This window comes from Neovison vison, chromosome 7, assembly GCF_020171115.1.
Source record: "Neovison vison isolate M4711 chromosome 7, ASM_NN_V1, whole genome shotgun sequence".
NCBI lineage: Eukaryota > Metazoa > Chordata > Mammalia > Carnivora > Mustelidae > Neogale > Neogale vison.
Window position 1 is genome coordinate 108,830,631 of NC_058097.1, and position 60,948 is coordinate 108,891,578.

The 60,948-nt window shown below is 53.5% G+C and overlaps 4 protein-coding genes across 17 annotated transcripts; all 4 read left to right on the forward strand.

Moving 5' to 3' along the window:
- Positions 1 to 2,117: 2,117 nt before the first annotated feature.
- On the forward strand, positions 2,118 to 14,715 carry LOC122912359 (histone H4 transcription factor). Of its 2 annotated transcripts, XM_044258013.1 has the most exons (11): positions 2,137 to 2,172; positions 5,972 to 6,063; positions 6,946 to 7,130; positions 10,171 to 10,400; positions 10,653 to 10,764; positions 10,922 to 11,074; positions 12,023 to 12,100; positions 12,189 to 12,309; positions 12,401 to 12,539; positions 12,630 to 12,754; positions 13,733 to 14,715. In XM_044258013.1, the coding sequence occupies exons 3-11, from the start codon at positions 6,956 to 6,958 to the stop codon at positions 14,151 to 14,153; spliced, it is 1,554 nt and encodes a 517-aa protein (XP_044113948.1). In that variant the 5' UTR covers positions 2,137 to 2,172; positions 5,972 to 6,063; positions 6,946 to 6,955; the 3' UTR covers positions 14,154 to 14,715. The 2 variants fall into 2 exon arrangements, with proteins under 2 accessions (XP_044113947.1, XP_044113948.1); XM_044258012.1 differs by lacking the exon at positions 5,972 to 6,063 and having other exon boundaries at positions 2,118 to 2,172.
- Positions 14,716 to 25,123: 10,408 nt separating this feature from the next.
- On the forward strand, positions 25,124 to 38,296 carry ABCG4 (ATP binding cassette subfamily G member 4). Its single transcript, XM_044260633.1, has 14 exons — positions 25,124 to 25,361; positions 29,721 to 29,838; positions 29,962 to 30,094; positions 30,259 to 30,309; positions 30,540 to 30,685; positions 31,859 to 31,982; positions 32,111 to 32,225; positions 32,414 to 32,556; positions 33,949 to 34,047; positions 34,268 to 34,436; positions 34,541 to 34,641; positions 35,961 to 36,119; positions 36,278 to 36,396; positions 36,549 to 38,296. The coding sequence occupies exons 1-14, from the start codon at positions 25,124 to 25,126 to the stop codon at positions 36,772 to 36,774; spliced, it is 1,941 nt and encodes a 646-aa protein (XP_044116568.1). The 3' UTR covers positions 36,775 to 38,296.
- A 5,997-nt stretch (positions 38,297 to 44,293) lies between these two features.
- NLRX1 (NLR family member X1) lies at positions 44,294 to 56,019 on the forward strand. Of its 2 annotated transcripts, none has more exons than XM_044258014.1 (10): positions 44,294 to 44,413; positions 46,446 to 46,573; positions 47,130 to 47,199; positions 47,630 to 47,718; positions 48,254 to 48,873; positions 49,231 to 50,052; positions 52,866 to 53,461; positions 53,683 to 53,769; positions 54,493 to 54,744; positions 55,141 to 56,019. In XM_044258014.1, exons 2-10 carry the CDS (start codon positions 46,504 to 46,506, stop codon positions 55,460 to 55,462), a joined length of 2,928 nt encoding a protein of 975 aa, XP_044113949.1. In that variant the 5' UTR covers positions 44,294 to 44,413; positions 46,446 to 46,503; the 3' UTR covers positions 55,463 to 56,019. The 2 variants fall into 2 exon arrangements, with proteins under 2 accessions (XP_044113949.1, XP_044113950.1); XM_044258015.1 differs by lacking the exon at positions 44,294 to 44,413 and adding an exon at positions 44,725 to 44,813.
- A 241-nt stretch (positions 56,020 to 56,260) lies between these two features.
- On the forward strand, positions 56,261 to 60,566 carry PDZD3 (PDZ domain containing 3). 12 transcript variants are annotated; one of them, XM_044258020.1, is made up of 11 exons: positions 56,261 to 56,543; positions 56,926 to 56,959; positions 57,118 to 57,191; positions 57,525 to 57,733; positions 58,008 to 58,197; positions 58,299 to 58,435; positions 58,686 to 58,890; positions 59,091 to 59,287; positions 59,385 to 59,612; positions 59,757 to 59,957; positions 60,199 to 60,566. In XM_044258020.1, exons 1-11 carry the CDS (start codon positions 56,528 to 56,530, stop codon positions 60,226 to 60,228), a joined length of 1,521 nt encoding a protein of 506 aa, XP_044113955.1. In that variant the 5' UTR covers positions 56,261 to 56,527; the 3' UTR covers positions 60,229 to 60,566. The 12 variants fall into 12 exon arrangements, with proteins under 12 accessions (XP_044113955.1, XP_044113961.1, XP_044113956.1 ...); XM_044258026.1 differs by having other exon boundaries at positions 56,929 to 56,959; positions 57,051 to 57,191; XM_044258021.1 differs by having other exon boundaries at positions 56,262 to 56,543; positions 56,929 to 56,959.
- Positions 60,567 to 60,948: the final 382 nt, after the last annotated feature.

Below are 60,948 nucleotides of genomic sequence, written 5' to 3' on the forward strand. Positions count from 1 at the left end.
TTTATTTATTTATTTGACAGAGAGAAAGATCACAAGTAGGCAGAGACGCAGGCAGAGAGGGAGGGGAAAGCAGGCTCCACGCTGAGCAGAGAGCCCGATGCAGGGCTCCATCCCAAGACCCTGAGATCATGACCCGACCGAAGGCCGAGGATTAAACCACTGAGCCACCCAGGTGCCCCCTGAATATAGGATATTTAGTAAGAGTGGCAGAGTATGGATGTTTGGGTAATTTAGATATAGTAAAATGCTCAACTCTAGGTCAAGAAAACTCAGATTTATCAATCTGTTTCCCTTGATCTAAGAAGTAGCTTATTTACCGAGAATGAAGAACAAATCTCAGGATATGCCTGAGTTTTCCAACCAAAATTGTAGCTTGTTTTCAAGAGAAGCAGATTGAGATGGAAGTAAATAATGCTAGACAGCAAGATGTGGTCTAAAATTCTGGAGTCATGTGTGGATCCCAGAGCTACCCTGAGATTTTTGCTCTGTAAAAATTGTTTTGAATCTACATAGCTCTGTGAATGAATTTTTCTTCATGAAATTGCTAAATTAAAGCTAAAAACCATCTTCAGTGGTGTAAATCTGAATTAAAAGAAGGTTGGCATTTTGTGTATTTCTATAACTGCTTTTGAAGGAATGAAGTTGATAAACTATATTTTTATTACTTCAGAATTATATTTTTTAAAAAACCCAATTTTAAAATAGGGACAACGCCATAGTCCACTGTTAGTAACAAACTTCATGCACAAATTTCTGATTTTACTCTGACTTTGTCATTTTTAACCGTGTCTTTCATTTATATTGAACATTTAATGTGTTTTCTGATTATATGAATCATACAGGCTTATTTTTAGGTTAGAAAAATACAGAAAAATGTAACAAAATAAATCTCAACCCCAATGAACTTTACTAAGGTACATTATTTAACGAATATGTCTCGAACCCTTAATGTTTGAGCTGCTAGGCTAAGTGATGGAGTCACGTGGGTGAAGAGCACATACAACCTCTGCCCTCCCCTACTGGAAGACTTGGGAAAAGAAGCATCTTCACTGAGACCAGAAGAATGATTAGGAGTCAATCAGATGTATGTCAGAGGGGGAGAAGGGGGAAGATGGCATCAGGCAGAGGAAACAGCAAGTAAAGGCAGGAAAGGTAAAAGGCGGCTAGGTGTGGTCGAGAAACCGCAAGAAACTGGGCTGGAGAGCAGAAAGTGAGGACCAGGACAAAAGACACGGTTGCAGTATGCAGGACTCAGATATCGAAGGGTCTAGAAAGCCTCAGTTTGGTTTGGGGTTTTTGCCTCCGGGCCACAGAAGGCCTTGAAGTGTTGAAAGCAGGGTCGTGGTTTAATCAGAATTTCTTCGTGGGGAAGGTCTTGTAGGGAAGGGAGAGTGTACGCGATGGAACCAGGTAGTGTAGACTTGGGGCTGGGCGTCGTTAATAGACTAGCGAGGGGACGGCGAAGGGTGGGTGGGGGGTGAATTTGAGAGCTCCCGTGTTTAAGAAGTTAAAATTCACAGGACTTGGGCGTAGGATGGTAGGTAACGGATGAGGGAAGAATCAGGGAGGACTGCTGGGTTTCTGGTTTGAAGGAATGGATAGATAACGCGGCTGTTCACGGAGTCTCGGAAGAGGAGACGTGGTGGAGGGAAAAGATGGCACTGGAATACCGATATTTAAGAAATCAGAGTAAGAGGGTGAGGGTAGAGGTAGAACTTCAGTTTGGGTCGAGAGGGGCTGACAGCTCCGTGCACGCAGCCCTGCACGCAGCTGCCACCGCCTCCCGCTCCTCTTCTCTGCGCTCGCCCGCAGCTAATGCAGTACGGCAAGCGAGGAAGGAGAGGCCGCGCTCGGCGATGAGCTCGAGCCCCGCGCAGGCCCAGTGGATGCCAGCGCGGAGTCTGCGCAGTTGGGCGAATTCGGGACCTTGGGATCCCAGTCCGCGCGGCGTCTGGACCCCGCGCAAGCAAAGCTACCTTCCCCGCCGCCTGCCGGTCCTCACTCCCACCCCTTCCGTATTTTGGTCGCGCACGGTTTCCGTCAGTCGCAGCGGCCATTGGCTGCTAGAGGGATTTGTGAGCGGCGATTGGCTCTCGCTGGCCGTCGCTCAAGCGCCCTTCCGGAGATGGTCCGAGGTGGGAAGAGCTGGAGAGAGCCGGCTGTGGAGGGTCGGTAAGCTGGGTGCGGGTTTCCCGGGGCAGCTTCGGGGTGCTCTCTGAGCAGGCTCCCGGGGCCAGGCTCTTCTTTAGTCACCTCCGCGAGGCTTTTTCTGGCAGCTCGGCCACGTCGGTCTGCCCGGCGCCTGCAGTGCCCCGGACCCCTAACCCTGACTTGTATCTCCCAGCTCCTTCGTCTGGGGCTTCACTGCTTCTGAGACATGGTTACCGCCATGCCTTAGTGGGAGAAGGACTCCGGGAAGCCTGCGAGGCTGCGAGGGAGAGGTTTTACCAGCCGGGACTGTCTCCTTTTCTCCGAATTCCACCAGTGTTTCAGGGGCCCGGGCCCTGCTGCTTAGGGCAAGTCTTACCTGCTTCGCTTCTGCACTGGGATTTCTTTCTGTCCTGGCTTCCCCCATCGCCGCTTTGTTTTGGCGCTTGTCTTCATATGTCAGAGTCATCTCTTCGGCCAGATTGTGAGTCCTTAGGATGTTCAGGACGTAGGTCTCTCCTTTTCTTGAATATTGTTCAGGGTTTTCTGTCGGTGCCTTGCGTTAAAATATATACCCGTAAGTGTTTCCTGATTTCTTTTTACTGTGATTCCAGATGAAGAGTATTAGGGATTTCTCCGGTGGTCCTTTTGTTGACCTTTTTGTAGAATTGTGCTTAGATCATCTCACCATCAGAAGCAAGGATACAAACAGCTAACACTTGTTGAGTTCTGGCGGGATGTTTAATAATGCATTATTTAGTTTAGTCCATAAGTCAGTTCAGTGGGACAGGCTTAATGATTCCCCTGCTTTATGGGAAACTGAGGTTTAAGTAACTTGCAGAAGGTGACAGCTAGTAAATGTTGTTGGTTTCTAACCAGGTTTGTTCGGTCTATCACTAGATGTGATATTAGTATTAGTTGTGATATTAGTTAGTTCAGTCTATCGCTAGTTGTGATTTTACATTAAAAACAAAAACAGGTTCAAGGAAGTTAGGTTATTTATCAAAAAAGCAAAGTAATAAGTTATAGGTTCACTTAAACATTAAAAGAGCTTGTATGAGGGTGTGCTGCTGGTCCTGAAATTAGAACTGAATGGGGCACAGGCCAGGCTTTCTAGGAGCTCACAGTTTATTGGGGCAAGCTGGCAGAATAACTACTTAATAAAACACGTTTGGGGTATTGTGTATACGGATACAATTGTGGTCTATGGGGAGGAAGGAATCATACAAGGAGAGATAAAATGGCGGGTGTCGGAGGAAAACGGAGCCAAACTCCCTGGCTTTGAATTCTGTCTCCATCACTAGCTTTGTAGCCTTGGGTAAATGACTTAACCTGTCAGGACCCATTACCTCATTTGTGGAGTGGAAGAATAATACCTTGGTAGGTGGGATGTTGTATTAATGAGTTTTTGTTTTTAATTTTAATTTTTTTAAAAGATTTTATTTATTTATTTGACAGACAAGTAGGCAGAGAGGCAGGCAGAGACAGAGAGAGGAGGAAGCAGGCTCTGCGCAGGACCCTGGGATCATGACCTGAGCTGAAGGGAGAGGCTTTAACCCACTGAGCCACCCAGGCGCCCCTATTAATGAGTTTTTATACATGCAGGACACTTAGAACAGTGCTTTGCGTACTGTAGATACTTAATGTTATATTTTTTGAGACAGAGTAAAATAATTGAGACAGGAAACTTGAACCTAGGCTTTCTGACAGTTGGTCCAGTGCCCTCTCCAGTATATAGGGTGCCTCACTGGATTCCTTGCCTACAGAAGGAGGAATGGTGTCCAGATAGTTACTGTCCCACAGCTCCCCAGGATAGAGACAAGCAGGGCACAAGGAGAGAAAGTAAAGAACACTGGGGGACAGCGAAAGGGATTCAGGGAACTTTGCCTAATTTTCAAGTCATTCTAGATATCTAGATGCCTAGATAGCCCACCTGCTGGGCCTTACCCAGTCGGACAACAGGTATATGTTTACAGCGTCTGTGCTCAGCACTGTGCTGGACACAGATGGGCGTGGTATGGTTCCTGCTCCAAAGCAGCTAATATTGTCCCAATTGTGTGAATGAGAATAGAACACATCAAATGACCATGGGCAGCATACAAATCGGGTTGAGATTTTCTGGCGTTAGCTATGGCAGCCATAGAACCGAAAGGCAGGAGTAATCCGAGGGCAAGTAATTTAGAAAGGCTTCCTGGAATATGGTCAGATCCTGACATTGTCTGAAGAGTACAGAACTCTGGGCTAATGCTGGGAAAGGGAAGGGAAGGGGTGAGGTCCCTGCTCTGAGAAGCCTCTAGTCTGGGGGAGACAGATGTTCCATTCCGTTGTAACAGCACTGTAATGAAGCTGTACACAGTGCTGCAGAGACAGCAGCTGGATTCTCCAGCTGTACCAGGATAAATTGGAAAGGACTCACCAAGGAAGGGACAGTGGGCTTGAGGGTAAGTGGAAGTTTCTCAGGCACAGAGTTTCAGTAGTATGTAATGTGTTTAGGGACAAATATGGTTGGATCAAAGAGGGAGAGGAATGAACGGACAGGAGAGGAAGCCAGAGCAGCAGCATGGTGTCGACGAGGAAGAATATGATCTTTGGGTTAGAGTCAGAATGCTTTTACATCAAATGAAATGAAGTTTAAGGGGCATCTGGGTAGCTCAGTGGGTTGAGCCTCTGCCTTCGGCTCAAGTCATAATCTCCAGAGTCCTGGGATCAAGCCCTGCATCCCCCTCTCTCTCTGCCTGCCTCTCTGCCTGCTTGTGATCTCTCTCTCTTTCTGTCAAATAAATAAATAAATAAAATTTTCATTAAAAAAAAAAAAAATGAAGGGGCTGACTCATGGTAGGCCCTCACTCATGCTCAGTCATGGTAGTGTCCTTTCTCAGTTTCTGGAGAAGTAAGTTGAGGCCAGTTGGAGAAGAGCCTTGCGTGCAGTTCTAAGTGGACTTGATCCTGTAGGCAGGAGATAGAGGAGGTTTAGGATGTTATGTCTGACTTAGGAAGTCTTTCCCTACTTTTCCTCCTGTTATTAAGAAAATCATAAGGAAGAGAACATACGTTTATAGTACTAGACTGTATTTATCGAAACTGTTAGTTTTCTGTGGTCTCTTTATAAGGTGAGTCTGTCAGAACCTACATCAGTATTGTCTTACATGAAACAAAACACTGCAGATGTTGCACATATTACTAACAGTAGAAAAGATAATGTATTGTATATAAGTGTGTGTGTAAGCTTTGATAAACTGGGCGCGTATTACTTTAAAAATTTTAAAAAGTTAAGTTCTTAACTTTTTAAAATTTTTAAAGTAATACGCGCCCAGTGTGGGGCTTGAACTCGTGACCTCAAGATCAAGAATTACATGCTCCACTGACTGAGCCAGCCAGGTGAACAATAAATTTTAATTTTTTATAATAGATTTGGGTATATTTTATGGTATTAAATAATAAATAGTAAATAATAAAACAGACTTGAATTCTAAAATAGATTAGTGTTTATGTATTCGTGTTATATCTTATTCGTATTCTTTTTTTTTTTTTTTTTTTTTTAAGATTTTATTTACTTGGCAGAGACACAGCAAGAGAGGGAACACAAGCAGGGGGAGTGGGAGAGGGAGAAGCAGGGTTCCCAGCAAGCATGGACCCTGATGTGGGGCTCGATCCTGGGACTCTGGGGTCATGACCCAAGCCAAAGACAGACACTTAATGACTGAGTCACCCAGTCACCCCCAATTAGTTTTCTTTTTTTTCCCTAATTAGTTTTCTAAAATAGACTAGTATTTATGTATTTATGACATACCTAACTTTTTCTTAATTCTTTACTTACTTCTAGACTACACAGTTCATCTGGGAATTTTTTCAAATTGTTGCATACCTCCAGAAAAGTTTACCAGTGTTTTCAAAAAGTGTTGCAGAACTCTGCGTGTAAGTGGATCTGCCCAGTTCACATGTCTGTTGTTCAGGGTCACCTGGACGTTTTAGTTCTAACGATCTTAGGGGGGTGGTCAGTATCTGCTGGGTAGGTTAGGCAAAGGCAGATTGAATGGTGGTTTAAAATTCTGGCAGGGACTTAGGATGGATGCAGTAAGAGATAAAGAGCTTTGGGGCTCATCTGCAAGCTGTGTGGGTTAGAAAGAATATGGACTTTGCACTCAGCCTGACCTGACTCTACCGCCCCACTAGTGTGTGACCTTGAGCAAACCAGTTAACCTCTCTGAACCTGAAGTTCTTACCTGTAAGTGAAGTTAAAAATAGTAATTCCCTCATTGGGTGGTGTTGGCAATTCAGTGACATCATGTAATGTACTTAGTATGGTACTTGACCTATATAGTAAGTGTGAAATTAAAAACAAAGGGTTTTGTTATCCCCATTTCGAAGCTGAGGGTGTTCAGGATTCGAAGGGTGAAGTTACTTGGCCACCATCACACAGCTAATAGGTGGTGGACACAGGAATGTGGGTTTGAAGTCTGTTCCTTGTCCAAAGCCATCTCTTTGAACTTGTGCACAGTGTTTTGCATTCTTTTGGAATAATGAATTCCTTCTTGGCCCGTCGCTCTGAAGCTTCATGAGAAATCGGCTGTTGAAGTTCTTAGTTCAGTGCCTGGCACCCGCTCCGTGATGTTAGCGTGTGTTTTCTCTTCACAGGCACACCAGGCAGCTTCCAGGGGCTCGAGGAACCGAGCCGCAGTAGCTGTTCCTCAAGGGTCATGGGAGAAACGCCTGCCGGTTCTTGGCAGGCTGTGCACCCGTTTGCCCCCAGCAGCACTTGGTGGAATCCTTGTAGCTGTGGATCTCTTCCTGTTCTAGGGTGAAGGCCATGCCGCCTCCGGCGAAAGTTCCCCGAAAGGAGAACCTGGGGCTCCAGTGCGAGTGGGGGTCCTGCTCCTTTGTGTGCTCAGCCATGGAGGAGTTCTGCGAGCATGTCACTCAGCACCTGCAGCAGCACCTGCACGGCTCCGGGGAGGAGGAAGAGGAGGAGGAGGATCCACTTGGTAAGGGAGCAGGACAGGAAGGGGAAAGAGCTCAAGGAAGGTGGGAAATCTGACTTTTCCTAATGGTGCTGTTTTTGCTTATAAAAACATGGTAGAGGGCGCCTGGGTGGCTCAGTAGGTTAAGCCGCTACCTTCGGCTCAGGTCATGATCTCAGGGTCCTGGGATCGAGTCCTGCATCGGGCTCTCTGCTCGGTGGGGAGCCTGCTTCCCTCTCTCTCTCTCTCTCAATCTCTGCCTGCCTCTCTGCCTACTTATGATCTCTCTGTCAAATAAATAAATGAAATCTTTAAAAAAAAAAAAAAAAAAAACATGGTAGACACCATATAGAAAATGGAACGAATTTGCCAGCCCGCCATCAAAAGGCAGTATATATGTACATTTTTTTGTATGTGCATAAATATGTACATTTTTAAAAAGATTTTATTTATTTATCTGACAGAGAGAGATCACAAGTAGGCAGAGGAGAGAGGGAGAAGCAGGCTCCCCGCTGAGCAGAGAGCTCGATGTGGGGGCTCGATTCCAGGATCCTGAGATCATGACCTGAGCCAAAAGCAGAGGCTTTAACCCACTGAGCCACCCAGGCGCCCCATATATGTACACTAGATAAAGAGGATTTTATTTTTTAAAAAGGATCATACTGTACATACTGTCAACAGCCTGCTTGTCTGATTCTCTGGTAGTGCTTCTTGGTTTTTTCTTTACTGCAGCTGCCAGTTAGAAATACATTTTACATCCCAACCCCATACACAAAAGTTAAAAAATACTTGAAATAATCCTTGCCTCTATTAAATGCTCTCTGAAGTGTTCTGTCTTGTTCTTTTTCATTTAAAAAAAAGAAATGCAGAGGGGCGTTTGGCTGGCTCAGTCGGTGGAGCACTCAACTCTTGATCTCAGAGTCATGACTTCAAGCCCCATGTGGAGCCTGGAGCCTCCTTAAAAAAATTGGTTTGTAGGGGCACCTGGGTGGCTCAGTTCATTGAGCGGCTGCCTTCAGCTCAGGTCATGATCCTGGAGTCCTGGGATCGAGTCTCACATCGGGCTCCCTGTGCGGCGGGAAGTCTGCTTCTCCCTCTGATCTCTCCCTTCTCATGCTCTCATTCTCTCTCTTTCTCTCTCAAATAAATTAAAAAAAAAAATTGGTTTGCAGTCCTCTAAATTGATTTCTGCTGTCACTAATAGGTCACAACACAGTTTAAAGAACTCTGTTCTGCAGAAAGTACAGAGGCAGCTCTCTTTCCCCTGCCTCAAATTCTGTTTTAAGTCTAGTGACTATGAACTATAAGCAATAGTTTTAGATGTCAAATAATATATGTATGAAAGAGAAATTCTTTTTTAAAGATTTTATTTGTTTATTTAACAGAGAGAGAGATCACAGGCAGGCAGAGAGGCAGGCAGAGGGGGAGGAAGAAGCAGGCTCCCCACTGAGCAGAGAGCCCGATGCGGGGCTCGATCTCAGGACCCTGAGACCATGACCTGAGCTGACGGCAGAGGCTGAACCCACTGAGCCACCCAGGCGCCCCTGTATGAAAGAGAAATTAGGGTGTGTGTGTGTGTGTGTTTTAAAGTAGGCTCTAGGGGCGCCTGGGTGGCTCAGTGGGTTAAGCCGCTGCCTTCGGCTCAGGTCATGATCTCAGGGTTCTGGGATCGAGTCCCGCATCGGGCTCTCTGCTCGGCAGGGAGCCTGCTTCCCTCTCTCTCTCTGCCTGCCTCTCCATCTACTTGTGATTTCTCTCTGTCAAATGAATAAATAAAATCTTTAAAAAAAAAAAAAAATAATAAAGTAGGCTCTATGTCCAGCATGGGGCTTGAACTCACGACTGTGAGATCAAGACTTGACCCAACATCAGGAGTTGGATGCTCAAGCAGCTGAGCCACTCAGGTGCCCCTTATACAGATATTTTTAAAATATTTTATTTATTTATTTGTGAGTGAGAGAGAAAGAGAGCACGCACACACTAGCAAGGGAGAGGGGCAGAGGGAGAAGCAGACTCCCGCCGAGTAAGGACCTCACCCCCAGCTGCCATGCAGGACTCAATCTAGGACCCTGGGATCATGACCTGAGCCAAAGGCAGATGCTCAAGCAACTGAGCCACCCAGGCACCCACCCCTTATATTTTTTTAAGTACCTAATTTCTAAAACAACTAAACCCCTGTAAAGACTTGAAAATGTGCTTGGAGGGGTGCCTGGGTGGCTCAGTGGGTTAAAGCCTCTGCCTTCGGCTCAGGTCATGATCTCAGGGTCCTGGGATCGAGCCCCACGTCGGGCTCTCTGCTCAGTGGGGAGCCTGCCTTCCCCCCACCCCCCGCGGCCTGCCTCTCTGCCTATTTGTGATCTCTGTCAAATAAATAAATAAAATCTTTGGAAAAATAAAATGTGCTTGGAGAGAGCTGCTTAAGAACCACACAGTGGACTGCAACAGTCGATGGCTTTTCCAGAGAGGACAGGCCTCGGGGAGAATATAGGGAAAGGAAGGACTGGTCTGAAGGAAGGAGTGGGAGGTGTCCCGAGCTGGGAGGCTGAGGCAGAAATCCGGAGCCACTAGCGCCTGCCAGCCACCCCTGCCATCTGGGAGTTTTGGGCACCGGGCCTTGAATACACCCTTCCCTCTGCCTCAACAGCCACACTTCTCCCTCTAGTTTACAGATACTCACCCTTCACATCTCAACACAGGGACACTTCCAAGTCATCCCTGTCCATATCAGATGACCTCTGCTTGATGATGTTATAGTACCCCAGAGCACCACCCCCTCATAGAGCTTGGGACTGGCTGGGGTTTTATATGCATACGTGTGTTACTTGATTAATGTTTTTTCTCCATGACTGAAAGCTGTTGTGAGGGCTAGGACTGGGACCCTCTCTACTCTTTGTATCCCCAGTGCCTGGGGCACGATTGGCGGTAGTAAAATGCTGGTATTTGCGAAATGAACTGCTGGTAATTTGGTCAGAATCCAGCCTCCTCTCTTGCTGCTAAGTGCTATAGGTAGGAGAACTGAGCTTTGCAAAATATCAGACTCTTCCTTCTAAACATCTTTCTGCAGAGGAGGAATTCTCCTGTTTGTGGCAGGAGTGTGGCTTTTGTTCTATGGACAGTTCAGCTGACCTCATCCGCCACGTTTACTTCCACTGCTACCACACCAAGCTGAAGCAGTGGGGGCTGCAGGCCCTGCAGAGCCAGGCCAACCTCAGCCCCTGCATCCTGGACTTCCAGAGCCGCAACATCATCCCCGACATCCCTGACCACTTCCTGTGTCTGTGGGAGCACTGTGAGGTCAGCGGGCAGTGCTGGGAATGGGGCGGAAGGAAGTTGGGGGTCTTAGCCCACGATGCCTTGACCCTGTCAGGGATGCCCTATGTATGCCAGGTTCCTGCTAGCATCTCATTTCCGGGTAGCTCCCTTGCTCAAATAGGGAGGGGCATGCCCCTGCCGACCTAATTTGGGAGACAGCCAAGGAGCCCCCCTTGGACACGTAGGGGTCAAAGTCCCTCTACCCATCCTCACCCCAAGTTGCTCCTGGCACAGAGTTCCTTCGACAATCCTGAGTGGTTCTATCGGCACGTGGAAGCGCACAGCCTGTGCTGTGAGTACCAGGCGATCGGCAAGGACAATCATGTGGTGCTGTGTGGCTGGAAAGGTAGGTCCTTTAAAGAACGCCTGGGATTGCTGAGGGCCTCGGGTAGCTAGGCATGGGCCCAGTCCCATGGGGTAAGGGTTGCTGCTGTCTGGAGACTCCGCACCAGAGCCTGCTCTGGGGGTCCATGGCTGGAGCCTGACTGGGCTTTCCTTCCCAGGCTGTACCTGCACCTTCAAGGACTGCCGGAAGCTTCGAGAGCACCTCCGCAGCCATACCCAGGAAAAGGTGGTGGCCTGCCCCACCTGTGGGGGCATGTTTGCCAACAACACTAAGTTCTTAGATCACATCCGTCGCCAGACCTCTTTGGATCGTAAGCAGTCCGAGAAGAAGGGGAGTGGGTGCAGGCTGTCCTGCTTGGGGTGGGGATTAAGGGTATATTCCTGGGAGAGGGGGCCACTGAAGGCATCTGCAGCTTGGCTACATCTGTCTTAGGGCTCAGTAACCTGCCACAGCCTTGGCTGCCTGAGAATCATTAGATGTTTTTTTTTTTTTTTTTTTTTTAAAGATTTTATTTATTTGAGAGAGAGAGACAGTGAGAGAGAGCATGAGAGGGGAGAAGGTCAGAGAGCGAAGCAGACTCCCCATGGAGCTGGGAGCCTGATGTGGGACTCGATCCCGGGACTCCAGGATCACGCCCTGAGCCGAAGGCAGTCGTCCAACCAACTGAGCCACCCAGGCGTCCCATCATTAGATGTTTTATTCAGTGCTTACCGTGTGCTCTCTTTTCCCAGTGAATTCTCACAGCCCCATGAGGTGTGCTTCTTACCTCCTCTTTTTTTTGAAGATTGTGTGTGTGTATTGTATGTATGTGTATATTTGTGAGAGAGAGGGCCCAAGAGCACAAGCAGGGGGAGCAATAGGCCAAGGGAGAAGCAGGCTCCCTGCTCAACAGGGAGCCTGGTGTGGGACTCCATCCCGGGACTCCATCCCAGGACTCTGGGATCATGACCAGAGCCGAAGGCAAATGCTTAACCAGCTGAGCCAGTCAGGCACCCCTCACCCTCTTTTTGCAGATGAAGAGACAATCTCAGGTTAAATCACTTATGTGAGGTTGCACAGCTAGTTAGGGGGCAAGCAGGGATTCTAATTCAAGTTCTCGACTCCAAGGCCCCATGCTCCTTCAGTGGTACTGTGTCTATCCCTAGTTCTTAAGCTCCCTCTTTTCTTGGGTGGTTCCCCTCTCCCGGGCTTGCTATCTTCCATGCGCCTCCCCACCATCCTCTGCAGCCCACCCTGTCTTCTGCCTGTTCCGCCCCAGAGCAGCGCTTCCAATGCTCTCACTGCTCCAAGAGATTTGCCACAGAGCGGCTCTTGCGGGACCATATGCGTAACCACGGTGAGTAGCCAGAGCCCCCAAGCGCCTGGCCCTCCCTCCAGGTTCCCACTAGGCTTCAGGTCATGGCCCCCCTCTCTGCTCCTCTCAGTGAATCACTATAAGTGCCCTCTGTGTGATATGACCTGTCCGCTGCCATCCTCCCTCCGAAACCACATGCGCTTTCGCCACAGCGAGGACCGGCCCTTCAAGTGTGACTGTTGTGACTACAGGTAAGGGGAACCAGGTAAGGGGCTAGAAGTCCGAGAACTTACAGTCCAGCATCCCCTGTGCCCTCCAGCCCCGCCTGACCTCTCCCCACAGCTGCAAGAATCTGATTGACCTGCGGAAGCACCTGGATACCCACAGCAAAGAGCCAGCCTACAGGTGTGATTTTGAGAACTGCAGCTTCAGTGCGAGATCCCTCTGCTCTATCAAGTCCCATTACCGAAAAGTGCATGAAGTGAGTGGGGCTCTTGGTGGGAGAGGGCAGGCAGAGGTGTGGGGAACCCAGGGTGGAGAGTTGGCCTCACTGTCCTCCCCTCCCTCTCAGGGAGACTCAGAGCCAAGGTACAAGTGTCATGTGTGTGACAAATGCTTCACGAGGGGCAACAACCTCACTGTGCATCTTCGTGAGAAGCACCAGTTCAAGTGGCCCTCAGGGCACCCCCGTTTTCGGTAGGTCAATCCTGCCCTCTAGATTCACAGGCCTTCCCGCCCCCCAACCCCCTGCACCTCCCCATACCTTTTCCACAAGTTAAAAACCTCAAATTTGGAACGCCTGGGTGGCTCAGTCGCTTAAGCATCTGCCTTCAGCCCAGGTCATGATCTCAGCCAGGGTCCTGGGGTCTGCCTGCATTGGGCTGTCTGCCCAGTGTGGGGGGCTGCTTCTCCCTCTGCCCCTCACCGTTTGGCCTCTTTCTGCTTGTGCATGCTCTCTCAAATAAATAAATAAAATCTTTAAAAAACTTATTTGAATTTGATGATAATCCACCATCTCCATTCAGGCTTGAGGAACCCTGAGAATAAAGTGGTGGAGCAAAGATGATTATTTTGATTTTTTTTTTTTTAAATTTTATTTTATTTATTTATCAGAGAGAGAGAGGGGGAGAGAGCGAGCACAGGCAGACAGAATGGCAGGCAGGCAGAGGCAGAGGGAGAAGCAGGCTCCCCGCCGAGCAAGGAGCCCGATGTGGGACTCGATCCCAGGACGCTGGGATCATGACCTGAGCCGAAGGCAGCTGCTTAACCAACTAAGCCACCCAGGCGTCCCTGATTATTTTGATTTTTAAATGTGGTTCCGGAGCCCTGCAGCCAGAATCACAACTGGAGCCTAAGGGTCCTGCTCCTTAGCTCCATGACTGTCTCCTAATTCCTGCGACACACCCCACCCTCCAACACAGATCATGTCTTTATCCCACCTTCTCTTCCTCTCTCCCTGCCTCTCAAGTTTCTACATATGATTTTCCATTGTAAGTAATGCTCTTTCCCTCTCGTCTTGTCTTCTACATATTCCCCTAAAGATCTTTTTGGTCTCCAACTCTGGTTGCTTAAAATCCCAGGACCTGTCCCACGCTCTCATGTCTGTCCCTTACCTTGCCGCTTAGCGTCCCCCTGCGTGTGCGGTCGCTGCCCTGTGTGCTCCTGCTTCACCAGGTACAAGGAGCATGAAGACGGCTACATGCGGCTGCAGCTGGTTCGCTACGAGAGTGTGGAGCTGACACAGCAGCTGCTCCGGCAGCCGCAAGAGGGATCAGGCCTGGGAGCATCGCTGAATGAGACCAGCCTGCAGGGCATCATTCTCCAAGCAGTGCCTGGGGAGCCAGGACCCCAGGAGGAGGCTGAAGAGGAGGGGGAGGGTGGGAGCAGCCAGGGGACAGGCCTCCCAGCCTCTCAGGACACTCCCAGCCCCGTCATCCATGTGGTGAATCAGACCAACGCCCAAGGCGAGCAAGAGATTGTCTACTATGTGCTGTCAGAAGCCCCGGGAGAGCCCCCCCCAGCCCCTGAGACCCCCTCAGGGGACATCATGGAAAAGCTTCAGGGAGTAGTTGAGGAGCCAGAAGGGATGGTGTGAAGGCTGCGGAGCCTGACCGTTTCCACCCCAGGCCCCGGGGTTTGTGCCGGGCTGCTGGCTGTGCCCCGAGCGGGCAGCCCCTGCCGATGGAAGCCTTTAAGAGTGGTGCCAAGAGCGGTGCGGTGCACTCTGGAGCTGGCCTGCGTCATGCAGCAGACTCTGAAGGCTTCCCTTTTCTGCCGGACCACATGTGGTGGGGGATCCTGAGGAGTCTGGATTCCTTGAGGGGGATGCCCTGGTCCTGTGTGTTCTTGTAGAGGGGCTAGTATCAGGCTACCCGTAGTCATGCTGAGACGGTGACTAAAATCCTGTCACCTCGTACCCAGTCCCGTCTTTAAGGGTCCTTAGGTCCAGCGATGCTGTGTAACTGGTCCCTGCAAGGGCCTTTTCCTCACAACCAGCCAAGGCAGCGTGAGCCAGGCAGGCCTTTCCCTCCGAAGGGCTCCTACAACCACAAGGACCTCCCCGGTTATCCTCAAGGATGGGAGTGGAGGTCCTGAGTGTGTGTGTAACAGTTTCTTCGGTAATAAACACTTGGGCTGTTCTCATTTCTCCTTCCTTATGTCTTTTGGCTGTTAACTGGATAGTGAAGAGATGCAGCTGCCTGGAAGAGGAGCTAAATCGTTCAGCTTGTTCTAGTGACTGAGGTTCATTTAACTTTCCTCTTGTTCCCCTCCCCCCACCCCTTGGTGATACTTCTCCATCTCTTCGAGCATCTACCGCCTCCTTGGAGGTCCCGTTTGTGGGCACAAGTAGTGCTCTAGAATGCGCATGCGCGGCTCATCAGGAAGAGCACCTGGCTGCAGACCTGCCCTCTGAGTTCTGGTTAGATACCCAGTGTCTCTGGGGGAGGGGTTTCCACCTGTGGGATTGGGTAGGAAGCCTCTGGGTGGGCAGGGGGAGGTGGATCTGGGGGCGCTAGGGAATGGTAGGTACTCTAGTTTTAGGAACCAAGTTAGAAAAGGGGGAAAGGGGCGCCTGGGTGGCTCAGTGGGTTAAGCCGCTGCCTTTGGCTCAGGTCATGATCTCAGGGTCCTGGGATCCGAGTCCCGCATCGGGCTCTCTGCTCAGCAGGGAGCCTGCTTCCCTCTCTCTGCCTGCCTCTCTACTTGTGATCTCTCTCTGTCAAATAAATAAATAAAATCTTTGAAAAAAAATAATAAAAGGGGGAAAGGTTCTGTTTTTCACTAGATTCTCAAAGACGTTGAAACTGTCCAAAATAAGAGCCAATTTTTTGGCCTGTCTAGCCACTTCTCAGCACTGTGTCCATGCTTCTGGTTGCTTCCACTCTGGAGAGGTCAAGGAAATACAGGGGTCCTAGCTGGACAGAAAGCTGCCCACCAAAGACCAAATGCAATTTTCTTCACAAAAACAGTGTGCCTATTGCAGGAAGAATTTAGGAAAGAAATATCTCTCTGTTAATTCCACCCACCATTTACTGAGTTTCTCCAATATAGTCCAGGCACTGTGGCAGGGGCTGAAGATACAAGGATGGACAAAACCCAGGATCTGCCCTGAAGACACCTGGTAGAGAGGCAGGGACAGTGAAGTGATGGCAGCCAGGTGGGGCTCACTGAGGAGGCTCTGAGCAGGAGGCAGCAGTAACCCTTGGGCGAGGGGTCAGGAAAGGTGTCGTCGAGAAAGTGATAGAGCTGCCATGTACAGAGGTGTGGACAGGTTACTCCAGGTCAAGGAAACTAGGTCTGTAAAGCTGAAGGACTGCTTTATGGTCTGCAGCCCAGAAGGCAGGAGGCCGTGGGCAGAGATCAGGAAGGCAGGCCAGGCCACCCAGGACTATGTCAGGTTTTCAGGTGGTGATTCTGCAAGCGATGGGGCATATACATTTGGAAGCGTGAGAGGTTGCAAGCAGAGAAGAGCTGCTGCAAGTTTTCAGACAAGAGAGAATGAGGGCTTTAGGCTATGTGTCCATGCGGATGTTCCCGTGGCCTTTACGAGGAGCAACTTCAAGGAAAGGCAGTGTCGGGGAGAGTGAAGACATGGATGAAAGGTTGGCCCCCTCGGAGCTACAGGGTTTCCAGGCTCACTTCTCCAGGATCCTGGACTGGTTTTGCCGCCCACACGTTGTCCTCCACCAAACAAGTATAATCTGCTTCCCCCCAGCATGCCTTCCACTAGCTGAAGACAACAGGTTTCTTTGGGCTAAGGACCTCCAGTTTCTTCTATACCTCCTTGTATCATTTAATTTGGGGCCCCCTCCCCCTACCTCCTCCAGGCCTGTGTTTTGATGGTTCTACCAGGCTCTCTGTTGTGAAGCCACTCCCCTTCAGAACCCCCGTCTTTACAAACTTTGTTACTGCCCAGACCACGTTCCCTTCACTTCAGATGTATGCAGCTGTTACCTTGGACTTAACATCAGGATCTTGTGTTTGTCCTTAGTAAATTTTGTGTTGTTAGACTTGATGGACACCTGTCTCCAAGAGGTGGGTTAAAAACCCAAGAAGTGAATAGAACAGGGCCAAAGACCCCAAAAGCATGTCATTAGAGATCTTTCTCCTAACCAAGCCCAGATAAAGACTTGAAATTTCGACTCCAAACCTTGGGGCACCTGGCTGACTCCATCCATAGAATGAGTGACTCTTTATCTCAGTTGTAAGTTCAAACCCCAGGTTGATTACCTAAAAATAATAAAGTTTTTAAAAATAAATGAAGGCTCCAAACCTTGGAAACATGGTGGTGTCCCATTTTCCATATACAATTCAAAATGAAGGAGCACCTGGGTGGCTCAGTGGGTTGTCTCTGCCTTCGGCTCAGGTCGTGGTCCCGGGGTCCTGGGATTGAGCCCCGAATTGGGCTCTCAGCTCAGTGGGGAGCCTGCTTCCTCCTCTCTCTCTGCCTGCCTCTCTGACTACTTGTGATCTCTGTCAAATAAATAAATAAAATCTTTTTAAAAAAAATCTTAGTACAGTTGGACCCATACAGTTCAAACTAGTGTTGTTCAAGAGCAGCTGTATATAGTAATGATCAAATTCTGGTCTCAGGTTTTTTCTTCCCTTTTTTTTAAATGCCCTTGTTTTGTGGGTATTCTAAGGAATGGCTCAGGCTGCCTGCCCCCTCTCCGTAATCCAGCATTACCTATGCTTTCCTCTGTTGAGCAGTGCCTTGAGGGTCAAGCCGGTGCCGAAGGTAAATGGCCTTCCCTACCAGTCTTAGCTGTGCCCACACCATGCTCTGAATCATGGCGATTCTGGCCTGCTACCATGTGACTCCCATTCTCCAGGAGGAGGGGCTTCTGGGCTCAGCAGGCATGGGTTAGCAAGTACTGGACCCAGTGGCAGGGGTTACTGAGTCAAAGCAGCCAGAGGCCTGTGGAAGGATATCCGAGACGGGATGGGGGAGGGTGGAAATTTGGAGGGTGACAATACTAATTTGATCGCGTTAGGGTTTCATCCAGGTCAAACCATGAGTCAGACATCATGGCGTCTGAAGATAAAAGAGAGAACCTGTTTTACTCTTCCTCTAGGAGTGGGGCCAGGGTTGGGGGTGGGCAGTGGAGGTCAGTAGAGAAGCAAGTGGCCCAGGAGTGTGGAAGCTAATGCTGCTTTTCTCCTACCTGGGGCACGTCCGTGATCTCAGAGAAGAGTGCAGAGGAGCTGAGTGAGTATAGAGGAGAAGTGATTCCCCAAGGTGAGGAGAGGGAGGAGTGGTCATGAAAATTAAAGTCTTCTTCTGTGAGATTATGACCTATCGAACATACATATAATGAGTGGTAAATGAATGAATGAGTTTTGCTCAAGCCCAGGAATCCCACGGTGCACTTTGGGAATAAGGAGCATGCCAGTTTCATGTTCAACAGCAGGAATTGAGGCTGAGAGGGAAGGTTGGTGGGGATGACTGAAAACTTTTCATTCCATGCTAATTACCTTGAATGTCTTGACCAGGCAAGTAATATAGAGGAAAAGTAGATAGACGACACGGGGACAAGGAATGGAGACACCCTTCCTTTTGAGTAGAGGGAAGGAGGGATGGATGGGAGAGGTGAGGGCCTTCACGTCTGGTTGTCTCTATTTCCTTGAGAAACTAGGAATCAAGGTTTTGAGGAGAATTTTTTTTTTAAGATTTTATTCAACCAGGCGCCTGGTTTTGAAGAGTTTTATAAGAATTGTCAAGTTTGGGGCGCCTGGGTGGCTCAATGGGTTAAAGCCTCTGCCTTAGGCTCACATGATCCCAGTGTCCTGGGATGGAGCCCCGCATCGGGCTCTTTGCTCAGCGGGGAGCCTGCTTCTCTCTCTCTCTCTCTCTCTCTCTCTCTCTGCCTGTCTCTCTGCCTACTTGTAATCTTTCTCTGTCAGATAAATAAATAAAATCTTAAAAAAAAAAAGACACTGGCACCCCCCAGAGCAAATGCAGAAGACAGACCTCAGGGTTGACCCCCAACCAGGACATGTATTGCGTTGGCCAAGGAGCAGGGTAATTAAAGCAGCTGGAGAAGATGGGACAGGGAGGTCCTGGGAGACTAGAAGGTAGTGGTTAGAATCAAAGCACTGGAAGTTCCAGGGTATCTGGCTAGCTCAGTCTGTGGAGGGGGTGACTCTTGGTTTCAGGGTCATGAGTTCAAGCCCCACGTTGGACACAGAGCTTACTTAAAAATAAAACAAAGAAACCCCCCAAAACACCCCCCCAGAGAACCCCACAAAGCATTAGAGGTTCCAATAAGGCTTTTGGAGATTAGAAAGCAGAAGGGAAAGCTTGTGATCAGAAAGGACGTTTTTTTTTTTAAAGATTTTATTTATTTATTTGACAGAGAGAGATCACAAGTAGGCATAGAGGCAGGCAGAGAGAGAGAGAGAGGAGGAAGCAGGCTCCCTGCTGAGCAGAGAGCCCGATGCGGGACTCGATCCCAGGACCCTGAGATCATGACCTGAGCCGAAGGCAGCGGCTTAACCCACTGAGCCACCCAGGCGCCCAGAAAGGACATTTTTTTTAAGTGGGGGGGAGGAGCAGAGGGAGAGGGAGAATCCCAAGCAGGCTCCTTGCTCAGCATGGAGCCCAACACCAGGCTCAATCCCACAACCCTGAGATCATGGCCTGAGTGGAAATCAAGAGTGTGTCGTCTAACTGACTAAGCCACCCATAAGTCCCAGAAAGGGGACATTGTTAAATAGAGCTATTCAGAGTTCACAGTATGTCTAAAAGAAGTCAGCTGTTGTGTGAAGAGAAGTCACTGTAGTGGAAGAGAAACGCCTACCCAAAGAGGCGTTTCTGCCCCTGCCCTGGAGGAGTGGGCGCTGTCTCACAAGGGGAACCAGCCCCAGAGAAACACTGGCAGACACCTGCTCCGAGGCTGCTCCCATGAAAAGGACACAGCCAAGAGGTGTGGGGAGAGTTCAAGTTCTAGGGGAAGGAAGACGACAGGCTGAGACTGGGAGAGGGGAAATGGGAGGGATCTGAAGGAAAAAGAGAAAGAGACTCTTGGGCAGAGAAGCTTGGCATTTTACAGCTTTGGAGAGCCCCTGATTTTCTTTGGAACAAAAGGAAATAGCACTACCTAGCGAGAGAGATGGAGAGGTACATATTACACACTAAAAATGCACTTCAGCGTGGCTTGATTTTGTTACATATGTTGTGTTTTTATAATTTTAAAAGACTAAAGGTCTTTTAGAAAGCAACAGCAAGGGCTTCGCCTAGTAGCTACCCCTTCACTGCTGGGACTTGGGCCGAGGATGACTCTGGCAGCCTCCCTGCCTATGGACCCCTCATTCCCAGTCCTGGGCTGTGTTTCCCCCAGTGGCCAGCAGACGGTCTGTTGACAAATACACTTTAAAATCATTCTTTCCAAAGATGAAAGACTAGCATGCTGGGCAAGGGAGGCACCGTGGATGGTGGGCCTGGGGTGATGGAAGCAGAACTGAGATGGTTCCAGAGTCCCCGGTTCTGTTCCTTCCCAACTCCCACAGGACACTGCTACCCTCCCTTTCCCATAGGTCCTCAAAGTTCCTTACCAACTGCTTCTCCCATAAATCCCGGCCCCCGCAGCCTGTCTGCTAGGTTAACTACTGGGACTTCAACTGAGACAGGAATTTTCTGCTTCTGCCTTGCTCCTTACAAGCCAATTATCGCCAACCCTTACCTGGGTCTAGGGAACCTGCCCAGGGTGGAGGCTCTGTCTTGGGAAGGGAGGGGTTCTAGGATGGGAATTGAGCTCCTAGAGAAAGGAAAAGATCAATCTAGGGAATGGAGGAGGGCTATTTGGGGAAGAGATGGCTTGTCCATCTGAGGGTAGGAAAGTCCATGGTAGGAGATGGGGGGCTGGTTCTGGGAATGGTGAGATCTAAACTGCGGAATGAAGGTTCTCTTGAGCAATGGTTCTCAAAGTGTGGTCCCCAGACTAGCAGCATCAGCGTCACCTTGGAACTTATTAGAGATGCAGATTATCTGGCCCCACCCCACATATTGAGTCAGAAAATCTGAGTGTAGGGGCGCCTGGGTGGCTCAGTGGGTTAAGCCACTGCCTTCGGCTCAGGTCATGATCTCAGGGTCCTGGGATCGAGTCCCGCATCGGGCTCTCTGCTCAGCAGGGAGTCTGCTTCCCTCTGTCTCTCTCTGCCTGCCTCTCCGTCTACTTGTGATTTCTCTCTGTCAAATAAATAAATAAAATCTTTAAAAAAAAAAGAAAATCTGAGTGTAGAGCTAGCAATTTAATAAGACCTCCAGATGATTCTGACTTGTGCTCAAGTTTGAGGACCACCAACCACTCTTGAGTTATGGGATCTCTTCTAGGAACTAGAGATGTGTTCTAGAGAATCAAAGGTCTGATCTGGGAGGATATGTGGTGGGAGTATCTTCTAGAACAGGGAGGGTCTGCCCTTGGGGACCTCTAGAAGGTTGGAAAGGTTTTATATCCTAGAATGAGAAGAAGTCTGTTCATAAGAGTGGAGATGGATCTGCTTACAAAATGGGAAGGTGAAATATTAGAGAATGAGGAAGGATGACATAGTAGGTAACATCACAGTTTTGAATCACTAAGTCTTGGATTTGGATCCCTGGAGCCATTATATTAGCTGTGTGAACTCATACTTGTAACATTTCTTTTCTTTTGTTTTTAAGATATTTATTTATTTATTTGACAGACAGAGATCACAAGTAGGCAGAGAGGCAGGCAGAGAGAGAGGAAGGGAAACAGGCTCCCTGCTGAGCAAAGAGCCCGATGCAGAGCTTGATCCCAGAACCCTGAGATCATCACCTGAACCAAAGACAGAAGCTTTAACCCACTGAGCCACCCAGGCGCCCCATAATTAACATTTCTGAGCATCAGTTTCCTTACCCGAAACGTGAGAGGCTAATACTGTTCTCACAGAGTTGTCACGAGGGCTGGTTAGACCGTCCAGTCAGTGGTTAGTTATTGAGGTATTGAGTGTATTTTCTGGGTCCAAGTTCTAGGAATTCAGGGGAGAAAGATGCAAGCCTAGCTCTTTCCCCAGAAATCATCTCTCTCTGCCAGCTACCTAGCACATGGTAGGCATTCGATAAATGTAGTTTCCCCTCCTTTGCCAAGGAAATGGGAGATTCTTCCAAGGGAAATAAAATGAAGTATGTTAATAAAAATAAATAAAATGAAGTATGTTTCATTGATTCTTGAGAATAAGCACTAAGCTCTTGGACCCTTGAACCTTATAAGAACCTTTCAAGGCTGATCTGCAGGATTTTTTTCAAAAGATTTTATTTATTTATTTGACAGGCAGAGATCACAAGTAGGCAGAGAGGCAGGCAGAGGGTGGGGGGGGAAGCAGGCTCCCTTCTGAGCAGAGAGCCGATGCAGGACTCGATCCCAGGACCCTGAGACCATGACCTGAGCCAAAGGCAGAGGCTTAACCCACTGAGCCACCCAGGCACCCCTGATCTGCAGGATTTTTATCATGTTTCTTTCATGGATGAGACTCAGAGAGGTGGAAAACTTTGCTTAAGAGCATGGAATGAGTAAATGCATCAAGGGTCAGAATGTAGATCTCCGACGCCAGATTTAGGAGATGGAATATGTGCTCACAAAGTGGGGAAGGGACATCCTCAAGAACAGGAAGGCCTGTTCTAGGGGAGAGAGAGGACTTCCATGGTTATATGCCAACCGTTTCAACCTAGGGAATGGAAGGTTCAGGGAGGGTAGTGGATCTTGACTTCCTTCCCAGTGGGATCAGCTCAGGACCTCTAAAAACACCAAGACCTGAGTCCCACCTTAGAGATCAGGATTAACAGGTTTGGAATATTATCTGTACGTCTTTTGAAATTCCCCCAAGTGATGCTTATCACAGCCAAGACTGAGGACCATTGCTCTGGGGCATGGGATGTGAATCCCACGGTGTGGAAAGCCAATCAAAGACTTGGAAATGTTGGTCTCTGAAGCCTGTCCAGAGGAAAAGGGGACACGGTGTTCCCAAGAAAGAGGAGGAAAATCTCCCGAGGACCGGCAAGTTGTATGCCGGGGAAAGGAGAGGAGTGTCATTAGGACGTGTGGTTATCTTGAAAGAACAGAATAGCCTGCCCAGAAAAGGGAGGGAGGCAAGCCATCTGGGAATAGGGCTCTGAGAGGCCCCCATAGCAGGATGGGTAAAAACAAAGACTTCAAGTTTCAAGCCCTGGTCTGCCGCCGACTAGAAGCATACTCTCGGGGATATTGCTTAACCAACTTCCTTATGCCCCTGTTTTTTTATTTCCAAAGAGAGGCTGTAATGCTTGCCTCCTAAGGGCATGATGAGAATTAAATCAGGCAATGCCAGGTCCATAATGATTGCTCGGTAAATGCAACCATTGGGGATGGGGAGCCGCTTCGGGCGGTTAATTTGGAGAACAGGGGTCCATCTCGAGAGTGAGAACTTTGGTCTTGAGGGATGTGCTGATGTAGGTAGGGAATGAGAGGAAGGTAGGAAGGGCTGGATCCTAAACACACTAACCCTCACAGTTACAGGGCGGAGCCTGGAGATGTCCTGCAGGGGCCGCCAGCTTCCAGGCTGTGATGAGGCAGGAGGAGGGGCTGAGGAGCAGGGGAGAGGTTTGACTGCTGGTAACCTCTCAGCGGCTGCAGTAAGGAGGTGGCAGCAGCCCCGGCGGCCTCCCCTCCCATCTGTCTTTGCACTGTGACAGGTGGGAACTTAAAAGCTCAGGCCACGTGTCTCAACTGGCTAACCTACTTACCCCTAGAAGACTCAGCCTCGGCAGGCGGGGGACCAAGAGGAGCATGAGGAAGGAGCAAAGCAGGGGAAAGCCCCAGAGTGTTCTGGAGGACCTGTGTTTGAAGGCTTGTGGGCTGAGGGAGAGCATGACATGTGTACTAGAAGATGCCCAAGGCAGTGTCTGTGAGCCAGGTGCCATTGCCATGGTACATCTGTGCGTCCAGCATCAGGCATGTGCCTGTCTTAAAGGTCTGAATCTGCCTGGGAGAGTGAGGACTTCTGTCTGTAGTTGGAGTAGGCTGAGTTCTCAGTACCACTGTCACCTCGCAGCTGTTTGCAAGCTCTCCCATAGCGGCGTCCACCGGCCTTCCCTTCTTAACTAGTTAGGGAAGTGGAGAATGGGGAGAATGGGATGGGGAAAGGGGAGGACGCTCTCCAGAGACTCTAGCTTTCAAAGCCTTTTTATCTAGTATGGGGAATCGCTGGAGGAAGCCTGAGCTCAAGGGCCGGAACCGGGGGAAACTGATGGGGGAGTGATGCAGACAGTCTGACAGCTTCACAATCCCTTGAGAAGGATGGCGTCTGCACCCCAATGCCCACCCCATTCCCTGTACGCACACCACCATCGTCTAGTCTGTAATCCAGGGACCTGTCCCCACCGAGCGACTTCAGTTCTGCCCTCACTGTGTTTCAGTCGGCCCTTCGCTGCCAACGCCCCAGTCCGGGGTCCACACTGCGCCCGCTCTGGCCCCGCGTCGCCGGCACTGCTGTCCCTTTCGCCGTGCTCGCCCCCCATCTGCTGCGGGGCGGCGTGGGCCCTTTAAGAACAGCCGGACCGGCGAGCAGTAGCTGGGAGGAGAGCGCAGTCGCCCGGCGGGCTCGGGAGGACGCGGCGCCCAGCACCGGGCTCTGGAAACTGGCTGTGCGCAGCCGAGTTGGGGCGCGCCCCCATCGCCCCTCCCCAGCGTTGTCATTTCTCCGCGGACCTGAGGCCCGGGCCCTCCCCGGTCTCCCGCCCCGCCCCGGCCCCGCCCCGGCCCGCGCCGCCGGGACCGGGAGCCGGGCAGTGGGTGCCGCAGCCGGAGGCAGGTGAGGAGGGCACGGAGTCTCCATCCCCGGCCCGCGGCAGCGCCAAGCTTCTCGGTCCGCACCGGCCCGGGGGCGCGTCAAGGTGACTAGGCATGCGGGAGATAGGGAAAGGGGGAACCCGCCCCCGGGGACTAGTTGGAGGCGGAGGCGGGGGGCGGTGGTCGCGAGTCCCGGTGGTGCGCCCGCCTTTGGGGAGAGTCCCGGACGCGCGGGCGCAGGGGAGCCGGCGGGAGGGGCCGGCCAGGGGACGCGCCCGGGGATGGGGAGGGGGATGCAGCGCGAGGCCCAGAGCCTCCTCTTCCTCCGCCTTCTCCCCGGTCTGCCCTGCGCGCACCCGAGTACCCTGACCTCCTAGCGGGCAGCCGCGGCCGGCCGCCCCTGCCCTCCTCCCCGCCCCCCAACCCTTCAGTCCCCAGGGGCTGCTGGCCTGCGGGGTAAGGAGATTAGAGCCGCCGCGGGGAGGAGGGAGCGGGTGAGGCCTTCTAGAGGCTGGGCTGGGGCCAGGCTGGGGCCAGACAGGAGCTGGGGCTGCTTGGACCGAGGAGAGGTCGAGACTGAGCGTAGCTACGACGGGAGTGGGGGGCAGGAGTGGGCAGATGCTCTGGCGGTGGGAAGTGGGGTGCTCCCAGTAGCGGGTCTGCCCTGAGAAGGAGGCGGGCAGTGGGGGTGGGGAGCATTAGAAAACAAGGAGGCTTTGAGCCAGGGCTTGGGGGTCTGCCCCGAACTGAGCAGGCCCTCTCCCTGCAGGCCGGCAGCGTGATGGCGGAGAAGGCGCTGGAGGCCGTGGGCTGTGGACTGGGACCCGGGGCCGTGGCCATGGCTGTGGCGCTGGAGGACGGGGCGGAGCCCCCAATGCTGACCACACACCTGAAGAAGGTGGAGAACCACATCACCGAAGCTCAACGCTTCTCCCACCTACCCAAGCGTTCAGCGGTGGACATCGAATTCGTGGAGCTGTCCTATTCCGTGCGGGAAGGGCCCTGCTGGCGCAAACGGGGTAAGGGAGCAGCAGCCTAGTGGGGAGTTGTGGAGACCCCAGGAGTTGTCTCTTAGAAAGCTGGAGGTCTGGGTGTCCCCTGTTGCCCGAGTTCCACCCCAGGAGGCTCTGTGTGGCTGAAATCTCAGCCCACCGCGAGCTATGCACGCAGCTGACCGGCCAGGTCTGTGCTACACCCCCACTCCTCCCGCCTCCCCTGTCCCCTGCACCTGTGAGCTCTGAGGAGGGACACTAGGTTCAGCTGTCCATTGAAGTTTTCCTCCTTCAAGATGACACTACAACCTCTAGTCCCTAAGTTGTCCTGGAGAAGTTTCTTTTATTTTAGGTAGAATTCCTGCCTTTGAGGCCTGGCACGAGAAAGTCCCAGGCTGTGTTTCAGCCTTCCTCAGGGCTTAGCAGTATTCTTATACCTATAGACACTGCTAATTTTATTTTTTAAGATTTTATTTATTTATTTGACACAGAGAAAGAGAGAGAGCAGGAGAGCAACTACAAGCAGAGAGAATGGAAGAGGGAGAAGCAGGCCTCCCATTGAGCAGGGAGCCTGATGTGGGGCTGGATCCCAGGACCCCAGGACCATGACTGGAGCCAAAGGCAGATGCCCAACAACTGAGCCACCCAGGCGCCCCGACACTGCTAATTTTAAAAGATGTTCTCATTCCTGTCATCTTACTTCATTCTTGCTGAAGTCCTCCGAGGCAGGGAGGGTGAAGGTTTAGCAGGCTGGGTGACATCCCCATGGTACGAGTAAGGAAACTGAGGTCCAGGAAACTTGAGTCACCTGACAGGGCCACACAGCAAATTAGTGGCAGAGCTGGGACCAGAAGCCAGGTTTGCCAGCTCTCTGTGGATTGTTCTTTCCTTCTTAACATCCCTGGTGCTGCATTCCTATCTCCTCCTCTTTTCTCTCATCAGCGCAGGTGGGTAAGGTCCAGGGTCTTGGAGCTTTCTGAGGTCCTTGGAACCTTCACCAGACCCTGGAGTCCTTGCCTCCTCCTGCCCTGGGCAGCTTGAGCTGGGAATAGAGAAGTTGAGAGGTTTTTTGGTTTTGTTTTTTGTTTTTCCCAGAACTGGGTGTGGGTCAGGGGTGGAGCTGGGTCATTGTTCTCTGAGATTTGAGAAATAAGTTTGGGGTGCTTCTGAGCAAGGCTGAGCAGGAGCTATCTCTGCATTCCCCACCCTCACTCTCTCACGAGTGCCCAAAAGGTCACAGGGCCTGAGCCAATGGCAATTGAGGCCTCTGGGTCCCCTGCCGGGGGCCCTGTCCCAGAGCGGCCTCTGGACCCTGAGATCAGCTCTGGGCAAATGAAGAGGTGGCCATATTTCTTACAGCCCTGTTTTTCCTCAGTTTTAAGTAGATAAGTTATTTTTTAAAGATTTTATTTATTTGTTTGACAGAGAGAGAGATCACAAGTAGGCAGAGAGGCAGGCAGAGAGAGGAGGAAGCAGGCTCCCCACAGAGCAGAGAGCCCCATGTGGGGCTCGATCCCAGGACCCTGAGATCATGACCTGAGCCGACGGCAGAGGCTCAAACCACTGAGCCACCCAGGCGCCCGAGGAGATAAGTTTTAAGGAGCTAAGAAAGAAATGTATCTAGAGGGACTGGTTGGTTGCTTTCAACCCCCCAGCCAGATTGGCGTCCCTGACTGGATGCTTCCCTCCTTCTACCTTGCCAGCCGCCTGCTCTCTACTGTCCATTTTGCTATCTCTTCTGTCCCTTGCCCTTTCCTAGCCCACTGTCCTTATCTCTTTGACTTGTCTTTTCACTGGAGTCCCTCTCCCCTTGCCTGAAGGACGGAAAGCCATTAGAGGTAGGCAGAGAGGAAGAGCGAGGGATGTGGAGAGAGGGTGGGGTCTGCCTTGCCCAGGTAAGGACTTGCCACCGGTCTCCCCTAATTATACATGATGTTTCTTGTTTTTCAAAACACTTTCCCATTAGTTACTATTAAACGTCTCACTCAATAGTCACAATAGCCCTATTATGCCTTGGGAGGAGATCTGACTGTCCTTATTTTATAGATGAGGAAACGGAGATCCTCAAAGATTAGGTGACTTGACAAAACTGCAAGAGTTACTGACAGAGACGGGACCAGAGCTCTGGTGTGTTTTTACCTGGAAGGGCTGACAGGTCCTTCCCGTGACGAGCAGCTGGGGACCAGCAGGTGTTCGAAGACTGGGTTCCTAGCCGCTTGTCCACTGGATGACGTTGGGCCTCTCTTGGACTCACTTTCTTCATCTGTAAACAGGGACGATAAGAATCGTCCCCGCACAGGCGTGTTGTGAAGCTTAGCTGAGACATTATCTGTGAAAATGCTTGGTGAGAGGCAAGTGTAAGATGATACATGTATTAGGCATCAGTGTTCAATCTGGTGCTTGGCTGATTAAATGAAGGGAAGGTTCCTTGTCGCCTATTTCCTCTCCTGCCAAAAAAATCACTTCCTGTCAGTGGCTCTGAAAGGTGTTTGCTGGAGTGCACAACCACACGTCTCTCTGATTGGTGGTGATAATCCCTGAGGCAGAGGGATGGAGCCTATGACTTCCCCTCCCCCAGGGAAGAACTTGCTGTGTGACCTTGGGTGAGTCACTGGATGTCCCGGGGCCCCAGCTGGCTCCTCTGTGTTGCTATAGCAGCAGTGGAAGTAATGAGTTTGTAAACCTTAAAGCACCATCCGGGCCGCCAGTGTGATGGGGACCCCACAGTGGACAGCAACTGAGTCTCCTGCTGAATGGATGTGTCCAGAGGGACAGCCGGCTGCTGCGGAGGGAGGGTGAAAGTCACATCCCTTCACTGTCTCTGCTAAGCAGGTAGAGGGGAGAGGACACTGAGCTCTGTGGGGGGGGGGGCGGAAGACGATGGTAGCGAGCAAAACCTCCAGTAGAGCTTGGTGTTCCTGCCTCACCAAGGGAGATCTGTAAGCATAGTAGGCAAGGCTTGCCTGGTGGGCTCCCTTCTTCCTCTCTACCACCTTGTTTCTCCAGGCGACGCCATGTAGTCTCTGACCTCCGCTTCTAGATATGCTCTCATGTAGCAGAGCTCTCCCTCCCAAGGACTGGAGAGCCTTGACTTCCCTCTCCATTTTTGATTGCTGCTCATCCTTCAAGACTTTCCTCAAATGCCACTTCTTCCATGAAGCCATTCCTCATTTTTCCCTTGTCCCTCCACCCTCTTCAATTCTGTTTTCTTTATTCTCATTGTACATTATTTGTGCTTCTGTTTTAACCTTATTTTATCTCTCCTCAGATCCATAGATGTTTCCCATATTTTTTACCTAGACCATGACTTTCTTGAATGCAGGAAATGTGTCTTCTTCCTTTTTTTGTCCAGTGTGTGGGACAGAGCTTGGATGTAGTAGATATCAATAAGCGTTTGTCAAATAGAATTAATAATAAAATGCCACCTTAATTAATAATAATAATTAATAATAAAATGTCACATGTGCCAAGCACTGTGTCATATGCTTTACATATATTATCTCATTGCATCTCTATAGCAACCCTATGAGATAGGTACTGTCATCCTCATTTTACAGATGAGGGACCTGGAGCTCAGAGAGGTTAAGCAACTTGCCTGAGGTCCCACAGCTGGTAAGTGTGGGGCAAGAATTTGAACCTCGATCCACCTGACTCCAAATCAGTGCTCTTAATGCCTATACTGCCTCCCCCAAGGAGTGAATGAATCATGAGATTTTTACTGGGCCATATTGGGGGCTGTGGAGCCGAGTCTCCTGGGCCAAGAGAGCACAAAGAAGAAGGCTTTTTCAGAATGAAACAAATGTTCTGAGAACCCGTTCTCCTAGAACCCATGGTGAGCCTCTAGTACATGCCAGATAGTCTGCTGAGGTCACAACAATGACTAGGACACGGGTTCTAGCCCCAAGCAGCTCACATACTAAGAGGCTGGGGGACAGGGGTGAGGGACGGGCACAGCAACTAGCAAGCATGCTGGTGTGTGCAGGGGCTGTGCAAACACAGGGGACATTTAACCACTTTGCTCAGGTCAATGGTTGGCAAAGTCTTCCTGGAGGGAGTGAGAGTGACTGCATTTATAGAGGAGGAGCAGAGTCATCTATAAACTTGATGCCCTCTCCATGCCCATCCACATGTGTAGCGGGCTTCTCCTCGCCTACAGGAGAGTGTTCTTGGCCTCTGGTACATTGATGTTGGGACCTGGCCCTTCTAGGGGGACAGGTGGAGATGGTGTGAATCTCGGTGCCGCTCAGAAGGTGTTTCTCCATCGTCATCAATCGCCACTCCCCACCTGGGAGGGAATTGCCTCATTCACTAGGGCCATTCCTCAGAGTTTCTGTTGCCTCTATTCACTGTAACCCTGATCACAAGCTCCTTCCTCCCTCGCTGCAGGTTATAAGACCCTCCTCAAGTGCCTGTCGGGTAAATTCTGCCGCCGGGAGCTGATTGGTATCATGGGCCCCTCCGGCGCCGGCAAGTCCACGTTCATGAACATCTTGGCAGGGTACAGGTGAGGACGAGGGCGGGGTGGAATGGGGGCAGGAGCCAGGAAGAAGGATCCCCCGGGGAGCTCAGAAGGTATTCTGAGGTGGCCTTGACCCTCGCTGCCCATCTTCGACCCATGTGCCTGCAGGGAGTCTGGAATGAAGGGGCAGATCCTGGTCAATGGGAGGCCTCGGGAGCTGAGGACCTTCCGCAAGATGTCGTGTTACATCATGCAGGACGACATGCTGCTGCCTCACCTCACAGTGCTGGAAGCCATGATGGTGAGGGCTGGCGGGCCCACTCCCTCTCCCAGCCCCTGCTTCTGCCTGCGCTTCTGCCTGCCGTCCCCATCCTGCCGTGCCCATCCTCCTCGGTTGGTAGCTAAGGGGACAAGGCGGGGCCCTCCTCCCACACGTACCTGACCTGCCTACTCTCTGGGCCTCAGGTCTCTGCTAACCTGAAGCTGAGTGAGAAGCAAGAGGTGAAGAAGGAACTGGTGAGTGGGGAAGAGAAGGGGGTGAGGACAGGACAGCTGCCCTTTTTGTGCTTCTAGAGTTCTAGAGCCTTGAGTTTGCGGGGGGGCAGGGGGCGGGAGACTGGATCCCAGGCTGGGACATTGGAGGCCAAGTGGGCTTAAGGAAATGCTTCTTTAAATTGGGGTGGTGTGGGGGTGGGGAGGAGCGGAGATTCTGAAGCTGACCTGGGGTGGGTGGGGGGCCGGGCCAGGTGACGGAGATCCTGACAGCACTGGGCCTGATGTCCTGCTCCCACACGAGGACAGCTCTGCTCTCCGGGGGGCAGAGGAAGCGCCTGGCCATCGCCCTGGAGCTGGTCAACAATCCGCCTGTCATGTTCTTTGATGAGCCCACCAGGTAGTTCTCCCCTCCTCTCCCACCAGCATGCCGCCTCCCCTTGCCCCCTCAGCCAGGGCAGGAGGGCTACATCTTCTCCACGGCTGGAGACCAGAGTCCGTGCACAGCAGCCTCCCGGAGCTAAGATAAGGGCTTCTCCTCATTTGTTCCTGCCAATCCCGTTGCCGTAGCAGCCCCATCCTTCACACAGGCAGAAATCCTATGTCCTCCTTGATGGATGCCTCCCTCTCCCTCTCTTCCCCACAGCCAATCCGTCATTAAGTCCTGCTGACTCTACCTCCTTCCTCTGTCTCTCAGATTCGCCCCACCCCCATCCCGAGTGCCCGGGCTTAAGTTCTGGACCTCATCAGCTCTCGCCTGCATTTCTGCCATAGACTCCTACCCCCTCGTCTTCAGTCTCTCTCAGCCAGTCCTCCCTCCGAGCTGTAGCCAGGGAGAGCTCTCTAAGAGACAAGTCTGGCAATACTCCCTACCCCCCCCCCTTAAAAACACACAGCGTTTCCCATTTGCCCTCAGAACAAAGTCAGAAGACTTAGAGGTCCTGGCCTGAACCTACTTCCCCAGCCTCACATCTTGCTTCATGCTGGCTTGTATTTTATGCTCTAATAACACCGAATTGCTTATAATTCCCTGGGCCAGCCATGTGTTTCATGCCTCTAAGCTTTGCACATGTTGTGTCTTCTGTCTGGACTGCCCTTCGCCACCACGCCTGCCCTTCCACCTTCAGCTGCCTCAACTCCTTCCTCTTTCACATGCGCTCAGGAAACTTCTCTGACTACCCCCAAGCCCCGTGCCGCAGAGCTGAAGCCCCCCTGCCCCCCGCCGCCCCATGTTTCTACAGCACGTTCCACATCATCTCGAGTGATCTCTGCGCTTCTCTCTCTCCCTCCAGACCAGAGTCTATGTCATAGCCATCCATCATGGTCATCCCAGTGCTGGCCATTCAACAGGTTCTCATTCGATATTTGTTTGTTAAGTGGAATGGTGCTTGGGCTTCTTGGTACCTCCAAAGGCTGGCACCATGTAGTGTGGACAGGCTGTCAGGTAGCCAGAGGGACTCACTTCCTGCCAGCTCCAGCCCCTTCAGAGCAGCTGCCCCACCTCAAGCACTCCCTTCTCTTGGCACTGCCCACCTCACCGCCTACCCCCCCTCCACCGCCTTTCTCTGGACAGTGGTCTGGACAGCGCGTCCTGTTTCCAAGTGGTGTCCCTCATGAAGTCCCTGGCCCAGGGGGGCCGCACAGTGATCTGCACCATCCACCAGCCCAGTGCCAAGCTCTTTGAGATGTTTGACAAGGTGAGTGGCTCTGGGCTTCCCAGGGCACTGGCCTATGACGGGGAGAGGGAGGGACATCGGGGGAGGGGCTGGTGGGGCCCACCTAGTCCACTGGTGGTGCTGTCCTCACCCCTCCCTTTCCACCTCAGCTCTACATCCTGAGCCAGGGTCAGTGCATCTTCAAAGGTGTGGTCACCAACCTGATCCCCTACCTGAAGGGGCTTGGCTTACACTGCCCCACCTACCACAACCCGGCTGACTTCAGTGAGTGGCAGGGCAGGGGGGCTGGGCTGTGGTGATGGGCCAACTCGGGAGTGTCGGCTCCCATGCCTAGGTCTCCTTGGGGAGGTCTCACTGTCCCCTACCTTCCCCACATACTCATGGAGGGGCTGGCTTGCCCTCGGGAACCAAGGAGTGATTTAGCCACACAGACTCCGCTCCTTGTCTCCCAGTCATCGAGGTGGCCTCTGGAGAGTATGGAGACCTGAACCCCATGCTGTTCAGGGCTGTGCAGAATGGGCTCTGTGCCATGGCCGAGAAGAAGAGCAGCCCTGAGAAGAACGAGGTCCCCACCCCGTGCCCCCCTTGTCCTCAGGTGAGTAGGGCTGGAGAGGGCAGAGAGGGAAAAGTAGGCGGGCAGGTGGGACCCTGGATGATGGCCCTGCTTAAGAGGCTGTCCCCCAGAGGCATCACAGCCATTAGGGACTAGGAAGAACTCAGAACTTGGACTAGACCTACTGTGAACTGCAGTGTGACCTTGGGCACGTTGCTCAACCTCCGTTCATTTACATGTTCAGCAAATTCTCACTAAGCATCTGTAGTGTGTTGTCCTCAGTGCCGACACAGGGCCACCTGGTAAGCAGACCCAATGCTGCGTCTCTTGCCTCGTGGCTCATGGGTCTTGCTGTCATCTCCAGGCCGGAGGTGATGACGCTGAGCTCTGATGTTATTGGGAGAACTAACCAGATCATCACGTAAATCTCTGCACCGGGGCTGGTACAGTGGATATTGGTTTGGTGCCGGTTCTCGTTCCTAAATGAGATACCACGACCCTGGAAAACGTCCCCGAACTGAAGGAGAGCTCGTGCAACAAGCCAGTACAAACAGACAGCGGGTTTGTGCAGTGAAGGAACATAGGCGAGTTCCTGGTGTAGGGCCACCCGGAGAATGGGGAGATAACGCTCCCAAGTCCCACACTCCCCAGTGGCTCACAAGCAAGGGTTTTTCAGGCCATGACTTGGGGCAGAGGTCTCTTGAGAAGATGGTTGTCATTGACCAGAGACCCCTGAGGTCATACCAGCAGGCGCTCGGTACTATTTCATCTGGTCCCCAGAGGTTTTTTCCATCTCAAGAGTCTTGTCTCCTGAAAAATACTCTTATTCTTTATGCTCAGGGTTTCATTTGGTCCATCTGGCGATCATGACTTTTGGGTAGTGCTGATGAGCCACTTGGACGCAGTGGCTAGTGGGGTCGTGTTCCTACAGGTCCCTTGGTCTGTCCAGCTGCGCCCAGGGGCCCTGTGACCTCCAGTGTTCATTCTTTCATCTGAACTGACAAGCTGGATGCCAGCTTCAAAAAACCCAGGAGGCTGGCTGTAGTTGTTGCCGCCATTATGATCATTGTTTAATACGATTGTGGCACAGGGGGCAGAATGGCACTGTGGCCTTCGGTAAATGTTTCTTGAGGGAGTGAAGGCAAGAAGAGGAGTGACCGGCCTACTCTTAGCCCCCACAGTGTCCTCGACGTCCTTGCGCTCTCCTCTCCCTCAAGTTTTTACTCGCTCCCTACGTCTCTCACCGAATCTCGCTCTAATGGGTGACTCTGAGGCCAGCTTCCAGGCACGCACCTCAGTGGTAGAGAGTCTCCCATCCAGGAAGGGCCGGGAGGAGCCCTGGCCTGGGGAAGGGCTCGAGGGCTTTCCATTACCAAGCTGGGTGTGCAGTGGGTGGGCGGGGTAGGCTCGCCTGACCCAGTGTCCTCTCCCCAGGAAGTGGACCCCATTGAAAGCCACACCTTTGCCACCAGCACCCTCACACAGTTCTGCATCCTCTTCAAGAGGACCTTCTTGTCCATCCTCAGGGACACGGTGAGGCATCATGTTGTGGGAGAGGAGGCCGGTACAGGCCTGCCTGGCTTATGGGGGGCATAGGATCTCAGCAGCTGGGATGGGAAGGCCCCGCACGCCCACCAGCCAGCCGTCTCCCAAGGCACCCATGGGTCTGTGTGTCTGTGAGGGCGGCTCTGAGTTCCTACCCCAGTTGGTCTGCCCATCCCTGGCCTGTGGCCCATCCCCTCTCCTCACCCAGGTCCTCACCCACCTGAGGTTTGTGTCCCACGTGGTCATCGGCGTGCTCATCGGTCTCCTTTACCTGCACATTGGTAACGATGCCAGCAAGGTCTTCAACAACACCGGCTGCCTCTTCTTCTCCATGCTCTTCCTCATGTTTGCCGCCCTTATGCCAACCGTGCTCACCTGTGAGCTGAGCCGCCCTGGGCGGGGGTGGGGGGGCTGGGGGGTGGGTACTGGGGGTCAGGGTCAGGGGCTCAGACAGCAGCGCCTCACCTGCTTGTGTCCTCAGTCCCCTTAGAGATGGCGGTCTTCATGAGGGAGCATCTCAACTATTGGTACAGCCTCAAAGCGTACTACCTGGCCAAGACCATGGCCGATGTGCCCTTTCAGGTAAGCCTCTTCCTCCCTCCCCTCTGGTTTCTCCCATCCTACCTTGCTTGCCTCCTTCAACCTTGTCACCTGCCGTCCTCTTTTTTCCTTCCCCTCACTTAACAAATAGGCGGGGAGTGCCTACCGTGTACCAGGCTCTGTGCCGGGCATGGAGATCAGGCAATGAATAAGACAGATGAGATCTTGACCTTGCAGAACTGATGTTCTCATGGGAACAACCAATGACAGACAGACAGTGATGAAAATAATAGCCCTATGAATGCATCTGTGAATCTTTTTTTTTTTTTTTAAGATTATTTATTTATTTATTTGACAGAGAGAGAGAGATCGCAAGTAGGCAGAGGGGTAGGCAGAGAGAAAGGGAAGCAGGCTCCCTGTCAAGCAGAGAGCCCGATGTGGGGCTCAATCCAAGGATCCTGAGATTATGACCCAAGCCACAAGCAGAGGCTTAACCCACTGAGCCACCCAGGCGCCCTGGGTCTTTGGATCTTATTGGAGGCAGTGGAGGGCAGCTAGTGCGGGTGCTGAAGCCTTACCGCCACTTGTTAGCCGCAAGACACGGAGCAGCTGCCTGCCTCTCACTGCTTCTGCATCCCCATCTATCAAGAGGGATCATGAGAATATCCAGCTCGGGATTGTTTGGGAGAAGTCAATGAGTTGATACACGTGAAGGACTTTGGCTAACGCTTGGGAAGTGCGAAAGTGCCTGATAAGCGTTAGCTGGTTTGGGTTGGTTTTGTTGCACTAGCCTTCCCTCCCCACCACCCCATCCACACTCTGAGGCCACCAGTAATCTGTAGGGCAGCTGTGTGCAAATGAGAAAAAGCTGGGCGGGTGCCGCACCGTGCTGTGCAAGGTGCATGGCCTCCCGAGAAGAGCATAGCAGGACCTCAGCGTCTGGTGGCCTCTTGGTTGGGTGCCTAGTGCAGGGAACAGCCTGCACAATGGTCCGCGCTAGGCTTGGTCGCCGGCCCCCTGGACTTGACCGCTCAGAGGGGGATGACATGTGCTCACATGCAGAGTTAATGAATCAGCAGTGTAAAGACCCAGCTGGTCCAGTTTAGGAGCTCAGATATGGAGATGTCACCATGCCTGAACTGGTCAGAAGGGGTCCAGTGGAAATGGTGTCACTGGAGGAAACAAGGGGACAGGCACCAGCCCGGGGGGCCAGCACACACCAAGCGTGGGGGCAGCGGGACCAAGTGTGGACGCTCTAGGAAGAGCTAGTGCTCCGTGGGTTTCCGCCCAGGTGGCGTGGAGGGCCTTGGCCTCTGTGGCCCTGGCTCGTGCCCCTGCTCAGGCCCATGCCCACTCCCCAGGTGGTGTGCCCGGTGGTATACTGCAGCATCATCTACTGGATGACAGGCCAGCCAGCCGAAACCAGCCGCTTCCTGCTGTTCTCCGCCCTGGCTGCGGCCACGGCCTTGGTGGCCCAGTCTTTGGGGCTGCTGATTGGAGCTGCCTCCAATTCCCTCCAGGTGGGAGGGCTGGCCCTTGGGGATCCGGGGAGGGGATGGGGTTTGGTGGGAGGAAGCAGAGGCTGACATCAGGAGTGGAAGGGATATCTGGGAAACCACAGGGCCACCCCTGTCCCGGTCACACCTGTGATGGCCTGGTCCCCTTCCTTCCCATCCAGGTGGCCACCTTTGTGGGCCCAGTTACCGCCATCCCTGTCCTCTTGTTCTCCGGTTTCTTTGTCAGCTTCAAGACCATCCCCACTTACCTGCAGTGGAGCTCCTACCTCTCCTACGTCAGGTCAGTGCCGCGGCCTGCACCGTGCATCCCTGCTCCTCCCTGCAGGAGCCCAGGCTCCAGGGAGGACAGAGTGACTGCTGGGTCCCGGCAGTCTGCCCAGGGAACAGGGACCCTATGCTCTGTATCCAGCTCTGATGTCCCCGCGTGCACAGGTATGGCTTTGAGGGTGTGATTCTGACCATCTATGGCATGGATCGAGGCGATCTGACCTGCTTGGAGGAACACTGCCCTTTCCAGAACCCGCAGAGTATACTCCGAGCGCTGGATGTGGAGGATGCCAAGCTCTACCTGGACTTCCTGGTCTTGGGCATCTTCTTCCTGGCCTTGCGGCTGCTGGCATACCTTGTGCTCCGTTACCGGGTCAAGTCAGAGAGATAGAGCCTCGCCCTGGCCTGCGCCCCAGCCCCCGCAGCGGAAGCCCCCAGCCCCAGCCCTCTGGGACTGTTTTAACCTTGTAGACTTTGGCACGGGTTGCTGGTGCAGCCACGTTCTCCTCTCTCAGCTCCTCCCCGGGTTGGCTGCTGGACTGCGCTCCCACCGTGGCCATGGTCGTGGCCACGGGGGGCTCCAGCCCTCCCCACCGTGTCCAGGAGTCTTCCCAGTTGATGCAATTTATAGTCTCCTCCCTTCTCTCTCCAACATCTGCATGCAAAGACCACTAGGAGGCTGCCACCCTCCTTCCCCCACCTCGTCCCCTGTCTCTGCTGTCTGCTTGGGAGCCCCAGGTTCTCCAGGGCCCCCCATTTACAACTGACCAAAGTGGCCCCCTCTGGGGGTCCCCAACACACAAGTGTTTGTAAACTGGGCTGATCTAAGGTTCGGGTTCCAGGGCTGGGCCCTGGTGGGGTCCCCTGGACATCCCATTTGGACATTGGAATGGAGCAGGGAAGGCTCTGGAAGTCTCTTCCTCCTCCTCACCTTCTCCCCACCCCTAGACCTGTCTGATTTGGGCAATCTGCTGGAACAGAAGCTGGGTTTTCTGTCTGGGTCATTCCTCCCAATCCTGGGGATTGGAGAGGCCTGGGGGCCTGGGATGCCCCGTCCCCTTCCCTGTCCCCTTTGGTGGGGGGTAGGGTCTGGTGGCACTGCTGCAATAATGTCTGTGTTTCTCTCCCACCTGCCACTGGAACCGGAGAATGCACTTTATTCTGGGGCGTGAGCAGGAGAAGACCAAGCCTCCTTCTTGCTTCTCCTGCCCAGTCCTGCGACACTCCCTCCCCTCCCCAGAGTTACAGGCACATACATGCGAACAGGCAATCTCAGCCCGACACACACGCTGTCCCGTATGGCTCCGAGGAGGAGTGATGGTGGCATGGTGGAGGTGGCGGCGGTCGCGGCGGTGGGTGCCATAGGAAGGGCAGTGCCCACCTCCTCTGGGGATGCAGCTTTGACGGCATGGATGAGGCTTGTGCCGCCCAGGGTGTCCTGGGACCCGGGGAGTCTGCCCCCCGAGTCTTCTTTCCCCTCCAAGTCAGGGATGGCACAGGGCACTAGCTCCCTGGAGCTCAGCAGCCAACACAAGCACAAGCATGGGCAAAAGTTGGCCTTGGCCACTGCCACCCTGTGGCCCTTCCTCTGTGCATCAGGCTGGCATTCTCACTCCCCCGCCTCTTCCCCAGCCGCCTGCTGGTCATCCGAGCACCTGCCTGGGTCTGTGCACACCCTCCCTACCTTCCCATCAGCCGAGGTGGCCCCGGGGCACCAGAGCGACAGACACAGAGCATGTCTGGCTTTTGTGGTAGGTCCAGACTCACGCCACTTCTGATCTCCCCTTCCCCAGGGCTCTCCCACTGCACTCTCCCTTCTCTTACCCTGCCACAGATTCTCCCCACCGCCCAGAGATGCCACTTGTATTTGTGGGACTTTGCCCATTATTAATAAAACCTATATTTATACAGTATGCAGTGCGTGAATGGGTCCGGCTTGGGCTCCCGGCCCTGTGGTCTGTGGTGGGTCTTCAGAGCACTTGAGAGAAGTCTGTGAGCTATAGAGAGTTTGTGGCAGGGGGTGGCAAGTTAGTAAATGTCAAGCGAGTGAGTGTACATCCTAGGAAATACTCGTGTTATGCTTTATACGTTGCAAATGCTTTGTGTGCATGATCTCAGTGGAGTCCCATACCCACTCTGCATTATCCCTCATGACCATCCATTTTCTTTCTTTTTTTTTTTTTTAAAGATTTTATTTATTTATTTGACAGAGCGAGATCACAAGCAGGCAGAGAGGCAGGCCTAGAGAGAGGAGGAAGCAGGCTCCCCGCTGAGCAGAGAGCCCGATGCGGGCCTCGATCCCAGGACCCTGAGATCATGACCTGAGCCGAAGGCAGCGGCCTAACCCACTGAGCCACCCAGGCGCCCAACCATCCATTTTCTAGATGAGAAAATTGACGTGCGTTAAGTAACTTGCCCAAGGACACTAAGCTAATAGGGGTGAAAGCAGGCCTGGTAACCAGGTGTTCCTTCCTCCAGACTCCTCATTCTTGGCATTGGCCAATGGCGCTGACGAGGGTGGATCTGTAAGCTGCGTGGGTGCCCCGGGTATGTGGCATGAGTATGTTCTTTTCTTTTTTAAAATTTTTAATTATTTTTAAGCATTTTCATTTTATTTTTTTATTTGACAGACAGAGATCCAAGTAGGCAGAGAGGCAGGCAGAAAGAGAGGAGGAAGCAGGCTCCCTGGGATCATGACCCAGCTGAAGACAGAGACTTTAACCCACTGAGCCACCCAGATGCCCCATTTTCAAACATTTTTCATTTAAATTCAATCAATTAACATACAATGCATCATTGGTTTCAGAGTGTGATTCATCAGTCCTTTTTTTTTTTTTTAAAGATCTTATCTGTTTATTTGACACAGCAGGGGCAGCAGTAGAGGGAGAAGCAGGCTCCCCAGACCCTGAGATCATGACCTGAGCCAAAGACAGATGCTTAACCAACTGAGCCCCCCAGATGCTCTTACCAGTGTTATATATAACACCCAGGGCTCATTACATCACATGCCCTCCCTAATGTCCATCACCCACTTACCCCATTCCTCCCATCTCCTTCCCCTCCAGCAACCCTCAGTTTGTTTCCTATGATTAAGAGTCTCTTATGGTTTGTCTCCCTCTCTGGTTTGGTCTTTTTTCATTTTTTCCCTAATGGTCCTCTTCCCTAATGGTCCTCTGTTTTGTTTCTTACATTCCGCGTATCAGTGAGATCATATGGTAATTGTCTTTCTCTGATTGACGTATTTCACTTAGCATAATACCTTCTAGTTCCATCCATGTCATTGCAAACGTCAAGATCTCGTTCTTTAAAGATTTTATTTATTTATTTGACAGACAGAGATCACAAATAGGCAGAGAGGCAGGCAGAGAGGAGGAAGCAGGCTCCCTGCTGAGCAGAGAGCCAGATGCGGGGCTCAATCCCAGGACCCTGGGATCATGACCTGAGCTGAAGGCAGAGGCTTAACCCACTGAGCCACCCAGGCACCCCTCATTCTTTTTTTTTTTTTAAGATTTTATTTATTTATTTGACAGAGAGAGAGATCACAAGTAGGCAGAGAGTCAGGCAGAGAGAGAAGGGGAAGCAGGCTCCCTGCCAAGCAGAGAGCCCGATGCGGGGCTCGATCCTACGACACTGGGATCATGACCTGAGCCGAAGGCAGCGGCTTAATCCACTGAGCCACCCAGGCGCCCTCCCCCCTCATTCTTTTTGATGACTGCAAAATAGTCCTGTGCGTGCATGTGTGTGTGTGTGTGTGTGTGTGTGTGTGTACACCACATCTTCTTTTTCCATTTTTCTGTTGATGGACATCTGGGCTCCTTCCATAGTTTGGCTTGAAAGACCCTATTGTGGACATTGCCGCTATAAACATTGGGGTGCATGTGCCCCTTTGGGTCACTACCTTTGTATCTTTGGAGTAAATACCCAGTAGTGCAATTGCTGGGTCATAGGGTAGCTCTATTTTCAACTTTTTTGAGGAAATTCCATACTGTTTTCCAGAGTGGCTGCACCAGCTTGCATTCCCACCAACAGTGTAGGAGGGTTCCCCTTTCTCTGAATCCTCATCAACATTTGAGGCTACCTGACTTGCCAATTTTAGCCATTCTAACTGGTGTGAGGTGGTATCTTATTGTAGTTTTGATTTGTATCTCCCTGATGCTGAGTGATGTGGAGCATTTTTTCCTGTGTCTCTTGGCCATTTAGATGTCTTCTTTGGAGAAATGTCTGTTCATGACATCTGCCCATTTCTTGACTGGATTATTCATTCTTTGGGTGTTGAGTTTGATTAAGTTTTTTATAGATTTTGGATGCTAGCCCTTTATCTGTTAAGACATTTGCAAATATCTTCTCCCATTCTGTCAGTGGTCTTTTGGTTCACTGACTGTTTCCTTTGTTGTGCAAAAGCTTTATCTTGATGAAGTCCCATAGTTCCTTTTTTCCTTTGTTTCCCTTGCCTTTAGAGAAGTGTCTAGCAAGAAGTTGCTGTGCCAAGTCCAAAGAGGTTGCTGCCTGTGTTCTTCTCTGGGATTTTTTTTTAAAGATTTTATTTATTTGTTTGACAGGGATCACAAGTAGGCAGAGAGGCAGGCAGAGAGAGAGGAGCCCAATGTGGGCTTGATCCCAGGACCCTGAGATCATGACCTGAGACAAAGGCAGAGGCTTAATCCGCTGAGCCACCCCAGCGCCCTCTCCTCTAGGATTTTGATGGATTATTGTCTCACATTTAGGTCTTTCAGCCATTTTGAGTTTATTTTTGTGTGTGGTATAAGGCAATGGTCCAGTTTCATTCTTCTGCGTGTGACTATCCGATCTTCACATGGGTCTGTTCTTGCGGAGTGATACACGTCTCTCTCTTCAGAATTCACCGAGCCCTGGTTGTACCCATAGTGGGGGTTATAGTCAGTGGTCATGGAAGGCAGTGAGAACCAGGAAAGATCCTGGAGCCAAAGCTCTAGGAGGAGAATGGCAGGGACCTCACTGAGCTTACCCCAGCTTTCTCTTTTTCTTCCTCTCTTCTCTCACCCTCGGGGTCACCATTAGCAGGGCTAAGCCATTGGCCACCAGGACTGCAGATGGGTTGGTGGTCTGAGGTTTGGAGCAAGCAATTGTCCAGAAGTCCTTGAAGGCTGGTGGCAAGATGACCCAAGGAACAGTAGCACACTGTCTCACCCTCTTCCTTCCTGATCCGGAAGCTTGGAGACTGAAGGGGGGAAGTGGCCTCCACGTGACTAGCAGTGCACGCAGAGCTAAGTGTCCTGGGCTAGATGAGGGTCCCATCTTTTACAGGTGGGGTGTCTGCCTGGAGATGGGCTTTCTCATGAGGGCTTTAGGGTGCTAGTGGGAAGAAGTCAGAGTAGTAACTTCTGGAACTCTAGCTCCTTTGGGGGGATCCGGGAGCCACCCTGTCTCTGCAGTGATGCCTGCAGATGGCTTTTTAAAGGCCATGGGCACAAAATCCCACCGTTACATAATCTTTCTTAAGATTCTTCCTCTTTACTTTCTCTTTCAAAATGAATACTCCTAAAAGAGTAAAACATTTATAAATTCACATTTCTACAAGTGCCCCTGGGAGCAAGAGGAGACAAACAGCCTTTCTGGAGCCAGCAAAGGCCATCCAGGCACAGAGAACATCTGTAGAGTGGCTCTTGCATTTGCAGGGAAAGCTCTTTGGATTCGGGCAATAACCCCAAGAGGTTGCTAGGATGAGTATTATCATTTCCTCCTTCCACAGAGAAGAAAACCAAGGCTTGGGAAAGTGACTTGAACAAGTGCTTCAGACACTGTGCTCCTGCTGGTGGGAGCCCCCTGCGATTTCTTCCCACTGGTCCCATTGGCCCGCAGAGGTGTGGCACAGATACCCAGGCCTGGCATGCTTTGAAATGGGCCCCCTCTCCCTGAGGGCCAGCCCCCCCAGGACTCAGAGATCACTGCCTTCCCTGTAGCCACCCTCTGTGTCAGGGCCTGTGCGAGGGGCTGGAGGACAGGGAAGATGCGGGTCGTTCTCCATGCTATGGGTCTATGGGACCCAAAGCCCCATCTTGAGGTCAGATGACAGAGCACATGCCCACAGCGTGACTCACGGTCCTTCTGTCTGCAAGAGGCCAAATTATATGTTATTAATAAAGCCTCCATGGCTGTCAAAGCCACTGGGGACGGGGAGGGGAACTGCTTGCTCTGAGCCATGTCCAGTAACTGTAGCCGGAGGCCTGTCTGTCTCGCATGGCTAGGAAAGTGGAGTGAATCTAGAAGACCCCCAGGTCGGAAATGTCACCTTGAGACCCCATTCATAGCGTTGCTCTATCTCTCTCTCCTCTCCTCATCCCATTCTACTCCCCTTTCAGAGCTTCTCTTAAAATGAGAATGTCCCCCTATTGTCGGGAAATGCCCTTCCCTTCCCAGACTTTTTTTTTTTTTAAGATTTTATTATTTTGTTTTTTTTTTTTTTTAAAAGTTTTTATTTGTTTCTTTGTCAGAGAGAGAGAGAGAGAGTGCCAGCAGGGAGAGCAGCAGGCAGAAGGAGAAGCTGGAGAAGCAGACTCCCCCACAGGGCAGGGAGCCCGATGTTGGGCTCCATCCTAGGACCCTGGGATCATGACAGGAGCCAAAGGCAGGCGTTAGCTGACTGAGCCACCTAGGTGCCCCTAAAGATTTTATTTACTGAGAGAGAGAGAGAGAGAGAGATTGAGAGAACAAGTAGGGGGAGGGGCAGAGGGAGAAGCAGTTTCCCCAAGGAGCAGGGAGCCCGATGCAGGACTTGATCCCCGGACTCCATCCCAGGATCCTGGGATTGTGACTTGAGCTGAAGGCAGATGCTTAACTCTAGCCACCCAGGAGCTGGGATCCACAGGGAACAGGACCAGGGTAGGAACTTCCTGGGCTGTCCCCCTGAGTCGTGCCTGCCCTCCGTGGCCCACCCCTTCCCAGACTTATTTAAGATCCAATTCAAATGTCACCTGCTCTTCCAGAATCAGTAGCTTCCTCTCCCAGCCTTTCCAAAGGCTTCCTTCCATCAGGCTCTGACCATCATTTGGCTGGAGGGAAGCTACGGTCTGGACCCTGCACGCCTTTCTTTCTTTTTTTTAAAAAAAAAAAAAGATTTTATTTATTTATTTGTCAGAGAGAGTGAGCACAGACAGAGTGGCAGGCAGAGGCCGAGGGAGAAGCAGGTTCCCAGCGAGCAAGGAGCCCAATATGGAACTGGATCCCAGGACACTAGGATCACGACCTGAGCTGAAGGCAGCCGCTTAACCAACTGAGCCACCCAGGCACCCCCTGCACACCTTTCTACTGGTAGCTCAGTAGGAACTCCTTGAATGAACACACCTTCAAGTGTAAACGAAATATCAACTCTGTCTTCAATCTGGATGGGGAGTAGAGATCACAAAGCCCTCTTCCCAGCCCTGCCCTGAGGAGCCTCTCTACAGCTTCCCCACTGCACACCTCTGTTCAGTGCACACTATACACCTATGTCTGCATGTGGGGCATGCCCTGGCTGTGGGCTGTGGGTGGCTGTTCTATGGGTGACGTGGGCCCTGGGTGTGCCCTGTGTGGAAGCAGAGGGATGAGGGTGAGGGCTCTGGGGACTAGGAAGCCCCAGGGCTAGGCCCTGACTAGGTGCTAGACAAGAAGAGCAGGTTGGGGTGGGAATTCTCCCTCAGCCCCATTTTTGCTCCTTTCTTGGTCAAAGTGACCAGAAGCCACACACACAAGTTTGGGGGTCTGAAGAGCGCCAGGTACGGAGGGAGGACCCAACAAGGCCTTGACTCAGATCTCTGCTAGGAGGTAGGCTGAGGGGGTTATGAGGCACTGCCGGAAGAGTGTCCTGGGGACCGGTAGGTGGCTCAGGAGGGGCGGGGTGAGGGGTGCCGAGGTAGGAGGACCCAGGCAGGGACTCTAGTTCCCGCCCTGCCATTTCCTCATTAGGTCAACCCCGGGCACCTCAGGTCATCCTGGGCACGTCAGGTCACCCCTGTACGCCGCAGCTCCTCCATCTGCACAATGGGCCGAGCAGCGAGCCCTGCCCGGGACGGGAGGTAACCGGCTGGCCCTGGCGCGGGGTCACCTGCGGAGGGCGCTGGGCGCGGCGGGGCCCGCCTGGATCGAGGGCTGCGGCCCCGGAGGGCGGGCGCGACTCGGGGACAGCCGGTGAAATCCCCGCCCCGGTCTCCGAGCCCTGCCTCCGCGGGTCGCCAGCGCGCAGGCTGTCCTCGCCGCTGCCCGCGGCGGGCGCTGGCTGTCAGCACCGGCCGGGCTCCGCGCAGGCGGGCGGGGCAGGCGGGACGCGCGGCGCCGGGGCCTCTGGGAGGAAGCGAGAGACGCCGGCAGCCGCGGGGGAAGGCCCAACCCGCTCCGCCGCCCCTCGCCCCCGACCGGGCCGCTGCTTCGGGCGCGCGTGCTGCGGGGAGTTCGCCCCCGGACCGGAGGACCGAACGGGTGCGCTGAGCGGTGGGCAGGCCGGCCGCCTCCCACCTTGGGCTCCGACGCCAGCGGGAACGGGGAGAGCTGTTTGGGACCCAGTCTGTGCGTGTGTGGAGGGGGAGGGGAGCTCTGGACCCCTGGGAGCACAGCCCCTGCACCCTTCCTGCGGCGCCCCTCCTTTCCTCTCTGGCCCGCTGAGCTCCGGTGACTTTGGAAATTGCCTTCACCACCGCCCCACCCGCTTGGCGAGTCCCATCTTTTTTTTTTTTTAAAGATTTTATTTATTTGACAGAGATCACAAGTAGGCAGAGAGGCAGAGAGAGAGAGAGAGAGAGAGAGAGAGAGGAGGAAGCAGGCTCCCGGCCGAGCAGAGAGCCCTTTGTGGGCCTCCATCCCAGATTGGGATCATGACCCCAGCCAAAGGCAGAGGCTTAAACCCACTGAGCCACCAGGAGCCCCGCGGCCAGTCCCATCTTGAGGCAGTGGCCAGGGAGCCGGTTTGATCCCACTGAGCTGGTTTTCCCAGCTTCCCGGGGCCCTCTCTTCACCTTTCTCCAACTTCTGGGACCTCTGCTTGGAGCCGCAGCCCCTCCACTGGTTGGTCCTACTGGCGGGTGGGCTCAGGACAGCCGATTTTCCTAGAGCCTGTCCTGCCCTTGAGGAGCCACTTCTCTGTGGAGACCAGGTGCCAAATAGCAGCACTCCGTGTAAGGGGCATCAGGAGAGACTTCCCGAGGGAGGGGGCCTTTGAGCAGGGTCTTAAAAGATTGTGTAGCATTCTGATAGGGGAGTAAGGCAGAGGCCCGGAAGGAGACAGAGGGTCCCCAGAAGTCCACAGAGGGCCTAAGGTAGCACAGGAGGGGCATAGGGACCATGCAGTAGGACCAGGCTGGCAAAGCACTGGGAGAAGGGATCAGTAGGACTGTTGCAGCTGCATGAAGGAGGGGAGAAAGGGTTTGAAGACCTAGAGCTCAGGTTGCTAGTATAAATGTGTGATTGGGAAGATAGGCGGTAAAGGAACAAAAAGGGGAGGCGGGTGAGGAGTATATGTGCAGAGCTTAAAGCATGGGCAGGATAGCCACGTGGACATGTCAAGTAGGAAGTTCATTCTTTCATTTATTTATTATTTATGCCAACCTCAAAGGCATCTGACATAAAAGTCACAGAGAAGATAAGATGATAAAATCATTAAAACTCAGCTAACAGGACCTGATAGCTGGGGGAAAAAAAACACAGAGGAGAGTGGATAATTGTTACTTGAAAATGTAGGTTCAGAAAAGCCGTTGAAAATGAACACAGGACTCATCTGAGCTTGCTGGCCGCCAAGCAAAAAAAAAGGACACCTAAATAAAGCAGCAGGGCACCGGGGCTGGGACTCGGGAGCAAGGCAGCTGTGGAGGCTCAGCGGGAGACGCAGAGGTGGTAGGAGATAAAATGGCATCCGGAAAGTGGGGGATATAGGAGAGGGAGTCAGTCCGAAGGCCAGCCAGGCCAGGGTACTGGCACTGCTGACATTTAAGAAAAGGCCAATGCTCCCTGAGGAGGAAGACCTTTCTGCAGCCTCACAGGGAGGTAGGGGTGGGAAGGGGTGTGTGTGTGTGTGTGTGTGTGTGTGTGTATGGTCCCTTCACACAAGTCTTCTTGCAGAGGAACAGGACAGAAGGTGGCCTGCTAATTGCCCTGAGCTCTGACCTTCCTCCCTACCATGAGGTGGGGCCGCTATTTGCCCAGGGCCTCGTGGGGCTCTGGTCTGGGAGGAGCGCTCCAGTCTGCAGGTGAGCTGGAAGCAGGGGTTTCTGTTTCTGCCTCTCCTTTCAGAGTCCAGATGGTGTCTTCAAGAGAGCAGGGATCCAGACACCAGGTGTTCTGGCCCTAGCTCTGCCATTCACATGCTGCTGGCCTTGGGCAAGTCACCTCACCTGCCTGAGGTTCACTTTTTCCTCATCCTAAACTAAGGGAGTCAAGCTAGATGATCTTAAGGGTCCCCGTAGCTACATGAAGTCTAGGATCACTTGTCTGATCTCATTTTGCATTCAACAAATATTTATTAAGTGCATGCTATGTGCCAGACCTTGTGCTAACTTCTAAGTATGTAATTATAAATAAAAACAGATGTGGTTCCTGCTCTCGTGGAGGGGGGTAGGGCAGAAATGAATGTTAATCAAATAATCACACGAGATATAAAATTGCACAGTAACTGCTACAAAGGGGCAGTACATGATGCGATGAGAACAAGTGACAGGAGATGTGATGTAGATGTGAAGTCTGTGTCGGTGGGGAAATGTGGGTGGGATCTGAATATTCTTTCTTTCTTTCCCTTTCTCTGTATAGATGAACGAATCCCCTTCCTGATCCACTGGAGTTGGCCCCTTAAAGGGAAGCTGCCCCTTGGGCTCCCTAGGTGAGGCCTCGGGACACATCTGGGCGCAGCCTGGGAAGGGTCAGGACTTGGAGAGAACTTGACTCCCACCCCCCGGGGTGAGGTTGGTTTTCTGGGAGTGAGGAGGGTACAGAGTCAGCTTCCAGGCCTCAGAGGAAGTTGGTTTACTTTATCTACAGTGTAAGTGACACTGGGCAGCCAGAGGGAGGATCTGCGGGGTGGGGGAAATGGGTGGATCCTGGCAGTGGCCAGCCTGAGTTCCAGGGGGCAAGACCTCAGTCCCCGGGAAGAGTATGAGAGTCAGACAAGGCTCTCAACTTGGTTGTCCAGAGTAACGCCTAGATCTCAGAAAGCTAGAAGTCCAGCAATTCAGATGGACCTGGGCTTTGAGCCTGTCCAGAGGCTGAGCCTCGGAGCCAAGCCCCAGCTCATTCCTTCTCCTTGCTCTTAGTGCCTTTGTACATCACCGTGGAAGCTCAACAGGCAGTAGTCCTACGTCCAGAAGCCGTGGAAAGTTGTTCCAGGGCATCTCTGCATCGGGTAAAGGGACTCACTGCTCATTTGGCCTGAGGGAAGGAACTGGCTGGGATCCCAGGGGCAGGGGATGGGGAGGTTGGGAGTTGGGTCTGGAGGGAGAAGAATGCAGAAAGAAGAAGGCATAGAGGATCCACTGCCATCATCCATCAGTGGGCAAACCCTCCCCTGTCGCCCCATTGTCCACCCATCCATGTCTCCCTTCCTGCAACACTTGTGCAGTGCACACCCACACGCTTGCCATGCACAAAGCACTGGGAGGGGTACATCATCCTGACTCTCAACAAACTGGGTCTAAAAGGCAAGTGGAGATTGCACACATAACCACATAACCGTTCAACCCAGGTTTGGTGTTACTGGTCTCTTGGCTTGCTCCTTTCTGCCATGGGGGCTTCCAAACTTCCTGGGAGAGTCCTATATACACAGCCCCATCCTGGGTCTCTGTGTCCTGGTGCTGCATCTTGCTCTGTGGCTGGACCAGACTTAAGCTCCTGCCCTTCCTGCCCTTTTCCTTGACCCATTCCCCTTGCCTCCCATCCAGAAGCCGTTGAGTGCCACCGCCGGAATCTGGCTGAGTGGTTCAGCCGGCTGCCCAGAGAAGAGCGCCAGTTTGGCCCAACATTTGCACTGGACACAGTCCACGTAGACCCTGTGATCCGTGAGAGCACCCCAGATGAGCTGCTTCGCCCGCCGGCACAGCTGGCGCTGGAGCACCAACACCCCACCGCTGGGCTCCCCCCACTGTCCCTGTCCCAGCTCTTTGACCCCGATGCCTGTGGGCGCCGGGTGCAGACAGTGGTGCTGTACGGGACAGTGGGCACAGGGAAGAGCACGCTGGTGCGCAAGATGGTCCTGGACTGGTGTTACGGGCGCTTGCCGGCCTTTGAGCTGCTTGTCCCCTTCTCCTGCGAGGACCTGTCCTCCCTGGGCTCTGCCCCAGCCTCTTTGTGCCAACTTGTGGCTCAGCGCTACACGTCCCTGAAGGAGATCCTGCCTCTGATGGCTGCTGCTGGGTCCCGCCTGCTTTTTGTCCTGCACGGCCTGGAGCGGCTCAACCTTGACTTCCGGTTAGCGGGGACAGGGCTTTGCAGCAACCCCGAGAAGCCAGAGGCGCCAGCTGCCATCATTGTCAACCTGCTGCGCAAATACATGCTGCCCGAGGTGAGTATCCTCACCGCCCACCCTGTCGCCGCTGCCCCTGACCTGTCCCCTAAGGACTTTGGTGTCCGCAGCCCACGTGTTTACTGGTGTGGGAGCACTGGCTCTCCATCAGTTCAGACCTGCCCCGCCACATCCCGGCTGTGTGTCTTTGAGCAAGTCCCTAACTTCCCTGAGCTTGTTTCCTTCCCTCCTGGAGCTGTCCCGATCAGATTAGATCCCGGGGTCCCAGCTGGGGCTCAGTCATAGAATTACGATGCTCACCCTCATCCTCGGACACTCAGTCTGCGGGGGCTTTCCGAGGAGTGAGGCAGTCAGGACGCGGAGGTCCTTCCTAACCCTCAACCGGGTGTTCCCCAGGCCAGCATTCTGGTGACTACCCGGCCCTCTGCCGTGGGCCGAATCCCCAGCAAATACGTGGGCCGCTATGGCGAGATCTGTGGCTTCTCCGACACCAACCTGCAAAAGCTCTACTTCCAGCTCCGCCTCAACCAGCCGGACTGTGGGACGGGCGCCGGGGGCGCAGGGATCTCGGCCACACTGGCTCAGCGGGACAGTCTGGTGGAGATGCTGTCCCGCAACCTGGAGGGGCACCACCAGATCGCCGCCGCCTGCTTCCTACCCTCCTACTGCTGGCTGGTGTGTGCCACCTTGCACTTCCTGCATGCCCCCACGCCGCCCGGGCAGACCCTCACCAGCATTTACACCAGCTTCCTGCGTCTCAACTTCAGCGGGGAGACGCTGGACAGCACTGACCCCTCCAACCTGTCCCTCATGGCCTACGCTGCCCGGACCATGGGCAAGTTGGCCTACGAGGGGGTGTCCTCCCGCAAGACCTACTTCTCTGAAGACGACGTTCGCGGCTGCCTGGAAGCCGGCCTCAAGACGGAGGAAGAGTTCCAGCTGCTGCATGTCTTCCGCCGGGATGCCCTGCGGTTTTTCCTGGCTCCATGCGTGGAGCCAGGGCACCAGGGCACCTTTGTGTTCACTGTGCCCGCCATGCAGGAGTACCTGGCCGCCCTCTACATCGTGCTGGGCTTGCGGAAGACGACCTTTCAGCGGGTGGGCAAGGAGGCGGCCGAGCTCGTGGGCCGTGTAGGGGAGGACGTCAGTCTGGTCCTGGGCATCGTGGCCAAGCTTCTGCCCCTGCGAGCCCTGCCTCTGCTCTTCAACCTGCTCAAGGTAACAGCCCAAGCACGTCAGGCTGTCTGCGCCCCCGTATTCCCCCTTCACCCCTTACTCCCCTCCCAGGAGGCGACTGCTACTTCCTGCATAGCTGTCTTCCGGACCCTAGTTTCAGATTTAGGCAATCTGGCTTTTCATGGGGTTGAGACAAAAGGGAGGGAGAGAGAGAAACCACAGGCTGAGCAGAGCTTGGAGGTGGGAGGAGGATGCAAGGCCTTTCCACACAGTCCTGTGACCCTAATGACGATTGTCTTTTTGTGTTTCTTCTCCTTGTCTTTGTCGGCGGGAGGCCGTGGTTGCTACAGTCTGGGGTCTCTGCTCTGCTTTGCGGGCCCCAGAAACTCTACTGTATCTTTTCCCCCAGAGGTAGTTGGACTCTGGGAATGATGACTCATCCTAACAAAATCACCAGAGACAAGTTTATAAAGCAGATGCCATTTTATTCATTTATACCGGGAGGATAAATGGTATTGATAATTGGCTTAGGATAGTGCAGGCCTGCTCCAGGATCCCAATTACAAGCCCGGGGACTGTGTTCTGAACAGGAGGATGCACTAGGCTTTTGAGGGGAGGAAGGAGACACCCTCCAGTAATGTCTCTCAGTGCCTCGTAAATGAAATATTGTGATTCCTTTTTAGATAAAGACACTGAGGCTCACAGGGGCTAAGTAATTTGTCCAAGGTCACTCAGATAGTAAAAGAGCTAGGATCTGAGTCCAGATCCTAGTTTTGTGATTTTGAACCCTGTGCTCTCTCAGCCAAACCTGCTAATATATTATGGATATTGCTGTTCAGCTTCCATGCCTTGCTAGGTAACCCTGGTCCTCTCTAGGAATGTTTCGGTAGCTCGTCTTGAGGCAGCAGAGCCCTGGTCAGTGCTGGCAAAATTTTAACAAGTTTTCCTTTTTTTTTTTTTAAAGATTTTATTTATTCATTTGACAGAGAGAGATCACAAGTAAGCAGAGAGGCAGGCAGAGAGAGAGGAAGGGAAGCAGGCTCCCAGCCGAGCAGAGAGCCCGATGCGGGACTCGATCCCAGGATCCTGAGATCGTGACCTGAGCCGAAGGCAGCGGCTTAACCCACTGAGCCACCCAGGCGCCCCACAAGTTTTCCTTTTTTATAGGCAACAAAGCAGAGGGTTAGGATCAGGGATTCAGTAATCCAGCCATGTGGATTCAAATGCAGGCTCTGCCACTTCCTAGCTATGTGATCTTGGACAACTTATTTAACCTCTCTTTGCCTCCAAGTCCTTATCTGTTAAATGGGGATAATGCAACGTATATCATGGGCCTAATATGAGGGTTAAATGTGTTCATCCTCAGGACCTGGCACATAGGAAGTTTCTATTTCAATGTTTGTTAAACCTCAAAAACAGGCTCAGGCAGCCTACCCCTTCTGCCACCATTGCCTCAGATGGGGGCCATGGCCGTTGCTAAGGCCAGCCTACCCCTTTGAGGACGGGCTTGCATGCTCTGGATCACGGTGAGAGGCTGTGGTCTCCTGACAGGGTTTACCCTATGGTTAGCACCACAGCTCCAGGCCCTCTGGGAGGGAGCGCTGCCTAGCAGAGGACTAGTCCCATCTGTTTCTTCAGCCCTATTGAATCCCCCTCACCACGTGACATTTCCTCATCTTGTCACCAGGTGACTGTTGAGAGAGAAGCACTTGAATCTCCATGGCAGGAACCTCACCTGTAAAATGTGAAGAACAAAACAAAACAAAAAACAAAACCCAAAACCAGTCAGTCATTAGAGAAGAGACCACAAAACAGCCTCGAGGCTCCTTGCCAGAGGTCTGGGCCCCTTCTTGCTTTTCAGCCCCAACCCAAGGCCGGGAGCTGATGTCCCAAACCCAAACATGAATTTCTCCAACAAGTATTTGAGCCCTTGCTGTGTGCCAGGCACTGTGTTAGAGTCTGAGGAAGAAACAGTGAAGAGAACTCTGGGTTTCTGCCCTTTCTGGTCCTCCAGTAAGAACACAAACAGGTCACCATAACCATGTAATTTAAAGGTGTGCTAAGGGCCTGGAGAGACAAATTCTAGTGTTGTGAAGGTGTGTAAGTGGGGAGCTGGTTTGGTGGTGGTGGGGGGAGAGGGGAAGACCTCTCTACAGGAAGGGCACTTACTCTGATCCCTGGAGGACTGATTGATCCCCTACTCCTGGGAGAAGAATTGGGGGGGACAACACCCCAGGAAGAGTACAGCTTTGAAGGAAGAGAACTGTGGTCCTGTCGGAAAAAAAAAAATCCTAATAATGAGAAAAGCTGAAAGCACAGAAGCAGAGTGCATGAGTGTGAGAGGTCCGTAGAAGGAGACAGTGGGGCTGGCAGGGCCAGATCCTGCAGGGCCTGGAGGGAGCAGGAGAGAAGCCAGTTATCATGGCTGGGGTGACTGCGGTGGTGCAGAGGGTGGGCGTGTCTTCACAGCATCTAGCCTGGTACGGAACAAAAGGCATGGCAGATGCTAATTCCTCCCTACCACTGGGCTTGCCAATGTATGGAGCGTTTGGGGAAAAAGAATTTCCTAAGGGCCTGAGGGTAGGACGAGGGTATGACGCAAGTGTTGAGAGGGGAGTCTGGAAAGGTCCATTTGGGGCCAAATCATGACCCGTTTTCTAGTCCACATGGGCAGTGGGGAGCCACAGCAGATGCTATGGGGGTGGAGGGGGCGTCATGTGACCAGACAAATGGTACTGCGGGTTTGAGAGGGATGGCGAGGCTGGAGCGGGGAGGGAGAGCTGCCCCTTGGGCTGAGCTTCGAAGGCTGAGCGGGAGGCGCGAGGCTACAGCACCTTCCCTGTGTGCTCTCCCAGGTGGTGCCGCGAGTGTTTGGGCGCGTGGTTGGTAAGAGCCGCGAGGCCGTGGCCCAGGCCATGGTGCTGGAGATGTTCCGAGAGGAGGACTACTACAATGATGACGTCCTGGACCAGATGGGTGCCAGTATCCTGGGCGTGGAGGGCCCGCGGCGGCACCCGGACGAGCCTCCCGAGGACGAGGTCTTCGAGCTCTTCCCCATGTTCATGGGGGGGCTCCTCTCCGCACAAAACCGGGCCGTGCTGGCTCAGCTCGGCTGCCCCATCAAGACCCTGGATGCCCTGGAGAACGCCCAGGCCATCAAGAAGAAGCTGGGTAAGCTGGGCCGGCAGGTGCTGCCCCCGTCCGAGCTCCTTGACCATCTCTTCTTCCACTACGAGTTCCAGAATCAGCGCTTCTCCGCCGAGGTGCTCAGCTCCCTCCGTCAGCTCAACCTGGCGGGGGTGCGCATGACGCCTGTCAAGTGCACGGTGGTGGCGGCCGTCCTGGGCAGCGGGAGGCATGCGCTGGATGAGGTGAACTTGGCCTCCTGTCAGCTCGACCCCGCCGGGCTGCACACGCTCATGCCTGTCTTCCTGCGTGCTCGGAAGCTGGGGTGAGGACCCCCGAAGGCTGGAGAGGGTTGCGGGTGAAGAGGCTGGAAGAAAAGGTGCTAATGAGGCCAGAGGTGGGGAGGAAGGAGCAAAAGGTGGGATGAAGAAGTCCCGTATGTGTGGAGGTGATGAGCAGTAGGAGGGAGGGCACCGTGGGTGGGCCGGCTCCATGCTGAGCTCCTTCCTTGCTTCTCCCCTCCCCTCCGGCCACCTCCTGTTCCAGCTTGCAGCTCAACAGCCTGGGCCCCGAAGCCTGCAGTGCCCTCCGGGACCTGCTGCTGCATGACCAGTGCCAAATTACCACCCTGCGGTAAGTGTTTCGGGAGCAGAGCCGGAGGGAGGTTCCCCCCCATCCTGGTGGCAGGCTGAGGTCAAGGGTGAGCTCATGCCTGCCACTGGTCCACCCATGCTGTGGTAGAGGAGGTGGGAGCCTAGACCCTGGCCTGCCCCCCCTCCCCAGGTCCAGTGCAAACAGCAGGGTAGATGAACGATGCTTCCAGGAATAAGTGCTCAGAAACCCAGTGCCGGTGGGGGGTGGGATAATACCCAGGCTGGTTGCCTGGTAACAGTGCCACGGATGCCCTCCCAGAATGTTCCCTGTTGCCTCGAAAGGATGACCCTAATGCTGGGTGCTCAGTAGATGCTTCCAAAGTGCTGGCTGATTTACTAGGAGCCCAGAAGCCTGGTTAGAGGAATTCCTAGGTTAGAGGAAGGGGAGGTGAATGAGGAGAGGGAGGGCCCTGGGGCAGGGGCCTCTTCGTGGGAGGTAAGAAAAGGAGGAAGAGGAGGAATAGTAACCATGAAGAGTGGGGAGTCAAGGGAGGAGGAGAAGCCGGCTCCCACCCCGCTCTCCCACCCCTGCAGTGTGCCATACCCCCTGCTTCTTCCTTCCCTTCCCCCATCCCCCACATTTCTTTGTGTCCGGGCTCCCCTCCACCCCAGGCTGTGTGTGCTTTGGGTCCAAGTCCCGAGGCAAGTCCTGTGGCAAGCCCTGCCACAGGCCCTCATCTCCTTGGGGTGCATGTGGCTGTAGGCTGTCCAACAACCCGCTGACGGCGGCTGGTGTGGCCCAGCTGGTGGAGGGGCTGGCGGGGAACAGCTCGCTGACGCACCTGTCCCTGTTGCACACGGGCCTCGGGGACGAGGGCCTGCAGCTGCTGGCCGCCCAGCTGGACCGGAATCGACAGCTACAGGAGCTGAACGTGGCCTACAACGGCGCTGGCGACAGGGCGGCCCTGGCCCTGGCACAAGCCGCCCGGGACCACCCTTCCTTGGAGCTGTTGCAGTAAGTCTGGCCTACACCCTGGCCAGGAGCTCCTGGTCTCCACTGGTTTTTTCCTGTGGTAGGGCTTGTCCTCTTTCCTTGCCTTCTAACGATTGTGGACCAGCTTCTGAACCAACCTGCCCGTCTGTGATTGGCCCTTACCCTGCCCTGGTCCCCTACTACTGTTTCTCTTAGGATCCTGGTGGCCCCGTCTTACTGTCCCTGGTCCTGCTGAATTCAGATGTCATCCCTGCCCCCTGTTGGCCACCAACCCCATGTCTGGCTCACTGCAGACACCTGCCCCATTAAGTTCCATAGCCAGGGGATGAATTATGAGAATTCTCTGCTCTGCCCGGTACCCTCTCTCCTCTGTCTCAGAGCTCCGCTGAGCGGTATCTTCTCTTCTCTCTCTTCCAGCCTCTACTTCAATGAGTTGAGCTCAGAGGGCCGCCAGGCCCTGCGGGACTTGGGTGGCACTGTTAAAGGGGGTGCTCGGGTCGTGGTGTCGCTGACAGAGGGGACAGCAGTGTCCGAGTACTGGTCAGTGATCCTAAGTGAAGTCCAGCGGAACCTCAACAGCTGGGATCGGGGCCGCGTCCGCCGCCACCTTGACCTTCTACTTCGTGATCTGGAAGACAGCCGAGGGGCCACCCTTAACCCCTGGCGCAAGGCCCAGCTGCTGCGAGTGGAGGGTGAGGTCAGGGTCCTCCTGGAGCAGCTGGGAGGCTCTGGAACCTGAAGCAGGGGCAGCAGTCACCTAGCAGTGTGACCCCTGGCCCCAAGATCCTTCCCTCTGTGGCCTCCTGGTTTGCATTACTACTTCCAGAAAGACTCCTTTGGGGCTGGAGGTAAAGGGAGGGGCACACCTGTGGCAGCTGCTGTCCTGGGGCAAGTCCATCCGTGGCTTCCAGGTCTGGAATTTCCAGGGTGATGGAACAGGCCTCTTCATTCAAGAGGAAGACTGAGAAAGATTTCAAGCCGACAGTTGCCCTGGCGCACTACCAACCTTGCCTCTCTGCTCTCGGGAGCGTCTGACTGTGACACCAGGGGGCGCACTTCTTAAATCGCGTTTGCCAAAGGTGCAGCCTTCCAGCTGTCGGAGGGCAGGTCCTTTCTGCCTTGCTGCTTGTTGAGGACGCCCAAGATTCCCCCTGCCCAAGATTCCCCCTGCCACTTTCCAATCGTGTTGGTGCCTTCTCCCCTTCACACCTCCTTCCTCACCACCCTACCTGTGCTCAGGTGCTCCAAGGTCCCTGTGCAGTGCCTTGCTTCCATTAAAAAGCTTTGTCTTCCATCTATTGTGGCCTCCTCCTTGCCTGGTGCTTTCAGGAAAGGGTACTGTGTTTGGTCGTTCTGGTAAACTACTGACCACATTCTGTTACGGGTTGTTCTCGGGCACTAGGTTCAGAGGCAGTGAGTGCTGAGGCGGGGGGTGGGGGGGGCATGAACAAAATCCTGGGGGGTGGCGGGAGGCCATGCTGGGCCTTAGGACCCCTATCACCTTTTTCAACATACTTATCCCAGGCTCGGAATTACAGTGACCAGCAAGCCATCTGCCTTTGTCTACCCAGAGCAGAAGCTGGGACAGCAGCAGAGTCTCCGGAGGAAGTCCGGGGCCCAGGAATGGGGGCAGGAGGAACACACAGACTTCCCCAGAGGATAAGACTGTCCTCCCGTTAACCATTACCCTGCTGCTTCTAAGGCAGTGTCTTTAAGGAGGCGGGACGTGGCAGGGTTGGTGGGAGGGTCAGCTGGTTTTGATGAACCTTGTCCCTACCCTGAGCGCTGGGTCGCTGGTCCAACTATGGAGGCAGCTACAGGTAGGAGGCCAGGAGAAATCCTCCAGTGGGGGCTTTAGGACAGTGAGAGGGCAGGGTGGGAGGTAGAGGCTTCGGGGACCAGAGTGTACTTGATGTTGTGACTTGGAGACCTAAGGCAAATAGACTCAAGTTAGGAGAGAAGAGGTGAGTGGAGAGGTCTGCCTTCCTGGTCCACGCCCTGTCCTGCTATGTTCAGATTTCTGTGCCAGGGACTAGGAGGAGAAGGGAAGGGAGAAGAAGGGAAGATTTTTCTGGAGCAGAATGGAGGGAGCAAGCCCTGAGTGTGGGGGTTCCCCTGAGTCCTTTTAGTTAATGACCCTGGAAGAGGAGTCGGGGTGGGGAGAGAATGCAGCCCTCTTCCACTCATCCCTTCTTTGCACAGCAGGTCTCCGGGACACAGCCTCCTTAACAGCTCGGTAAGTGCCGTGCAGTGCTGGGAAGGGTTGGGGCTGGGAGCAGAGGGACTCCAAGGTGGGGAGGCTCTTCAGCTGCCATTCGCCCCTCAAGTAGAGGCTGGGACCAGAGTCCAGATGTCATCAGCTCGCTCCTACCTGCATCCCTCGCCTCCTTGCAGGAAGTTTGAGTTTAACCCAAAGTGGGGCATTGATAATCCTGTCCTCTCTCTGGCTGAAGACTTCGACCCCTCCGGTAACCCCCTTGCCCTGGACAATCATTCCCTTTCCCCAGAGATACCACAGCTCCTCACGCCTTCTATCTCCTTGGTAACCACTCCACTCTGCCTCCCTCTGATAACAGCCTTGGTGGGGAGTAACTGCGTGGAGGTAGGAGGGGGTTGGCTGCTTTCTTCTGTCCAAGCCACTCTGCCCACGTGGTATTTAGCCTCACCGTCCAGCACCTAACTGGGTAGAAGCCTGCCCGGTGCCCTATCACAAGGGCAGGGTTGGCCAGGTCAAGGTGACCTGTACTTGGGCTGTATCCCCTTCCCTCCCCCTCTTCTGTTACCTTCCCCCTCCCCCTCAGATCTCCAGCGCCTGCAGAGGCCTCGTTTCTGTCTGCTGAGCAAAGAGGAAGGCGGGAGTTTTGGCTTCCACCTGCAGGAGCTGGGCAGGGCTGGGCCTGTGGTGTGCAGGGTGGACCCAGGCACCTCTGCCCAGTACCAGGGCCTACAGGAAGGGGACCGGATCCTGGGGGTGAATGACCGAGTCGTGGAATGTGAAGACTACGCTGTGGTGAGGTTGGGCGCCGGGGGTCTCCCTGTGGAATCCAAGGACGCTCCACAGCACCTTGGGGAGAGAGGAGCCAGGGGAGCCCCTCCCTGGTTATAGGCGAGCGGTACCCAAGCCTCTGCCTCCCCCGCCTCCCGGGATCTGCGGCTGTCCAGGTGGGGATGGTTGAGTGAAGGTATCCACACAGCTTCATCGGGGGAAGTAAAATGTAGGCTCTGAGGAGGGGTCGTTGGCAGGAGGGGCGGGCCCCACCTCATGCCACGCCCTCTCGGTTTAGGTGGTTCGCTGCATCCGGGCTAGCGGGCCCCGCGTGCTGCTGACCGTCTTGGCGCAGCACGTGCATGATGTCGCTCGAGCTCAGCAGGGGAACAGCGCCCGCCTCTGTCCTCCTCTCGGCCCTGGGGTCCGGCCCCGACTGTGCCACGTAGTGAAAGACGAGGGTGGTTTTGGCTTCAGTGTCTCCTACAGTGAGCTTAGGGGCTCGGGAGGGAGGTCAGGAGGGGGATTTCAGCCCTGTTCTGGGCAGACAGCAGACTGAAACTTGCTTTTTTTTTTTTTTGGCTTGCAGGCCATCAGGATCCTTTCTGGCTGGTGCTGAGCACTGGAGGAGCAGCTGAGCGGGCAGGGGTGCCCCCTGGGGCCCGGCTGCTGGAAGTGAACGGGGTCAGCGTGGAGAAGTTCACTTATCACCAGCTCAGCAGGAAGGTATGGCTGTATGTTTCCCCATTCATCCTCACCCACCTGGGCCCCAGAGCCTTGCCTTAGGCAGCCGATTCCTCCCCCCTGCACCTCATCTGAATTTGACCTTCTGCCTCCTGCCACCCTTCCCTTGACAATTGGTCCTAGGCTCTGCTCTCCCCCACCTTGCTGCCTTCCTCCTGGGGCTGTGAGGAGGGCTTGCCTCTACCCTCCCCACCCAGGTGCTTGACGCTGATGCCCCACTGGGTCCCCACAGCTTTGGCAGAGTGGAGACCAAGTGACCCTGCTGGTGGCAGGGCCAGAGGTGGAGGAACGGTGTCGCCAGCTGGGAATGCCCCTGGCTGCACCCCTGGCAGAGGGCTGGGCACTGCCCACCAGGCCCCGCCGTCTGCACCTAAAGAAAGGGTCCCAGGGCTTTGGGTTCCTGCTTCGTGAGGAGAAAGGTCTTGATGGTCGCCCTGGTGAGTGGGAGCCCCAGAGATGGGTCGGGAGGGTGTGGCTTGGGGGTGGGCAAGCACGACATGGTGCACAGAAAACCCCAGCCCTGAGCCTCCGCCCTCCTCCTCCTGTGTACACTCTGGATCAGTTCCTCCGTGTGCCCACAGTGGCCTGGGGTGGTGCCGGGGCTGGGGGAGGAGCGATGAGGATGTTTATGTCCCAGGACAGTTCCTGTGGGAGGTGGACCCAGGACTGCCAGCTGAGAAAGCCGGGATGCAGGCTGGGGACCGGCTGGTGGCTGTGGCTGGGGAAAGTGTGGAGGGGCTGGGCCATGAGGAGACGGTGGCCAGGATCCGGGCGCAGGGCTCCTGTGTCTCCCTCATTGTTGTCGACCCTAAAGCTGACCGCTTCTTCAGCATGGTGAGAGTGCGGGGCAGGGGCTGGAGTGCGGGCAGGAATGGAGCAGGGCTCAGGCAGAGGGAGAAGCTACAGGTCTGTTTTATCCGCCTCCTTCCAGGTTCGCTTATCCCCACTTCTCTTCTTGGAGAGCACAGAGGCTCCTGCCTCCCCGCAGGAAACCTGCTCGGCCTCTCTGGTTGAAACCAAGGACCTACCAGTTGAAGACACAGCCATGCCTCTTGTCCCAGGCGGCTCCCGCCAGTGCTCCCTATACCCTGCGCCCGGCGGTGGCTATGGCTTCCGACTTAGCTGTGTGGCCAGTGAGCCTCGAATCTTCATCTCCCAGGTGACTTATGCCCCATGGACCTTGGGTCTTTCCAGTCATTTGCCTCCTGATGAGCCTTCATCTGCTTCCCTCCTGAGGTCTTAGAACAATCCAGCAACTTTTCCATGGTATCCCATGTTCTGTGACCCTTCTCTTTGCCACCAGGTGACACTAGGAGGCTCAGCTGCCCAGGCAGGGCTGCAAATGGGAGACGTGATTCTGGAGGTGAACGGGTATCCCATGGGTGGAGAGAATGACCTGGAAAAGCTTCAGCAGCTGGCTGTGGCTGAGCCACCGCTCCACCTGAAGCTGGCAGCGAGGTCTTGCCAGGGCTCGGAAGCCTGCAATCCCCCCGGGTATGGAGAGGTAAGGTAGAAGAGACAGAGGGACTGCAGGCAGTTAGAGAAGGATAGAGGGAGTCAGAGAAAGGAACCACAGGGTGAAGCAGTGTGGGACATGCAGGTTGGGACGTTAGGCCATGATAGGTGAGGACAGAAGGACCCATGGAACTCGCTGCCATTCCTGGGCACCACAAGGCAGGTGGGCGCAGGGAAAATGTTTACTCTTCTCATCCTTGAATAACCTTCTCTCTTCTCTCTCTGCTCAGGACTGGGCTCCGGGGTCAGAGCTGCTATAGTCCTCTCCTGCTTGGCACAGACCTGCCCAGTGGCCTTCCTGTCTTCACTCTCCTGCTTGTGATGGTAGGAGCTGAGAAGCTCTCTTTAAGCCAGAAGGGACAGCTCTAGGATTCTGGGCACCTCCAATCGCAGGACTGCGCTGGGTCTCTCTCCTTTCCCTTGGGCCCACCTCCCAGAAGAAGGTGTGTCCAGAGGTCTTAGCCAGCCCCACTAGGGGGCGGTCTGCCCTCTGGTTCCACAGGAAGTCCTATGGGAGCTTTGGGAGTTGTGTCCCACAGATGGAGTTCTGCCTGAAACAAGTGGTGTGATTTATAATAAATTATTCTCTTTCCCGGCACAGACCTCCTAAAGCCCTTGGAATTTCCTAACTAGTAAGAGTGATCGTCTTTGACTCATAACAAGCCCTTTTCTTTTCTTTTTTAAAGATTTTATTTATTTATTTGACAGAGAAAGATCACAAGTAGGCAGAGAGGCAGGCAGAGAGAGGAAGGAAAGCAGGCTCCCTGCTGAGCAGAGAACCCGATGCGGGATCACAAGTAGGCAGAGAGGCAGGCAGAGAGAGGAAGGAAAGCAGGCTCCCTGCTGAGCAGAGAACCCGATGCGGGACTCAATCCCAGGACCCTGAGATCATGACCTGAGCCGAAGGCAGTGGCTTAACCCACTGAGCCACCCAGGCGCCCATAACAAGCTCTTTTCAACCAAACTTAACTTTGTTAAGG

What these genes read in the sequence shown, in the direction of transcription:
- LOC122912359 (XM_044258012.1), top strand. Translation starts at nt 2,126, where the DNA reads ATGGTCCGAGGTGGGAAGAGCTGGAGAGAGCCGGCTGTGGAGGGTCG. An exon ending in GGTGCTGTGTGGCTGGAAAG is followed by an intron (nt 10,765 to 10,921) that starts GTAGGTCCTTTA and finishes TTTCCTTCCCAG; the next exon opens with GCTGTACCTGCACCTTCAAG. An exon ending in TGTGACTGTTGTGACTACAG is followed by an intron (nt 12,310 to 12,400) that starts GTAAGGGGAACC and finishes CTCTCCCCACAG; the next exon opens with CTGCAAGAATCTGATTGACC.
- ABCG4 (XM_044260633.1), top strand. Translation starts at nt 25,124, where the DNA reads ATGGCGGAGAAGGCGCTGGAGGCCGTGGGCTGTGGACTGGGACCCGGG. An exon ending in AACATCTTGGCAGGGTACAG is followed by an intron (nt 29,839 to 29,961) that starts GTGAGGACGAGG and finishes ATGTGCCTGCAG; the next exon opens with GGAGTCTGGAATGAAGGGGC. An exon ending in AAGAGGTGAAGAAGGAACTG is followed by an intron (nt 30,310 to 30,539) that starts GTGAGTGGGGAA and finishes GGGCCGGGCCAG; the next exon opens with GTGACGGAGATCCTGACAGC.
- NLRX1 (XM_044258014.1), top strand. Translation starts at nt 46,504, where the DNA reads ATGAGGTGGGGCCGCTATTTGCCCAGGGCCTCGTGGGGCTCTGGTCTG. An exon ending in CTGCCCCTTGGGCTCCCTAG is followed by an intron (nt 47,200 to 47,629) that starts GTGAGGCCTCGG and finishes CCTTGCTCTTAG; the next exon opens with TGCCTTTGTACATCACCGTG. An exon ending in GCAAATACATGCTGCCCGAG is followed by an intron (nt 48,874 to 49,230) that starts GTGAGTATCCTC and finishes GGTGTTCCCCAG; the next exon opens with GCCAGCATTCTGGTGACTAC.
- PDZD3 (XM_044258017.1), top strand. Translation starts at nt 56,856, where the DNA reads ATGACCCTGGAAGAGGAGTCGGGGTGGGGAGAGAATGCAGCCCTCTTC. An exon ending in TGAAGACTTCGACCCCTCCG is followed by an intron (nt 57,192 to 57,524) that starts GTAACCCCCTTG and finishes CCTCCCCCTCAG; the next exon opens with ATCTCCAGCGCCTGCAGAGG. An exon ending in CTGACCGCTTCTTCAGCATG is followed by an intron (nt 59,288 to 59,384) that starts GTGAGAGTGCGG and finishes GCCTCCTTCCAG; the next exon opens with GTTCGCTTATCCCCACTTCT.